This window comes from Manihot esculenta, chromosome 2, assembly GCF_001659605.2.
Source record: "Manihot esculenta cultivar AM560-2 chromosome 2, M.esculenta_v8, whole genome shotgun sequence".
NCBI classification, from domain to species: domain Eukaryota; kingdom Viridiplantae; phylum Streptophyta; class Magnoliopsida; order Malpighiales; family Euphorbiaceae; genus Manihot; species Manihot esculenta.
Window position 1 is genome coordinate 30,475,255 of NC_035162.2, and position 72,089 is coordinate 30,547,343.

Below are 72,089 nucleotides of genomic sequence, written 5' to 3' on the forward strand. Positions count from 1 at the left end.
CAGACTCCTCCAAAATCTGGAGGTGAACTGGGGTCCTCTATCGGACACTATTGAAACAGGAACCCCATGCAGCCTGACGATCTCATCAACATACACCTGCACCAACTTGTCCACAGAATAACCACTCCTGACAGGGATGAAGTGAGCAGATTTGGTGAGTCTATCCACAATCACCCATATGGAGTCCAATCTGTTGGACGTCGCTGGTAACCCCACTACGAAGTCCATAGCTATATTCTCCCATTTCCACTCTGGAATAGGTAGCGGGTTAAGCATTCCAGCCGGCTTCTGATGTTCCAGCTTCACCCTCTGACATACTTCGCAGGCTGACACAAACTGTGCCACTTCTCTCTTCATAGCTGGCCACCAATAAACTTTCTTCAGGTCTTGATACATCTTGGTGGCTCCGGGGTGAACGCTGTATCTTGCATTATGAGCCTCTCTCATAATGTCTCCCTTTAGCCCTATGTCATCTGGTACACACAATCGACTCCCATAGTGGAGGATCCCCTTATCGTCGAATCTGAACTCACTGTCTTTGCCTGACTGAACAGTCCTGGCAATCTTCACTAACTCTGGGTCCTCATGCTGTTTCTGAGCCACCTGCTCCAGAAACACGGGTGTCACTCTCATCTGGGCAACTAAAGCACCTGTACCAGACAACTCCAACTGTAGACCTTCATCAATGAGTCTGTAAAACTCCTTCACCACTGGTCTCCTCTCCGCCGTGATGTGGGATAAACTGCCTAGTGATTTCCGGCTTAGGGCGTCTGCCACAACATTCGCCTTACCCGGATGATACTGAATCTTGCAATCATAATCACTCAGCAGTTCTACCCATCTTCTCTGTCTCAAGTTTAAATCTCTTTGACTCAGGATGTACTGTAGGCTTTTATGATCCGTGAAGATCTCACATTTAACCCCATAGATGTAACGACCCGGAAACCGGTACCCCTCAGTAACGGTCCGAACCATCACTGGCACTAGGATCCAGATCGGCTTAAGGCCGCCGGGACCCGTAGCAAGCCAACTATACTCTCTGTGTACCTGATAAATCCCATACATGATACAAAATGACTCAATAATCCTGTAAAACTCTGTAGGCTTAACTATTGCTACTCAGATATGTCAATCTGAAATGGCCCTCAGGGCCTATACCAGGGACTACTATCTACTGTGGTCCAAGGGATTAAACCCTTTTAATCTGTAACACATCCCACTGGTATCTCATCGAAGCCATACATTAAGCCTAACTCACACATTTCTCATCAAGAAACGTAAAACAGGATTCATGTACAAGGAATTCATCATACATCACACTATAGCAGTGACACTAGGGAAAGCACAAGTCTATCCAGTATATGACAGTAATCTATACATGACATTACACTTAATCTGTTAAATACATCATGTCCACTATACTATTACTACATCCATGCAGACATAACTTTCCTCTGTACTCTTGCTGACTCTGTCTTCCCATAGCTATCTGAAAACCTGCAAAACTGGGGTTAAGGGAGTGGGATGAACTCTAGAGCCCAGTGAGGAGGAACAATAAAAACAGTTCATTAATTACATGCTTTTATGAAATGCATCACATCACAAACATATCATCTCAAGAATGAACTTGTCACCAATAGCCCTCAACTCCATGTTATAATAATACCAACTGTGCCAAGGAGACTCTATCATCACCTGGTCTACACTTATCTCTCTGATATCATAATAGGACCAACTGTGCCAAGGAGACGGGGTCTCACCTGGTCTACACTTAACTCTGATCTGACAGCCCAGCTGTCTCACTCATAGTACCAGGAGCGACCTGGACTATCCAGGGGCGACCTGGTATGGCTATCTCATGCCATAACTCTGTATCTGCTCTCTGTCAAGGGCTAAGGATCATCCAACATTCATCCACAGGAGCAACAACATATGCAATGTATCATCTTCATGCATTCTAATGCAATACAACCTAATACATAACATGGCAGTTTATGATGCATGGATCATGCTAGAATCGTGTCATTTCTCAAGATAAAATATTAAGTTTAGTTCCACTCACCTGTAGCCACTGCTTGGCTAACTCTGGGCTACCTCTAACTCTGACGCAGCTACCACTGCTAAACCCCTCGGTTCCTCGAGTCCAATCCTACAATGGAGGACGCAAATGAGGCACCACACATACTCTATGCAACTGATAAAACAACTCCCCAAAACCCCTCTAGAATATCTCAAAACATGTATGCAAAACCAGCAAAGGAAAGCTGGACAGGGCACCTTCGGCAGCACCTTCGGCGGCCGAATGTCTCCTCCAGAGACGAAAGTCTGGCAGGTTCGGCGGCCGAATCCTCCTTCGGCTGTCGAACCTGAGTTCATCCAGAACTCAGCCCCGACGGCAACCTCCCTCCTTTACCCACTTCTAACTCTCAAAACATGCATAACTCCTCCCTCAACTCACATACACTTCAGTATATGTTCAAAGGGGTCTAAAACTACCTAAAAACCCCAACACAAACAGCACACATAACACATATACAAGCTTTCATGCATAAACCATCAAAAACATCAAAACCAAACCTATATATGCAACTCTACCCTTAACCTCTTTAACAGCTGTCATAAAGCAGTAAAAGAAGTTCAAAACCTTCCCTTACCTTCTGAAACCAGAAGAGGAACAACCTGAAAGCTGATCTATGGACCAACTTCTCTTCAAAAGCTTCAAACCACCAAACCTCTCCTTTTGACCCAAAACCTTCAAAATCACTTGAAAAGCACCAAACCTGTGCATGGGGTGATAAAACCCTGCAGATGAGTCATGAGAGACGTGGCCTAATCCTCTGTCTGTGATCTGGAGGTAACACCTGGCCATTTCACCGACGGAGGAGTGCACAATGGCTAGCCAACTCACCTTCGGCTGCCGAATCGTATGCAAAACCATGCAACATTCGGGGGCCGAACATTGGGCACTTTCGGCGGCCGAACTTTACATTCGGCGGCCGAACATGGCAAAATGCCTCCTTGGCCATTTCTCTTCACAACTCAATCCTTTTTCACTCTAAAATCTTTAAAACACTTAAAAACATTTTAGAAAACTTTCTCTTACCCTTCCAGAGACCTCTGACATCCTCGAATTCTACCGGACGATAGGAATTCCGATGTCTGACTCTAGCCGGGTATTACAATAGAGGTAGTGCCTCCACATATTGAGTGCAAAGATTACTGCTGCCATCTCCAGGTCATGTGTGGGGTAATTCAACTCATGCTTCTTCAACTGCCTAGAAGCATAAGCAATCACCCTTTCATTCTGCATTAGCACACAACCCAAACCCACTCGGGATGCATCACAGAACACTGTGAAGTCCTCACTGCTAGCTGGCAAAGCTAACACCGATGCTGACGTTAACATCTTCTTAAGTTCTTCAAAACTCTCTTCGCACTGGTCGGTCCACACAAACTTCTGATTCTTCCTGGTTAACCTGGTCAGAGGAGCTGCAATTTTCGAGAAATCCTGAACGAACCTCCTGTAGTAACCTGCCAAACCCAAGAAACTTCTGATCTCTGACACTGAAGTGGGTTTAGGCCAGTTAGCCATAGCTTCTACCTTCTTGGGGTCCACCTCTATTCCATTTTCTGACACAACATGCCCCAAGAATGAAATGCTCCTCAGCCAGAACTCACACTTGGAGAACTTGGCATACAAGCCATGCTCCCTCAAGGTCTGTAGAACCAACCTCAGATGATGGGCATGCTCCTCTGCATTCCTGGAATACACCAAGATATCATCTATGAAGACAATAATGAAGTGATCCAGGTATTGGCTAAACACTCTGTTCATGAGATCCATGAATGCTGCAGGGGCGTTGGTTAACCCGAACGGCATTACAAGGAACTCAAAATGCCCATATCTGGTCCTGAAAGTTGTCTTTGGCACATCTTCCTCTCTGATCCTCAGCTGATGATACCCGGACCTCAGATCTATCTTGGAGAAACAACCCACTCCTGCTAGCTGGTCGAATAGATCATCGATCCTTGGCAAAGGGTACCTATTCTTAGTAGTGACTTTGTTCAACTGCCTGTAGTCGATACAAAGTCTGAGGGATCCATCCTTCTTCCTCACAAACAAAACTGGAGCACCCCAGGGTGAGGTACTCGGTCGGATGAAGCCCTTGTCTACCAACTCCTGCAACTGCTCTTTCAACTCTTTCAATTCTACTGGTGCCATCCTGTAGGGAGGGATAGAGATCGGTCGGGTTCCAGACATCAGTTCTATCTCGAACTCTATCTCCCTAGCAGGTGGTAAACCTGGCAGCTCATCTGGGAACACATCTAAAAACTCTCTGACCACCGGCACCGAGGCGGGCTCTCTAACCTGACTGCTAAGCTCTCTCACATGAGCCAAATACCCCTGACATCCCCTCCTAAGCAACCTACGAGCCTGAAGATCTGATATCAGACCTCTAGGTGTACCCCTCCTGTCTCCCCTGAAGACGACCTCTGACCCATCCTGACCTCTGAACCTGACTACCTTGTCCCTGCAGTCCAAGGTAGCACCATGGGTAGATAACCAGTCCATCCCTAGAATGACGTCAAAATCTGTCAAATCTAGAACCACAAGGTCGGCGGAAAGGCATCTTCCCTCAACAAAGACTGGACTGCACTGGCATACTGACTCTGCCACTGATGGATCACACTTGGGTCCACTGACCTAGAGAGGACACTCTAACCCAGAGATCATCAACCCCAACCTCTCAACGGCTCTCGGTGCAATAAAAGAATGAGATGCACCAGGGTCCATCAAGGCATACACATCTGAACAACCAATGACTAAGTTACCTGCCACCACGGTGTTAGATGCATCTGCCTCCTGCTGTGTCATTGTGAAGATCCGTGCTGGAGCTGATGGACCTTCACCTCTGAAACCCGCTGAAGAAGAGGTTGCCCCTCTCCCTCTGCCTCTGCCACTAGCCTGAGTCGTGGCTGGAGCTGTTGGCTGCGCTACACTACCTGAAGCTGTCTGCTGGGACTGTGCCATCGGGACTGCTCTTGGACATTCTCGAGACATATGCCCCTCCTGACCACATCTGTAACAGGCTGTCGTCCCAAACCGACATACTCCCTTGTGTGGCTTACCACACCTTGCACAAACTGCATTATCCGCACCAGAGCTGGAGCCACCTCCAAATCCCATACTGAACTTGACTTTGTTCCAAAACTTGTTCTTCTTAGACTTCCTAGAGCCTCTGTCCCACTTTTTACTACCTGAAGCTGCTGCACTCAGAGAAGAAGAGCCTGGGGTCTTAGAACCAGAAGGCTGTGCCACTGACTGCTTGATTTTCCCTTCGATGATAGCACTAGCCTCCATCCTCCTAGCCATATCCACTATGGCATGGAAGCTCTCCCTATCTGCGGACTGAATCAAGGAGGAATACCTGGAGTAAAGTTTCATGATATACCTCCTTGACTTCTTCTGATCTGTGTCAAGAGTTTGCCCTGCAAACGGCAACAGCTCCAAGAACTTGTCGGTGTACTCCTCTACACTCATTTCCTCTGTCTGCCTTAACTGTTCAAACTCAATCATCTTTAATTCTCTTGAACTGTCAGGAAAAGCCCATCCTGCAAATTCATTTGCAAACTCCTCCCATGATAAGCTGTCCAACCTCGGGCTCACATAGTTCTTAAACCACTCATGGGCCTTTTTGCATTTGAGTGTGAACCCAGCCATCTGAATGGCTCTGCTGTCATCAGCTCCTATCTCATCTGTAATCGTTTTGACCCTCTCAAGGTACACAAATGGGTCATCACCGATTTCAAACTGGGGAGCACCCAGATTCATATAGTCGGTCATCTTGACCTTGCTCCCTCCAGATGAGCTAGGCTTGGGGTCTTGGGTCATAGGGACAGTGGGGGCTGCTGGTGGTGGAGGAGGTGCAACATTTTCTGAGGTAGGGTTTGCTGGATTTGGATAGTAAGGTGGGGGTGGATACATTGGGTACTGTGGGTATGGTGGGTAGTAAGGTGGGTATGGCATATGTGTGGGATAAGGGGTAAAGCTGGGGTAATTCGATGTACCTCCCATCGAATACCCGGAATTTTGTGAGAAGTGTGGGTAGTGGGGTGGCTGAACAATTCCCGAGGCCTGAGTGCCTCCTTGGGACTCTCCCATTCCCTCTTCTGACATGCTAACTCCCAGACTGCCATCCCTCCTCTGCTCTACATCCATATCATCCCCCATGTCCTCTGACATTCCTCCCTGAACTGTTCCCCTTACTGATCTGCTTCTACCCAGATCCAGAGACCTTCTAGAGTCTCTTACTGCTCTTTCTCAGCTAGCCCTACTAGACATTGCCCTAGGCAATGCAGGAGGACGGGCGCTCATGCCCTCATCCTCAGGTGGCACTCCAGTCAATCGTGCAGATCGACGAGTTCCTCTCATCCTATTTTCTGAAAAACAACACAAATCACATAAACATTAGCATCATATGGTTCATGTGGGAACACATGAACCCGCATCACATACATATCATATCATAGTATATCATTAATGCTCATACATATAATCATGGCATTTCACATCATCATACAAGACAGGACTCCACATCCTATCCTAGTGGACATGATCTTTCCTATTGTGCTTGACCTTCTATGACATCTATGAGCCCGACACTCTAGGTCCGACCATATGAACCTAGGGCTCTGATACCACTCTGTAACGACTCGAAAACCGGACCGCTACCGGTGCTAGGATCCAGATCGGCTTAAGGCCGCCGGGACCCATAGCAAGCCTGACATATAACCTGTGAACCTGTCAAATCCCATACATGATCATACATACTCAAAAACCTGTAAACTTTTTTCTTTCCATAAACCAAGCTCAACCTGTATATATACTCATAACATAACATAAACCACACACTGGAGCTCTCATCAAATGCTCCAATGGGGTAACATAACATGCATACATTAAGCTTGGTTGAACATAAACCTCATAAAAACATCCTATAGATCATGTATCAAAGGGGTAATAACTATACTCATAGGGTCAAGCACAATTTCTAATCCTCAAAATCATTATACATAACATGACTGTTCAAAACTTTACATTACAACTTTTTACAATTTATCATGTCCACATTCTAACTATTACATACAAACAGACTTTACTCCTGCGGACCTCCTGGTCTACTCTGTACCTGCAAACCTGGGGGATAAAGGGGAAGGGGTGAGCTACAAGAGCCCAGTGAGCAGAATAATAAAACATTTATATTAAAGGTTCATGCTTTCATGGAATGCATCACATCACAACTAATCATATGAAGGATGAATTTGTCACCATTTATGATATGGATAAGGAAATAATACGATACTTCAAAGATTTAAAAAGGGAAACTCCAAATCATGACAAATCAAGTTACAATCGCTTAATTCAAGGCTTACGAGATGAGAACTATATTTGGGAAGCATGGGAGAATAAGGAAACAAATCAGACTCTCTTCAACACATGTGGACGCACAACACAATTTCAGATCGCGTAATGCATGTGTGGCCAAATTGCATTTAGGCCAGTTTTATTATTTTGGTATTTTAGTATTTTGTGGGATTTGTTTTAAATTAATTTGGCCTATATTAGAAGCCAAATTCGTGCAGCCCATTTAGGAAGGAGATTTCTCCAAGATAATTTAGGAAAATGATCTTTAATGTAATCCAGATTTGACTATTTGACTAGATACCCTTCCTATATTGTAATTACACCATCCTACAATAGAATTAGGGTTTGAAGGCTATAAAAACACCCTTAAGGTGGCAGCCACGAGAAGGCAGTGAATAAAAATGATTTTTTGAACAATATTTGGTTCTTCTCCATTATTTGGTAACTTATCAAGGTTTAACCTTGTGGCATTCTGATATGGATTTCCTCCATGCTTAGTTAACTTATCAAGAATTTCTTGTGGCGTTCTCGAAGCTGGAATCGCTTGATTATCTATGTTTCTAATCACATGGTTGGTTAGGGGTGTGGTAGAGCAACCTTCGCTTGATTATCCATGTTTCTAATCACATTCGTTGGTTAGGGGTGTGGTAGAGCAACCTTCTAGAAGATATCTTTGTCTTGTTCTCTATCAAGTTGTGTGACGGGGTTTTTGATCACAAGTTGGTCCTGGGTTCCGCATCAGTTGGTATCAGAGCACGGTGATAGATAAATTCCTATTTATCTATATTTATTTATTTCGTAAGTTTTTTTTTATTTTTTCTCTATTTTTTTTATTTCGGTTTATCTTATAATTTCTCTCAACAAAAAAAGGAAAAAAAAAAGAGAATTTATTTTTTATTTCAGTGTGAGATTTTTTCTTTAAAAAAAAGTGAGAGATAAGAAAAAAAAAAAAAAAGAAGAGTAAAGAAAAAAAAAATTATTTCAATTGTTTGATTTCAAAAAGAAAAAAAAAAAGAAAAAAAGAGGAGAGATGTCAAAATTTAGTGTTTTATTCGTGAAATATCATACTGCATTCAAGGAGAATCCCATGTCGATCGATTCTTTTCTTATCATTATGGTTGAAGATTCGAGGACGAATCTTTTTGAAGAAGCAGAGAATGATACGGATAAGGAAATAATACGATACTTCAAAGATTTAAAAAGGGAAACTCCAAATCATGACAAATCAAGTTACAATCGCTTAATTCAAGGCTTACGAGATGAGAACTATATTTGGGAAGCATGGGAGAATAAGGAAACAAATCAGACTCTCTTCAACACATGTGGACGCACAACACAATTTCAGATCGCGTAATGCATGTGTGGCCAAATTGCATTTAGGCCAGTTTTATTATTTTGGTATTTTAGTATTTTGTGGGATTTGTTTTAAATTAATTTGGCCTATATTAGAAGCCAAATTCGTGCAGCCCATTTAGGAAGGAGATTTCTCCAAGATAATTTAGGAAAATGATCTTTAATGTAATCCAGATTTGACTATTTGACTAGATACCCTTCCTATATTGTAATTACACCATCCTACAATAGAATTAGGGTTTGAAGGCTATAAAAACACCCTTAAGGTGGCAGCCACGAGAAGGCAGTGAATAAAAATGATTTTATGAACAATATTTGGTTCGTCTCCATTATTTGGTAACTTATCAAGGTTTATCCTTGTGGCGTTCTGATATGGATTTCCTCCATGCTTAGTTAACTTATCAAGAGTTTCTTGTGGCGTTCTCGAAGCTGGAATCGCTTGATTATCTATGTTTCTAATCACATGGTTGGTTAGGGGTGTGGTAGAGCAACCTTCGCTTGATTATCCATGTTTCTAATCACATTCGTTGGTTAGGGGTGTGGTAGAGCAACCTTCTGGAAGATATCTTTGTCTTGTTCTTTATCAAGTTGTGTGACGGGGTTTTTGATCACATGTTGATCCTAGGTTCCGCATCAATTTAGCCCTCTACATATTCCAATCATGCCAGGGGCGTAGTGCATGCCACACCTGGTCTTTCTCTTATACGTAACATAACATACATAACCAATTATGCCGGGGGCGTAGTGCAAGCCACACCCAGTCTTTCTCTTACATAGTGCCAGGGGCGTAGTGCAGGCCACACCTGGACTTCCATATCATATCATCATGTCATAACATATGAGAGCTAATGGATCATTCAACATTCATCCACATCAACAACATATTATGCAATGCAACATATTCGTGAATTCTAATGCAAACAACCTAATATATATCTCATGGCATTCATGATGCGTGAATCATGCTAAACTTTCATTTAATTTCTCAATTTAAAACATTAAGTTTAGTTCCACTCACCTATGGCTGAAGCTCTACTGACTCTGAAGCAGTTATCTCACTGCTGAGGTCCTCGATTCCTCGGGTCCGAACCTACACAGGTGGACTCAAATGAGGGACCAAACATACTAGAACATGACTCTAAACATACTCCCCACAAACCCCTTAAAAACACCTCGAAACAACCATGGAAAACATGCAAAGGAAGGCTGAACAGGGCACTTTCGGCGGCAGGTTCGGCGGCCGAAAGTCCCTCCAGAGCCGAAAGCCAGACAGGTTCGGCGGCACCTTCGGCGGCCGAAAGTGCCCTCCAGGGACGAAAGTCTCTTTTTGGGGGCAGGCTTCGGCAGCCGAAAGGCTGGCCTCCCAGGCAGGTTCGGCGGCCGAAAGTCCTTCGGCTGCCGAACCTGGTTTCTGCCAAAGGGCAGAAACTTGGCTCCTCATGCACATTTGCCTCCCAAAACCATCCAAACATGCATTTTTCCTAATCTACAACATACATACTCAAGCATACAAGTTCCTAGGGGCTTCAAACTATCTTAAACCCCATCTACAACACATCAAACATCCACATTGTCCAAAAAATATAACATAAACCTATAAACCTAACCATAAGCTAAACATGCATTCTACCCCATAGATCTACTTAAAACATGCCGTAAGCTCAAGATCAGCCCTTACCTCTTGAAGATCGAGAGGAGAACGACCCTAGCTCGAAAAATGGGAGAGAGAGAGTTCCTTGAACCTTCAAGCTCAAAAACTTGCTTTATACTTGGAAATCTTCAAAACAAGGTGAAAACTAGTGAAAATCGTGAGAGATTTGAAGGAAGGAGCTCAAGATCAGTGAGGGATGGCGGAGAGCTCACCTTGGCCGAAAATGGGGAGAAAAGCTCGCCCGTTTTCGGCTAAGGGACCCCTTTATAGGTGGCTGGCCAGGCCACGTTCGGGAGCCGAAAGTGCCTCCGCATGCATGCCATGTTCGGCGGCCGAACATAAGGTTCGGCGGCCGAACCTGGTTTCCCTCACTTATGCTTTTGGGGGCCTAAGGCACACCCGAAACGCATGCATGTTCGGCAGCTGAACTTGAGGTTCGACGGCCGAACCTGAGTTTTCCTCCAAGGTTGTTTTCATGCAAAAACTCATTTTCTTTCATGCTTAAAACATAAAACACAGTAAAACATTTTATGAAAATATGGTTTTACCCTTCTAGAGGTCTCCAACACCCGAGATTCCACTGGACAGTAAGAATTCCGATACCGGAGTCTAGCCGGGTATTACATACTCTGTATGTTAAGTCTTATTAATCTAGGTCTGGTTCATAGTCCAAAAGATACCAGATTCGAAACATATACACTAAATTTTTAAATCTAGCAATGAAAAATCTTTTGAAATATGTGGGGGATTGTTATAAAATTAGTTTAGATTTTAAAAGGTTTTATGGTCGTTGAAGATTTTATGGTCGTTAAAGATTTTATGGTTGTTAAAGATTTTATGGTTATTGAAGATTTTATTTGTGAGATTTTTTTTGCTGTTACAGATTTGATATTTAAATCTAATATTAAATCTGACCGTTATGATTTTATTATCTCAAGATTTTTATAACCGGTTACAATGACCAATTTTTTTTTACTATAAATAGCCTCCATTTTTACAAAGATTTGATATTTAAATCTAATATTAAATCTGACCGTTATGATTTTATTATCTCAAGATTTTTATAACCGCTTACAACGACCATTTTTTTTACTATAAATAGCCTCCATTTTTACAAAGAAAGGCAATCCCATTTTTCTACTTTATTCTCTTTTCTCTATGTTTTCTGCTGGGTTATAAATTAGAGATAAATTCTTATTGTCCTTATCCTGAAAATTAAATCCCATAAAAATCTGTTTAATCCTGGAGGATTACAAAATAAATCCTTAAGAACAGTGTTTAACATGATTCAGGTTTTATTATTTTATCCTATTTTCCCAACATTTTGTTGTTGCTTCTTTCAGTTAATTTATTTGCACAGGGTTTTATAGGTGATTGTTTGCTTTTCCCTCCCATTCATACAACTAAATTTAGAAAAACTTCCAAAGTGTACTCGTCTTTGCCTTAAAAATGTAAAATCTATATCTCTTCCTTTGTTTTTTTCAGTTATGAGTTTTTCTATGTTTCTTTCAATATTCATGTGAATAGTTCATTTGACCAAATTTATAGGATCTATCCATCAAAATGAAACAAATAGTTTAAATTAAGGGGGTGATTCTAATCATAAAGTTTCTTAGTTATAAAAAATATTTATACTTATTTAAAATTATTTAAGCATCCAAAATCTACTAGCCCAATTAATATTGATTCATGTCGAATGGACTCAATGAAGAGATGTAAAACACTCTTTCCTAAATTTTAAAAGTAGTCCATATTCAAAATTCAAACTTGAAAGTATTAATTAAGACAAAAGAAACCGTGCCACCTCGAGAGATAAGCATAAAACATTTTATATTTATATAAATTAAACGTGACATCATAAACGGTTAGATCAGTAATCTTGACACTTATAATATTCCGGTAACAATAAGCATGAACCGTACAAAATAGCTATGACTTTCTTGCTATCATGTCTAAAGCCGCTAAATATACTGTCCAAGAATCTCACTTTAAGATCTTTGCTAAAATATATTTTTCTTTTGTATACCTATATTTTCTTGCTTCCCATGAATTTTGCAATTATGGAACAACAAATAAGTTTAACCTATTATTAGTCATATCCATTTCTAAACTAATTTTTAATAATTTGTAAGTTCAATTGAAATAAAATATATTTCGCAAATATATTTAAAAACAACTTGATAGATTTTGACATAATGGGTGCCTCGACTCTTTCGGAAGAAATTTTAGCAGAAACCTTCCTAATCAAGTGTAAGTTATCTATCTTGGACAAATATGATAGAAGAGCCGATCCCAGAAGCCACCTAGCAATCTTTAGGACAACCATACAGTTTCAGGATGTTACGATTTTGTGTTATGCCAAGTGTTTCCATTAACACTTATAGATTTAGTTCAAAAATGGTACCAACATCTAAATCCAGGTTTAATTAAAAATTACACAAATTGCTCCATTATTTAATTCAAATTTATTACGTGTATACCTCATAAAAAAAATTTCTCTGACTTGCGGAAGATCCGCCAAGGATAGGGCAAGTTTTTAAGGATTTTTATCTCACAGTTCAACGCTAAACCCATACATGCAGAAGAATGAAATCACGAGATAGCATATAAAGCATTGAAGAAAGGAATGCGAAATATTAAATTCATGGATTTCTTAATTAAAAATCTGGCTGTGACGTATCAATAGTTGATAGACAAAGCTCAAAAGTATATCAGGTTGGATGATAAAGTCAGAGCATTAAAAGATGACAAGAGGGCGAACCAAAAGCAAAGTCAAAAGCTTGAGAGGCGAGGACATAAAGGAGATCATAGGAGTTATCTCATCTCTTTATATCAAAGGAAGTATAAGAATTATACTCTATTGAATGACTCACAGACTTGTATTTTAATGTGGATTAGAAAAAATGACAAAGAAATCAGGTGTTCACGGGTGAGTAATACAAGGCTATATATCCGAGTGTTATCTTTATTGTTCAAAGTTTTCAAGCTATTTATTACCACTAAGGTGGATGGGTGTTAACCCTTATCAGTTCTTTAAAAGAAATTATTTAAGTCTTAAAAGAGTGTTGTGAATGAGCGCAGGATATGTAGACACTCAGTTAAAGTAATGACATGAGAAAACATTTTTATTGAAGTTATAAAAGATTATGTGGGAGGAGGAATATTTATAGGTTCCTCCACTCGTGTCTCTATTACATCACTATTTCCTACATCTATTACATTGTCTGTAGAGACCCGGTCATTAGAGATGCCCTCAGCTCATTCCTCCCCCTCGTTAATCTCATCTTTCACCTCCTTAGGGAAGATGCCATCTATCTAAGAAAAGTCTTCGGAAGGAAATCATTTCGCCAGATCCTTCTTTATCGAGTCATGGTCTTGCACAAACATCTCCCGACCTTAGGCCAACATCTCCCATAGCTCTGCCTCAAGCTCAGCAATCCTAGTGGAGTTGGCCTGGGCCTCTACAACTTGAGCCTTTAGCTCCAAGACTTGGTATGTAGCAAGGGCACCTGGTCCTCGGTAGTCTTTGCCCAATTCTCAAGGACCAGCTTGGAAGCATTGGCCCCATTCAGCTCAGTCTAGAGTTTAGCCACCGACTCTAGGGTCTTCTTTATGGTGCTCTCCACTTCGTCAACCTAAGTCTTCAGCCTTGAGCATTCCTCCACCAAGAGCTTCCTATTCGTCTCTTATGTGCCAAACTCCAGCCACAAGGCTTTGTGGTGCTCCTTGGCCACATAGGCACAGAGGGCACTCTCCAAGGCATAATGCATAACATTATCAAAAAGCTCGTCTATCTCGAGCTCATTCAGGCAACGACGATCTACGGGCCTCATGACACTTTTGATTAACAGGATGCCTAGAGTAGGATCATCAAGGAGTGAAGGTGCTCGGTTTAGCACCATTTCCAGGCGCTAGATGCTCGGAGGCCATGAGGATTCAACCCTCACTCTCACAGGAGCTGGTTCAGAAGGACTGGGGACAGCAGCAAGAATCTCATAAGCGGGGGTAAAAGCAGAGGCGCCCAGGGTAGAAGCAGAGGCGCCCAGGGTAGATGCATCAGGCTATAAATGGCCTGACTCTTTCGCCATAGGTTGGGCCAGGAGAGGAGGAAGCATTATCAATTCTTCCATGGGGTGAGCATGCTTAGGAAGGGGACCAGTTGCCCCGCAACAGCCTTGCCTTAGTGGGCAGCATGCATCACTTTAGCAAATTTGATTTTAGATGCAACCATATCTGCAAAAAGAGAAAAGTAAGTAAGACAGTTCAAAACCTAAAAAAAGACAAAAAGAAAAAGTACCATGATCTCCATCCGGGGAGGTGCTCTCCTCGAAGACTGGAAGGCTAGGCAGGTGGGGGTCCCAAGTCTGGCTTGCTTGCAAATAACTCTGCTAAAACAAAATGGCATTCCTCACTGTCTGGGTAATGTCCATTTTCTTTGGAGACTTAGTTTTCATCAAGAGAAAGGCTAAAGCCTCATCCTCATCCCTCTTGGTACGGACCCCATCCTTCTTCAATTCCACTCAAAAGTGCCATCTTGTTTGATGTTCCCAAAACCCTTTACGTCCAGTGATGAAGGATAAAAAATTTATTTTTCCACCGCTTCAAGGAGGAAGGTATCCAGTCGAACATGATCAGGTGTTTTCGCTCGTTAAAATACCAAAGTTCCTTATTTTTGCGGGTACCCAGTTGATATAGTTGGAAAAAGCTACACTCGGTTTGATATAGTTATTGAGGTAGAGAAACTGAAAAGCCACCAGGATTCTCCAATTATTAGAATGCGGCTAGACAACTGAAAACTTGTGGAACCGAAGGACATCAACTAAAAATGGATCCATAGGAAATTGGAGACCCACCTTCAATTGCCCCTCGAAACACATAATGGTATCCTCAGAAAGAATCAAATCATTAACACGAATGCGTGGAAAAGGAGAAAAGACATGAGAGGTCTCTCGAAGAATTTGATAGATATCGTAGAGACAGTCCACATCACGCTCCGATAGGATGGACAGGATATCACTAATCATGCTACCTTTGCTTTCTTAGGCCTCTTTCAATGGGTCGATAGGGACCGAGGCACGGATGGGTCCATCGGAGAAGGAGCTCAAGGCGGAAGTATTTCTATTCATTCCAAAGAGGAAGAAGGAAACAAAAATTACCGTAGGAAGTATAAACAGATAAGAGGTTGCGGCCGAGTTTTTCTTAAAGCAAAATATCACAGTTGAAAGCAAAAGTGAGATTTGGGAAGAAGATGGGTTCTTTCAAAATGGTTTTGGTGGTAGGCTTTCTATTTTTTGCCCACCTTACCAGACTCGGGATGACCTCTGGTTACAACTGTTCTTTTAGAGACTGAGTCCCTTACATTACAAGCGTGTGACATGCCTCAACTGATGAACCTTTAGGACATCTTCTGTGGTTCATTAATTTCATTGCTGGGTCCTGCTGTGACTATATGGATAATCCCTACAAATTCTTGGTCAGGATTCTCAAGAGTTATTGCCTCACATTCGGGCTTTCTCTCTTTTCTATTTTTTCTGGCGAACTTCCAAAATGTGACATCCCTTATCAGTCTTTCAATTTCATTTTTTGATTACTAACATTCCTCCGTTGTATTCCATGGTCTTTGTGAAAACGATAGTACTTGATCCTATCTCATTTTTTTTTTTGCTTTCTCGAGATTGAGTTTGGGTGCCCACTTAACCTTCTATTCATTTTTCCTTATCCATATTAAAATGTGTCTATGAATCATTTAATGGAGTATAATGCTTATACTTACTTTGGTCGTCCCTCCTTCAGAGATGGGATAACTCCTATGGTCTCCTTTATGTCCTTGCCTTTCCGGCTTTTAGTTTTGCTTTTGGTTCGCCCTTTTGTTCTCTCATAGTGCTTGGACTTTGTCATCTAGTCTAATATACTTCTAGGCCTTGTCTATCAACTATTGATACGCTGAGGTTGGATTTTAAATTAAGGAACCTATGAACTTGACGTTGTGTCTTCCTTTCTTCAATGATGCGCACGTTATCTCATGACACCCAACTCTTCCACCTGTATTGCGTCAGTATTGAACCATGAGATAAATCTCCTTAGAGACTCACCCTCTCCTTAGTGGATCTTCCGCAAGTCAGAGGATAGTTTTTTGAGAGGTATACAAGTAATAAATTGATATTTAAATAGTGTAGCGAACTATATAAAGTTCTGAATCAAACCTAGACTCAGATGTTGGTACCATTTCTTAGCCAAACCTGTGAGTGTTCATGGAAACACTCGGTACAATACAAAGTCGTTGACATTTTGAAGTTGTATGGTCGTCCTAAAGATCACCAAGTGACTCCTGGAATCTGCTGTTCCATCATATTTATCCAAGCTAGGCAAATTAAAATTGGTGGGGCATGTTTATGCTAAGATTTCCTCCGAAATAGGCGAGGCACCATCTAGGCCAAAATCTTCCTCTTGCTCTCTCTGGTGCCTTTGAACAGCTCGTATCAACTTTCAGTCGACACCTTTTAGAGCATCGTCTGATTCACTCTCTTCTAACTCGGCTCTCCCTTTGGACAACCTCTTGATCGCCTCTGTCTGAGGCCTAGGGATGTCAATGGAGGCTTCTTCCCTTCCTTTGGGCGTCACGACTAACACCTCCCCCAGAGCTTTATATTGCTCGAGAGTAGCCTGCGACTTTTGGATGTACTGGATCATCTGTTTGTTGTTTAGATTACTAACATCTGCTTCATTCACCATTGGGAGGGTGTTTTATTCACTGTTAGGAGTGGAAGAAATTATAATGCTCTCATTAATAGCAATATGCAGCAGCTCATCAACTACCATCCATTTTGAGAGAGAGAAAAGAGAGAGATTTCCTTCTACAAGAAAAAAGTAGGAGACCATATTACAATCCAAATGAATAGAGAGGATCCAATAGACTCCCGGCTCTGGAATCAAATAATGTGGGCAGAAAATAAAGTTGTGTTATGATTGGGTAAATTTACAAGAAAGAGAATGTGAGGTGGTGGGTACCCACAATAGCCACTCTAAGGCTCAAGTTAGTATTCTAGAGAATAGGGTGTATGTAATGAATTGCTTCGAACTTGAGTAGTGTAAGAATTGTGTACCTTTGCCTTTGTGATCGTTCCCTTTTTATACTATAAAAAGATGGGGATAAATATAGCATTTCCTTGTAATCCAGCGATGATGTTGCTGGCTGACCTAATAAAAGATCCCACCGAGTTGACCGGTTGAGTATCTCTTGATTAGAGGCGTAACGTGGGTCTGTTGGATTGTGCCTGCTAACTGTTATTTTATGCCGAGACTCGTCCTATCAAGGAGTGGGCGAATCTTAATGATAAACCGGATGTTAAGGTGTCCAGGTCTTTCTTTCCTCGAGTGGGACCGCAGTACCTAGATCCTTATCATGTGGCTCTATTTTGTGATGACAACTCATGGATTACTTTAGACGATTCTAAATAAAAGTTAAAATAGTATACACAATTTTTTTTATGTTACAAATTAAAATTAGTCACATTTTTTTAAAAAGTTAAAATAATACATAGAAATTATTTGAACCTTTTTAATTCGTATAAAATTAAAATTAGGCATAGTTGAAAAAGAAGAGTTAAAACAATTGCAAAAATTATTTTAATTTTATTTTTATTTTTTAATTTATGTAATCAGTCACATTTAAAAAAAAAGTTAGAATAACATACAAAACTTATTTTAATTTTTTGTTTAATTTTTTTAAATTTCTAAAAAATTAAATTTATAATTTTATTTTGCATTTAATTTTTTATGAGTTTGCCAAATTTAAAAGTGTATAGTTTCTAAAAATAATTAGACATTTGTTTTTTTATTATTTGATATGTAATATATAAATTTAATTATTTTATTTTTATTTCATTTTTACGATACTTACTTACTAATTTATATTTTTTAGTTGTATTTCATTATTTTAACAAATTCACAGTTGAGACATGGACGAATGACTTTTATTATATTTCATAATTAGTATAACATTAATTAGGTAAATTGTTGGTTATAGCTAATAGTTGATATCTGGTAGATGTTGTTAGCTGATTCTTAATTGCAACTGAAATATTCTTAAATGATTAGTAAAATATGCATAGTTGTTGTGGTTAATATGTAAAAGGACGGATAAGCATAATTACATCACAATCTAAGATTTAATTAATAATTTGTCATTTTATTTTTAGATCTCAACACTTTTTGTCCCTAAAATTTAATTTCGTCTAGTCAATGATTTGCATCTAGTAAAAAAGAAAGAGATTACATGTAATTCCAAAAATACCCTTATGAGTAATAAAATAAGAAAATTACTACTTAGTCCCTATAATATGGAGAAACTCACTAGTTAATCACTCGGTTTTGAAAAATACATTCATACGTCCATGACATTTTAAAAAATCTACTAGTCAGTCTCTCTGTTAATTTTATGATTAAAAATTTTACTATTTGGTCCTCATAGTTTTAAAAAACTTATTAGTTGGTTATTCAAATTATTAAAAAGTTTACTAATTAGACCCTCCGTAACAAGAGTATTTTAGATTTTTTAAAATACTTAATGACTAAAATTAATGGAAGGACTAACTAGTAGACTTTTTAAAAACTCAAAAACATTTTAATGAATTTTTTAAACTCAAGGAACCAACTAGTGAGTTTCTCCATCTGATAAGATCTAAGTAGTAATTTTTCCTAATAAAAATTCCTTCTACTCTTCATATTCTCATATTTCTTTCATCTACTTTCCATACCCCCTTCATTTTTCATGTCTAACACATATCCAAAACTACAAAATTTGTATGTTAAAAACATATTTTGTAGTAATTGAAAAGGAGACGGAGGATCGGCAGTGACACGAGCAACTGACAGCGCAAGCAGCAAGTGACGTGACGTAAGTAGTGAGTAGCAAGCGATGTGAGTGGAAGGAGATGAGAGCAGTGAGCGACGACGTGAGTGGCTATAGATGCAAGCAGAGAGTGATGTGAGTTGTTGGAGATGCGACGAATGAGCGATGCGGTGGATGAAGACACGAGCAATGAGCGACGCGAGTTGTTAGATATACGATTAGCGAGCATTGCGAGTAGTCAAAGATGCAAGGAGTGTGTGGCGCAAATGGGATGCACATCAAGTGGCAAGAAATGAGAACAATTAGTGACTCGAGCAGCGGGCAACTAGAGTAGTGAACGACGAGCAGTGATCGACAGCGAGCAACATTACAAAAGTAATTTCTATTGAATTTTAATTTTTTATTTTTAATAATTGAAATTTTATATATTTTTATTTTTATTTTTATTATATTTTTCAAGTTTCATTATTAAATTTATTGAAATTTTTATTTGTTTGTGAAGATTGTGTTTGAGATTTTCTTCCGTAAATTTTAACGGAATTAAACTTCAGGAACTAAAGCGTTGGACGAGAATAATAGAGGGATAAATCTGTTAAATGTGTTATATCTCAGGAACGAAAAAATATTTTTTTCCTCGATTTCTATTATATTTATTGAGTTTGAATCTTGAATTTATTGAAGTTTTTATTTATTTGTAGAGATTGAGTTTGCGATTTTCAATTGTTGCTTTGATTTGTAAATGAGATTTTGTTGATTCGATTATTTGAGGGACGGACCTATAAATTTGCAGGAAATAAATTTTAGGGACTAAAGTGTTGGATGCTAAAAAGGGTAATTCGGTCATTTTTCCTATCACTAACGGTATTTTTGACGGAAGGACCTCTAATTTTTATAGAATCACCTCTAACTTTTATGGAATCAAACTTTAGGGACTGAAGTATTGGGTGTTAAAAATAGAGGGACGAATATGTTAATTATGTTATACCTCACGGATGAAAAAGTAATTTTCTCGTATAATTAATATAATTATTTTTATAATATTTATATTTATTTTATAAGTATAAATAATTTACAGATGTAAATTAAAATTTATTTTATTTTATAAATTTTGTATTTAACAAAAATTGAAGGGATAATATGGTCCAAACAAAAAATAAAGTCATAACTGATGAGAAAAAAATTCTAACGTGAGAGCTGATTGAAAAGGCAGCTGATAGGTATCTATCAGCTATCAGCTGCCTTTTCAAATAGTTTACCAAAAACACAAAATAGTTGGTTGAAAACTAATCAACTATCAGTTATGAAAAAAAAGGTAAACCAAACATCCTCTTAAAAAATATTACTTTGGAGGTGGAAGCAACCATTTAGAATCCTGAATGTAGCCAAGAGAGAGAAAGTTTTTGGCTTGGGCATCCTTTAGCTGCTTGGTGAATTTAACACGTCCTTTATGATTCAATCCAGGTCCTGAATTCTTATATTCTGCAAAGAAAACCGTGCTGCATTTCAAACAATTCATCTTAATTAGTTCATTACCATTTGTATCTCTCTCAGAGCTTGATGTAAGAGATAATTTAGTTTACCTGTCCCTATCAGGTTGCCTATTGTCTGACCATCCAAGAGGATTAACAACAGCACCCATTTCAGTATAAGAGAAGATCACCTGTGGAATCTTCCTCCATGCTCGTCCCAGAAATGATCCTGATCCACTTCCAGTTATTTTGCATTGTACGAATGAGTAACCAAAATTTTCTGATTTTTCCTCCTTTCCTTGTGCTGTGATGAATGTCAAATCCTTATTATCTACTACATTTAGATGCGATTCCTGCATTTAAAATAAGGTATAATAGTTATATTTTATCTAATATATCACTTTTCAGAAACAAAAAAAAAAAAAAACAAAACAATGTTGATGTACATATATATATATATATATATATATATATATATATATATATATATATATATATATATATATATATATATATATATATTCTTACCAAATAAAGTGATCTTCCTCTTCCGAAAATAAAATCAACAGTGCCTTCAATGTAACAATTTCTATAAAAGTGGTGTCCTCTATCATCACATAATGTGCCTTGAAATCCAAGAAATTTGCAGTTATAGAAAGCTGCCTTGTCACCATTAATTCTTAATGCAACTGCCTGACCTCCCGGCTTGTTCGATTGGGGTTTTGGTGCAGTATTCTATACCAAAGGAAGAGGTGAATAAATGAATCATAAGACCACAAATCATTAAGCAAAATGAAACGATAATTAAGACATATGTGTGTATATGTGCTTATATGTAAATACCTTAAAAAGGATATTAACGGTAAATACCTGAAAAATAATATTAACCCCCATGAAATAATCAGAATCTACAGTTACAGTACCACTATAATGAGTTCCATATTTACGAGCGGTGCCACCAAATGCCAAGGTGGGCATGGCTTTAGGATCTCCAAGAAATGTAATAAAAGGCTTAGTTTTTTCAATTTCAATCTTCTCGGTGTAGACTCCAGGATCAATTTTTATAATTGCACGTTCTTTGTTTTGTGATGGAATACTTTTAATCGCATCAGTAACGGTCTTGAACTTTCCTTTTCCATCTTTTGAGACCGTAATTATTTTTTATTTGGCCTCAGCAGCTTCAAGAGTAGGATCTAAGGTGCCTTTACGACTTTTCCAAGGCTTAACTGTAATACCCGGCTAGACTCCGGTATCGGAATTCCTACCGTCCGGTGGAATCTCGGATGTCGGAAGCCTCTAGTAGGGTAGAAGCATGTTTTCATAAAATGTTTTAAGGTATTTCATGGTTTTAAGTAAAATGGAAATGAGTTTTTGCATAAAAACAACCTTGAAGGAAAACTTAGGTTCGGCCGCCGAACCTCAAGTTCGGCTGCCGAACATGCATGCCTTCAGGAGCGCCTTTAGGCCCCTGAAAGCATAAGTGAGGAAAGTCCAGGTTCGGCCGCCGAACATGGCATGCATGCGGAGGCACGTTCGGGGGCCGAACGTGGCCTGGCCAGCCACTATGAAAAACGGTCCCTTAGCCGAAAACGGGCGAGCTTTTTTCCCCATTTCCGGCCAAGGTGAGTTCTCCGCCACCCCTCACCGATCTTGAGTCTTTTTCTTCAGATCTTTCAAGTTTCTCACTAGTTTTCATCTTGTTTTAAAGATTTCCGAGTTTTGAGCGAGTTTTGGAGCTTTGAGGTTCAAGAACTCAAATCTCTCCCAACTCCAAGTTTGGTCGCCTCTACTCTCGATCTTCAAGAGGTAAGAGTCGATCTCTAGTTTATATTATGTTTTAAGTAAGTTTTATGAAGTTCATGGGGGTAGAATGCATGTCTAGCTCATAGTTAGGTTTATGGGTTTTATATGTGTTTTTGAGCAATGTGAGTTTCTTGTGTGTTGTAGTTGGGGTTTTTTTTTGATGGTTTGATGCCCTAGGAACTTGTATGTTTGCTTGTGTATGTTTGGGAATGTTGTAGAATAGGTTTATGCATGTTTGGATGAGATTGGAGGCACAAATGCATAGGGGAGCTGAGTTTCTGCCATTCTGGGAGAAACCAGGTTCGGCAGCCGAAGGAACTTTCGGCCGCCGAACATGCTTGTGGAGGCAGCCTTCGGCTGCCGAAGCTTTCCCCCGAAAGGAGACTTTCGTCTCTGTCTGGGACTTTCGGCCGCCGAAAGTGCCGCCGAACATGCATGAGTTTCGCCTCTGTCTGGGAGTTTCGGCCGCCGAAGGTGCCGCCGAACCTGCTTGACTTTCGGCTCTGGAGGGACTTTCGGCCGCCGAACCTGCCGCCGAAAGTGCCCTGTTCAGCCATTTCTTGCATGTCTTTCTATGATTGTTCCATGATGTTTTAGGGGCTTTTTGGGGAGTAGTTTAGAGTTATGTTCATGTATGTTTAGTCCCTCATTTGAGTCCACCTGTGTAGGTTCGGACCCGAGGAACCGAGGACCCCAGCAGTGAGTCTGTTGCCCCAGTGTCTGGTCAGAGCTACCCAGAGGTGAGTGGAATATCTCATTATGTTTTAAAGCAAATGACGAACTTTTTAGCATTATTCACGCATCATGAATGCCATGTGATGAATTAGGTTGCTTGCATTAGAATTCATGAATATGTTGCATTGCATATGTTAAATGTTGATGTGGATGAATGTTGGATGATCCATAGCCCTCGATCTATGATATGACGATGTGATATGTATGGTACGGAAAGTAAGACCAGTGGGACCCATTCTACGTTCGCTGGCACTATGTAAGAGAAAGACCAGGACCCATTCTACGTTCTGGCACAGTTGGACCACGTAGAGGGCTATTGGTGACAAGTTCATCCTTGATGTGATTAGCTGTGATGTGATGCATTCCATGATCCATATGATTTAAATGTTTTTATTATTCTACTCACTGGGCTCTAGTAGCTCATCCCTCTCCCATTTTTCCCCAGGATTGCAGGTACAGGGTAGACCAGGAGACCCATAAGAGTATTGAAGTCCTGTGCATGTAATAGATAGTGTGGACATGATAAATGTATTAATGTTATGTAAAAGTACAGTTTCAGTCATGTATTAATATTGAGGATTAGGTATTGTGCTTGACATTGTGTATGAGGTATCCCTTTTATTACATGATCAGAAATGTTTTATAATGTTCATGAAAGCCAACTCATCTCATGTTGTATCGCCCGTTGGGGCATTGATGAGATCCTACAGAGGGATCACGATTATGATCATGACTATGTACATGTATGTTCAGGTTGAGTTGGATGTTTGAAGGAAAAGTTTTAAATTTTTATGTATGTTGTTGATCATGTATGGGATTATACAGGTTTACAGGTTATATGTCAGGCTTGCTACGGGTCCCGGCGGCCTTAAGCCGATCTGGATCCTAGCGCCGGTAGCGGTCCGATTTTCGGGTCATTACAGAATGGTATCAGAGCCCTAGGTTCATAGGATCGGACCTAGAGTGTCGGGCTCATAGATGTTCTAGAAGGTCAAGCACAATAGGAAGATCATGTCCACTAGGATAGGATGTGGAGTCCTGTCTTGTATGATGATGTGAAATGCCATGATTTTATACATGTGCATTGATGTTATGATATGGATGATGTATATGTGATGAGGGTTCATGTGTGCCCACATGAACCATATGATGCTAATGTTTGTGTGATGTGTACTGTTTTTCAGAAAACAGGATGAGAGGAACCCGTCGATCTGCAAGATTGACTGGAGTACCACCTGAGGATGAGGGCACGAGCGCCCGTCCTCCTACGTTGCCTAGGGCAATGTCTTGCAGAGCAAACAGAGAAAGAGTGTCAAGGGACCCTAGAAGGTCTTTTGATGCTAGCAGAAGGGGGACAGATAGAGGAGGAAATTCTTCAGATGTGAGGGAGGTTACGGAAGAGGATCAGAGGAGGGATGGGAACCTGGATGTTAGCATGGAGGAAGAAGGGACAGGGGAGTCTCAGGGAGGCGTTCAGGCCTCGGGGTATGGTTTTCCACCCCACTATCCACCCTTCCCACAGGGTTCAGGGCACCCGATGGGAGGTACATCGGATTACTCCAGCTTTAACCCCTACCCTACCTACATGCCTTATCCACCTTTCTATCCACCTTACACACAGTACCAAGCTTATCCACCCTCACCCTTCTATCCAAACCCGGCAAACGCCACCTCGGGGAATGCTGCACCCCCACCTCCACCACCTACAGAACCAGCAGCCCCAGTTACTCAAACTCCCAGACCTAGCTCAGCCGGTGGGAGCAAAGTAAAGATGACAGATTACCTTAAGCTGGATGCTCCCAAATACAAGTCAGGGGATGACCCATTTGAGTATCTGAGAGTAGTGAAGACAATAACTGATGAGCTAGGAGCGGATGATAGCAGGGCCATTCAGATGGCAGGGTTCACCTTAAAGTGCAAGAAGGCACGGGAATGGTTCAAGTGTTATGTGGACCCGAGACTAGACGGCATGACATGGGAGGAATTTGCGAATGAGTTCGCTGGATGGGCTTTTCCAGACAGTTCCAGAGAACTGAAGATGATTGAGTTTGAGCAACTGAGGCAGACAGAGCACATGAGTGTAGAGGAGTTCACGGATAAATTCTTGGAGCTATTGCCTTTTTCAGGGCAAGCTCTATATACAGATACGAAGAAAGCCAAGAGATATGTTATGAAGCTGCATTCTAGGTACTCCTCGCTGATTCAGTCAGTTGAGAGGGAAAGTTTCCACACTGTGGTGGATATGGCTCGAAGGATGGAGGCGAGTACTATAGTTGAGGGGTCAGTGAAGCAGTCAGTGACCCAGTCTTCAGGGGTTAAGACCCCAGGCAGAGGAGGGCCAGGTCTCTCTTCTCAGAGCTCAAGTAAGAAGAGGTGGGACAACACCACCAAGAAGCCAAAGAAGAATAAGTTTTGGAATAAGTTGAAATTCGGTCTGGGATTTGGCGGTGGCTCGAGCTCAGGCTCAGATGGTACAGAATGCCAGAGATGTGGAAGGCCGCACAGGGGAGTGTGTCGAGCTGGGACCAATACATGTTTCAGATGTGGACAGGAGGGACACATGGCTCGGGAGTGTCCTAGAGCACCTTTTATGGGCCAGCCCCAGCAGACAGCTTCTGGTAGTGTGGCACAGCCAGCAGCTCCAGCCACAACTCAGGGCAGTGGCAAAGGTAGAGGGAGAGGGGCAGCCTCTTCTTCTGGTTCCCGAGGTGAAGGTCCTTCAGCTCCAGCCAGGATCTTCACCATGACTCAGCAGGAGGCAAACACATCCAACACTGTGGTGTCAGGTAATCTCGTCATTGGGTGTTCTGATGTGTATGCATTAATGGACCCGGGTGCATCTCATTCATTTATTGCTCCGAGAGCCGTTGAGAGGTTGGGTCTGATAGTCTCTGGGTTAGAGTGTCCCCTATGGGTCAGTGGACCCAAGTGTGACCCGTCAGTGGCAGTGTCAGTCTGCCAGTACAGTCCAATTTTTATTGAGGGAAGATGCCTCTCCGCCGACCTTGTGGTTCTAGATTTGACAGACTTTGATGTCATTCTAGGGATGGATTGGCTATCTACCCATGGTGCTACCTTGGACTGCAGGGACAAGGTAGTCAGGTTCAGAGATCAGAACGGGTCAGAGGTCGTCTTCAGAGGAGACAAAAGGGGCACACCTAGAGGTCTGATATCAGCTCTTCAGGCTCGTAGGTTGCTTAGGAAGGGATGTCAGGGGTACTTAGCTCATGTGAGAGAGCTAGACAGTCAGGTCAGGGAGCCAGCCTCGGTGCCAGTTGTCAGAGAGTTTCAGGATGTCTTTCCAGACGAGCTTCCAGGTTTACCACCTGCTAGGGAGATAGAGTTCGAGATAGAGTTGGTGCCTGGAGCTAGACCGATCTCTATCCCTCCCTATAGGATGGCCCCAGCCGAGTTGAAGGAATTGAAGGAGCAGTTGTAAGAGCTGGTAGAAAAGGGCTTCATCCGACAGAGTACCTCACCTTGGGGTGCTCCGGTCTTATTTGTGAGAAAGAAGGATGGGTCCCTCAGACTTTGTATCGACTACAGGCAGTTGAACAAAGTCACTACCAAAAATAGGTACCCTCTGCCAAGGATCGATGATCTATTCGACCAGCTAGCAGGAGCGGGTTGTTTCTCCAAAATAGATCTAAGATCGGGGTACCATCAGCTAAGAATAAGGGATGGAGATGTGCCAAAGACAGCTTTCAGGACCAGATATGGGCATTTTGAGTTCCTTGTGATGCCGTTCGGGTTAACCAACGCCCCTGCAGCATTCATGGATCTCATGAACAGAGTGTTTAGCCAGTACCTGGATCACTTCGTTATTGTCTTCATAGATGATATCTTAGTGTATTCCAGGAATGCAGAGGAGCATGCCCATCATCTGCGGTTGGTCTTGCAGACCTTGAGAGAACATGGCTTGTATGCCAAGTTCTCTAAATGTGAGTTCTGGCTGAGGAGCATTTCGTTCTTGGGGCACGTAGTGTCAGAGAATGGGATTGAGGTGGACCCCAAGAAGACAGAAACTGTGGCTAACTGGCCTAGACCCACTTCGGTGACAGAGATTAGAAGTTTCTTGGGTTTGGCAGGTTACTACAGGAGGTTCGTTCAGGACTTCTCAAAGATAGCAGCTCCTCTGACCAGACTAACCAGGAAGAATCAGAGGTTTGTGTGGACCGACCAGTGCGAAGAGAGTTTTGAAGAGCTTAAGAAGTGGTTGACTTCAACACCAGTGTTAGCTCTGCCATCCAGTGATGAGGACTTTACAGTCTTTTGTGATGCGTCCCGTGTGGGATTGGGTTGTGTACTAATGCAGAATGAGAGGGTGATCGCTTATGCTTCTAGGCAGCTGAAGAAGCATGAGTTGAATTACCCCACACATGACCTGGAGATGGCAGCAGTAATCTTTGCACTCAAGATGTGGAGGCACTACCTCTATGGGGTTAAATGTGAGATCTTTACAGATCATAAAAGCCTGCAGTACATCCTGAGTCAAAGAGATTTGAATTTGAGACAGAGGAGATGGGTAGAGCTGTCGAGTGACTATGATTGCAAGATTCAGTATCATCCGGGTAAGGCGAATGTCGTGGCAGACGCCCTAAGCCGGAAGTCACTAGGCAGTTTATCCCACATATCGGCAGAGAGGAGGCCAGTGGTGAAGGAGTTCTACAAGCTCATAGAGGAAGGTCTACAGATGGAGTTGTCTGGTACAGGTGCCTTGGTGGCCCAGATGAGAGTGGCACCCGTGTTTCTGGAGCAGGTGGCTCAGAAACAGCATGAGGACCCAGAGTTTGTGAAGATTGCCAGGACTGTTCAGTCAGGCAATGATAGTGTGTTCAGATTCGACAGCAAGGGGATCCTCCGCTATGGGAGCAGACTAAGTGTACCAGATGACATTGGGCTAAAAGGAGACATTATGAGAGAGGCTCATAATGCAAGATACAGCATTCACCCCGGGGCCACCAAGATGTATCAAGATCTAAAGAAGGTTTATTGGTGGCCAGCTATGAAGAAAGAAGTGGCACAGTTTGTGTCAGCCTGCGAAGTGTGTCAGAGGGTGAAGCTGGAACATCAGAAGCCGGCTGGAATGCTTAATCCGCTACCTATTCCAGAATGGAAATGGGAAAATATAGCTATGGACTTCGTAGTGGGATTACCGGCGGCGTCCAACAGAGTGGACTCCATATGGGTGATTGTGGACAGACTCACCAAATCTGCTCACTTCATTCCTGTCAGGAGTGGCTACTCTGTGGACAAGTTGGCGTAGGTGTATGTCGACGAGATCGTTAGGTTGCATGGGGTTCCTGTTTCGATAGTGTCAGATAGAGGGCCCCAGTTCACCTCCAGATTTTGGCGGAGTCTGCAGAATGCCATGGGTACTAGGTTGGATTTCAGTACTGCCTTCCACCCACAGACGGACGGACAGTCAGAAAGGACCATCCAGACTATCGAGGATATGCTCAGAATGTGTATGCTGGACTTTGGCAGTTCTTGGAGGCAGCATCTACCTTTGGTGGAGTTTGCCTACAATAACAGCCATCATGCTAGCATCGGGATGGCTCCATATGAAGCTTTATATGGGAGGAAGTGCAGGTCACCTGTTTGCTGGGAGGAAGTTGGAGAAAAGGCCTTGGCTGGGCCTGAGCTAGTAGAGATTACCAGCAGGGTAGTACCCATAATCAGAGAAAGAATCAAGACTGCTGCAAGCAGACAGAAGAGTTATGCAGACATCAGCAGGCGGCAGGTAGAGTTTCAGGAGGGGGATCTGGTATTGCTCAAGGTGTCTCCTATGAAAGGAGTGGTTCGCTTCGGAAAGAAAGGTAAACTAGCCCCACGATACATCGGACCCTTTGAAATCTTGCAAAAGATTGGGAATGTATCGTACAAGCTGGATTTACCTGCTTCAATGGAAAGAATCCATCCGGTTTTCCATGTTTCAATGTTGAGGAAGTTTGTGTCAGATCCGAGCAAGGTTCTTAGTGAGCCTGATGTGGAGGTCCAAGAGGATCTCACCTATGTTGAACAGCCAGTACGGATCATAGACACCCAGATCAGAAAGCTAAGAAACAAGGAAATCCCGATGGTGAAAGTCCTGTGGAACCACCACAATTTGGAAGAATGCACTTGGGAGACACGGGAGTCTATGCTCCAGCAGTACCCTCATCTCTTTTAAGGTTAGATCTCTATGTGTTTATGTGCTTTGTATGTATGTTATGTTTTATGCCATGTTATGTGCTAGTTGAGGTACATTCGGGGACGAATGTTCTTAAGGGGGGAGAATGTAATACCCGGCTAGACTCCGGTATCGGAATTCCTACCGTCCGGTGGAATCTCGGATGTCGGAAGCCTCTAGTAGGGTAGAAGCATGTTTTCGTAAAATGTTTTAAGGTATTTCATGGTTTTAAGTAAAATAGAAATGAGTTTTTGCATAAAAACAACCTTGAAGGAAAACTCAAGTTCGGCCGCCGAACCTCAAGTTCGGCCGCCGAACATGCATGCCTTCGGGAGTGCCTTTAGGCCCCCGAAAGCATAAGTGAGGAAAGTCTAGGTTCGGCCGCCAAACCTCAAGTTTGGCCGCCGAACATGGCATGCATGCGGAGGCACGTTCAGCCCCCGAACGTGGCCTGGCCAGCCACTATAAAAGGGTCCCTTAGCCGAAAACGGGCGAGCTTTTTTCCCCATTTCCGGCCAAGGTGAGTTCTCCGCCACCCCTCACCGATCTTGAGTCTTTTTCTTCAGATCTTTCAAGTTTCTCACTAGTTTTCATCTTGTTTTAAAGATTTCCGAGTTTTGAGCGAGTTTTGGAGCTTTGAGGTTCAATAACTCAAATCTCTCCCAACTCCAAGTTTGGTCGCCTCTACTCTCGATCTTCAAGAGGTAAGAGTCGATCTCTAGTTTATATTATGTTTTAAGTAAGTTTTATGAAGTTCATGGGGGTAGAATGCATGTTTAGCTCATAGTTAGGTTTATGGGTTTTATATGTGTTTTTGAGCAATGTGAGTTTCTTGTGTGTTGTAGTTGGGGTTTTTTTTTATGGTTTGATGCCCTAGGAACTTGTATGTTTGCTTGTGTATGTTTGGGAATGTTGTAGAATAGGTTTATGCATGTTTGGATGAGATTGGAGGCACAAATGCATAGGGGAGCTAAGTTTCTACCATTCTGGGAGAAACCAGGTTCGGCAGCCGAAGGAACTTTCGGCCGCCGAACATGCTTGTGGAGGCAGCCTTCGGCTGCCGAAGCTTGCCCCCAAAAGGAGACTTTCGTCTCTGTCTGGGACTTTCAGCCGCTGAAAGTGCCGCCGAACATGCATGAGTTTCGCCTCTGTCTGGGAGTTTCGGCCGCCGAAGGTGCCGCCGAACCTGCCTGACTTTCGGCTCTGGAGGGACTTTCAGCCGCCGAACCTGCCGCCGAAAGTGCCCTGTTCAGCCATTTCTTACATGTCTTTCTATGATTGTTCCATGATGTTTTAGGGGGTTTTTGGGGAGTAGTTTAGAGTTATGTTCATGTATGTTTGGTCCCTCATTTGAGTCCACCTGTGTAGGTTCGGACCCGAGGAACCGAGGACCCCAGCAGTGAGTCTGTTGCCCCAGTGTCTGGTCAGAGCTACCCAGAGGTGAGTGGAATATCTCATTATGTTTTAAAGCAAATGACGAACTTTTTAGCATGATTCACGCATCATGAATGCCATGTGATGAATTAGGTTGCTTGCATTAGAATTCACGAATATGTTGCATTGCATATGTTAAATGTTGATGTGGATGAATGTTGGATGATCCATAGCCCTCAATCTATGATATGACGATGTGATATGTACGGTACGGAAAGTAAGACCAGTGGGACCCATTCTACGTTCGCTGACACTATGTAAGAGAAAGACCAGGACCCATTCTACGTTCTGGCACAGTTGGACCATGTAGAGGGCTATTGGTGACAAGTTCATCCTTAATGTGATTAGCTGTGATGTGATGCATTCCATGATCCATATGATTTAAATGTTTTTATTATTCTGCTCACTGGGCTCTAGTAGCTCATCCCTCTCCCATTTTTCCCCAGGATTGCAGGTACAGGGTAGACTAGGAGATCCATAAGAGTATTGAAGTCCTGTGCATGTAATAGATAGTGTGGACATGATAAATGTATTAATGTTATGTAAAAGTACAGTTTCAGTCATGTATTGATATTGAGGATTAGGTATTGTGCTTGACATTGTGTATGAGGTATCCCTTTTATTACATGATCAGAAATGTTTTATAATGTTCATGAAAGCCAACTCATCTCATGTTGTATCGCCCGTTGGGGCATTGATGAGATCCCACAGAGGGATCACGATTATGATCATGACTATGTACATGTATGTTCAGGTTGAGTTGGATGTTTGAAGGAAAAGTTTTAAATTTTTATGTATGTTGTTGATCATGTATGGGATTATACAGGTTTACAGGTTATATGTCAGGCTTGCTACGGGTCCCGGCGGCCTTAAGCCGATCTGGATCCTAGCGCCGGTAGCGGTCCGATTTTCGGGTCGTTACATTAACATTAGTTTGGAACCAATTACTTACTTTAGAATCATCGGCTGGTATTGGTATTGTATCATAAGAGCTAACGGTGGTTGCAACAACAAGAATGGCAATGAGGACACAATGAGTTGCATCAATGCAGTGCCCTCTTGCCATTTTGTAGTTACTTCCTCCCGTTAATTTTTTTTGTTCAGGGCTATTTGATTGATTGCTTGCTTTTTTTCTTTGTTAGAGGATTCTAATTTATAGAATTATAAGATACTTTATATAGAAAATACTTAAAAAATAGGCTGAGAATAAGAGAGAATTTCTTGCATGTCTGTAACTAAAGATAGAAAAAATATTAAGATGTCATTATATTTATTTTATTTTTCGTTTTGTTTTGTGATCGTAAAAAAAAAACCATTCAATGAAATATATAGAATCCACGTGAAATATAAAAATAATTAAAAAATACTATATATTCCTCATTAATGTAAATTTGAATTCAATTAAATTAATATTTAGTTTTTTTTTTTGCATTTGATCCTAATTTAGTGTGTTATAAGGTTTTAATGATGTATATATTAAATATTGCTAAATTTTATTAGTATTATCAATTTCTACTTACATTTTGTTTTTAAAATTTTCACCAATTTTTTTTTATTTTACATCAAGAAATACTAAAAACGTAATCTACTAAAAATATTTTCAGTGAAATAAATATGAAAATACGTTCTAAAATAGTACCATAAAAACAAGATATAATAATTATTCTTGCCATTAAATGTTCATTTTAATTAGTTCATCACCATTTTTATCTATCTTATATTAGAATTTGAAACACAATGTAATGTACATGTCTCTCTCAAGATGTCTACTATTTGTCCATCCAAGAGGATTGATAACGGTGCTCATTTATGTGTAAGTGAAGACCACCTCAGACATCTTTATCCATGCTCGTCCTAAAAATGGTTCAACCCCACTTCTAGTTATTTTGCATTGCACAAATGAGTAACCCATAATATTCTGATCTGTCATTTCTTGCTTGTGTTGTGGTGAACATCCTGCCCTTATTATATACTACATCTAGTTGTGTTTTTTGCATTTAAAATAAGGTGTAATATTTTATTTTTTTATCAAATATAAATAAAAAATTTTTTAAAAATTGATATTATATATATATATGATCAAATATAACGACACTTTTTGCTTCAGAAAATGAAACAGTGTGTTCAATATTGTAGCATTTCTTAAAGAAATGATGGTCTCTATCATCACGCAATTTGTCTTCACTAATTTTTAAGACAATTTTGCAGTTATAGACAGTTGCCTTGTCATCACTAATTCTTAAGATAATTATCTGAGTTCTCGACTTTTCAAAATTAAACCGTATTACAGTATTCTAGACAAAAAAAGTGAATTAATTAGTCATAAAAACAAAAGTGAATTAATTAAATCATTGGCTGGTATGGATGTTGTATCACAACAGCTAATGGTAGTAGCAACAACAAGAATGGCAATGTGAATGCAATGAGTTGCACCAGTGCAGTGCCTCCTTGTCATTTTGTGTTGTAAAATTAGTTTAGATTTCAAAAGATTTTATAATTGTTGAAAATTTTATGGTCGTTGAAAATTTTATTTGTGAGATTTTTTGGCTGTTATAGATTTGATACTTAAATCTAATATTAAATCTGACAGTTATGGTTTTATTATCTCAAGATTTTTATAACCGCTTACAACGGCCATTTTTTCCACTATAAATAGCCTCCATTTCTACAAAGAAAGGCAATCCCATTTTTCTACTTTATTCTCTCTTCTCTATGTTTTCTGCTGGGTTATAAATTAGAGATAAATTCTGTTGTCCTGATCATGGAAATTAAAAATCTGGAGGATTACAAAATAAATTCTTAAGGACAGTGTTCAACACGACTCAAGTTTCATTATTTTATCCTATTTTTTCAATAATCTTAAAGATTTAGAAACTTTATACAAATGAAACCAAATGTTATCACTGCCTCTCCTTCTGCACTGTCTGCTTCCAATGATATTGTCACTGCTTCTACTTCTGCTGTGCTTTCTGCCGCCACATTTTTTACTGCTGCAAATGGTGGGTCTCTTCTGCCTGTTGTTCCATATGCTAAACTTTTTCCTGACACTTCGAAGATTGAAAGTACAAACAGGAGGGAATGTAAAGCTGCAAAAGGTAAAGAGTTGGGTACAAGAGCAAACCTTGTACAAGGAAAAGTGCACAAATCAAATAGCAGGTACGAAAATAAGAAACTTGATTATAAATCTAAGTTTAATAATCCCACCTTTAAAAAGAAAGGGCATTGTTTTGTACGTGGTAAGGGTCATCATGCACCTCAGTGTAAGAAAAGAGTGATAAATGACAATCCTTCTAAACCAAAAGTGAATTTAGTTGAAGGAGATGACATTATTGCTGCGGTCATTTCTCAAACTTTTCTTGTAGCTAATGTGCAAGAATGGGTAGTAGACTCTGGTGCTATTAGGCATATCTGTACAAATAGAAATGCATTTAACTCCTACATTACAGTGGGGGAAGGAGAAGAACATATGTATTTAGGTGATTCTAGGACTGCGAATGTCATTGGTAAAGGGAAAGTTCTTATCAAACTCACATCTGGCAAGACCTTAGCACTTAATGAAGTACTTCATGTATCTAATATAAGAGCTAATTTAATTTCTGTAGCTTTATTGGGAAAGGCTGAGATTAAGATGTCTTTTGAATCGGATAAAATTGTACCGACTAAAAATGACATTTTTATTAGAAAAGATTATTGTAATCAAGGACTCTTTATTTCAATATTTCTGCAATAACAAAAAAAAATGCATCTTCTTCTGCTTACTTGCTTAATTCTTTTGATTTATGGTATGCTAGATTAGGACATGTTAGTACTTCTTATATTAAAAAAAATGCAATATCTTGGTATAATATCTGGCACCAATAATACATGTTTAAATACATGTGAGATTTGTGTAGAATTTAAGTCAACAAAAAATCATGTTCAACTATAGATAGAGAATTTGAATTGCTTTGTTTAATACATACAGACTTAGGGGATTTAAAATAAACTATGACTAGAGGTGGTAAAAAATATTATGTAACTTTTGTTGATGACTATTCTAGATATACTAAAGTATTATTGCTTAGAAACAAAGATGAAGCATTTGATATATTTCAATTATATAAAGCTGAAGTAGAAAATCAATTAAATAGGAAAATAAAAAGGATTAGACTAGATAGATGTGGAGAATATATCTTATTTAATGACTTTTGTGAAAAAGAATGAATAATTCACCAGAATCCAGTGGAGTAGCGGAAAGAAAAAATAGAATATTAAAAGAAATAATTAATGCTTTATTAATAAGTTCCTCTTTATCGAATAACCTTTGGGGGGATGTTTTATTATCTGCTTGTTATTTACAAAATAGGATACCCTATAAGAAAACTAATAAAACACACTATGAACTTTGGAAAGGTTATATATCTAACTTCAAATATTTAAAAGTGTGAGGATGTCTTACTAATGTAATTCTTCCTGATCCTAAGAAATGAAAAATAGGTTCAAAAACTTCTGATTGCATATTTATAGGTTATGCTAAACATAGTACTGCATATAGATTTCTTGTTTTGAAAAGTTATGTACTTGATTGTAACACTGTAATTGAGACAAAATATGCTGAGTTTTTTGAACATATTTTTCCTTTAAAAGTTGAAAAAATTTCTCATTCACCTAATGAAGATATTTATAAAAATGATTTTGGAAATAATAATGAAGGTTTAAGAAGAAGTAAAAGACAAAGAAAAGAGAATTCTTTTGGAAATGACTTTTATACTTATCTTGTAGAAAATGAACCTTTAAGTTTTTCTGAAGCTATTAAATCTTCTGATGCTACTTTTTAGAAAGAAGCAATTAAAGTTGAAATTGATTCTATTACTCAAAATGGTACCTGGACTTTAGTAGACTTGCCTCTAGGAGCTAAACCTATTGTTTGTAAATGGATTTTCAAAAGGAAATATAACCCAGATGGGTCAATTGAAAAGTATACAGTAAGGTTAGTAGCAAAAAGGTTTTCTCAAAAATAAAATATAGATTATTTTGACATATTTGCTCCTATAGCTAGAATTTCTTCTATTAGAGTATTAATTGCTTTAGGTTCTATACATAAATTTGTTATTTATCAAATGGATGTTAAAATAGATTTTTTAAATGGAGACTTGAAAGAAGAAATTTATATGGTACAACCTGATGGTTGTATTGTTTCTAGTCAAGAAAATAAAGTTTGCAAACTTCTTAAATCATTATATGGTTTAAAACAAGCCCCCAAATAGTGGCATTAGAAATTTGACCAAGTTTTGTTGAATGATGATTTTTCCTCTATTGAAGTTGATAAGTGTGTATATACAAAATGTATAAATGATGAATTTGTGATTATTTATTTATATGTGGATGATATGCTTATTTCTAGTATGAGTTACGATATAGTTTGTAAATCAAAAGCTTTCATTGCCTCTAAATTTGATATGAAAAATATGAGAGAGACAAATGTGATTTTGGGAGTTAGAATCATAAGGAAGAATGATAGTCTAATGTTATCACAAGAGCATTATGTTGAGAAGCTTCTAAGGATGTTTGGACATTTCAATGTCAAACTAGTGAGTATCCCTTATGATCCTAACTATCAATTAAAGAAAAATTGAGGTGACTCTGTTGCTCAATCTGAATATGCATAGATCATTGGGAGTCTATTGCATTTAATGAATTTTCTACGACCTGATATAGCTTATGCTGTATGCAGATTAAGTAGGTATACACGTAATCCCAATGACGATCATTGCGCTGCATTAGTTAGACTAATGAAATATTTGAGAGGTACCATGAACTATGATATCTTATATAGTGGATTTTCCGCTGTATTAGAAGGATACAGTGATGCTAACTGGATTTCAGATTCATATGAGATAAAATCCACTAGTTGTTATGTATTCGCTCTAGAAGGTGGTGCAATCACATGGAAATCAACCAAACAAAATATCATTACTAAATCCACTATGGAGTCAGAGTTTATTATTCTGGAATTAGCTGGAACTGAAGATGAGTGGCTAAGAAACTTCTTAGCAAATATTCCGTTACGAATAAAACCAACACCATCTGTATCAATGTGTTGTGATTGCCAAGCGACAATAGCCATTGCAAAGAATAAAACTTTCAATGGTAAGAATAGACATATTCTTCTGAGACATAATGTTACTAAGCAGCTTCTCAAAGATGAAACTATTTCTATTGATTATGTGAAGTCAGAAGTGAATTTGGCTGATCCTCTGACTAAACCTTTAGGGAGAAAACTAATAGATGAAACATCGAGGGGAATGAGACTTGAGCCAATTTGAAATTAACAGTGATGGAAACCCAACCTTTGTGATTAGAGATCCCATGAAAAAGGTTCATATGGATAATAACTAGTCACTTGTTATTTCTGCTAGCACTATTTATGATGAGTTGCAAAACTCACAATTTTTTACTCATTTAATTCCTTGATTTTACTGTAATTTTGATATAAATATTTAATTTTAATTTGAATTTAATTTTGGGAAGGGTTGTGAGTAGAAGTTGAGAAAAGAAAGAAAAAAAGGCTAAATTAAATGATTTTTTATATTGAGAGGCTACAACCTTGACCAAACCTATAGCCCAAGGCGATGGAGAGATAAGATAGATTTTGTCACCTAAGCAAGGATAAGATCAGTTTCAAATGGGTCAAGTTAAATCAAACTCAATCAGATGAGGATAAAGATGAGATTAGGATAGAGATAAGATATGAATAATATATTTTATTTTAAATTATTAAGTTTTATCTTTTTGTGCCTATATAAAGACTCCTACTATTAAACCTAGGGCATCATATTCTACCTCTCACTCTCATTTCCTCTCTTGCTGCCCCGACCTTTTTCTCCATCTTCTTTTCTTCTTCTTCTTTTCCTTTTGCTTAATTTTTATAATTTTATTATGGCCATGAGTGGCTAAACCATTTATTTTCAGTTGAAGGTTAAATTAATTTGAGGTTTATTCAAGTTGTGAGGTTATGCACTACAATTCTTTTCATCTTATTTCTATTTTTTGTCAATTTCTGGTTTCGAGGAGCAACACCTCCATTGTTGTTTTCTTCAGAATTCAAGAGGCCTATTGAATCTCTTGGAAAAACAACTTATAGCGAATTAATCTAATTAAATCCGTAATTATTTAATTGGGTTAATAATAAGTAGGGATTAACATATTAATTTATGTTAAGAAATTGACAGATTTGATTTAAATAAAACACGTATTTTTATTGATCAAGTTTGGGTTCTTCTCTCTTAATGCAGTTGACTAATTAAATCTACACGCGTGTTGGGGTTGTTAGTTAACTAGGAATTAATTTAAGCGCGAAGCGGATTAATTTATTCATAAGGAAAAATTGGTGGGATTCGCGTGTTTGATCACTATAACCAAATAATAAATAATAAAATGAATTATTTTTTTAATAAATGATCAACTGCAGAACACCTCAATTTGATTACCTTCAGCTGAAAGTTTTAATTAATTATTTGTTTCTCAATTTTCAATTACATTATTTATTTTTTTCCTTTAAGTTTATTTTTATTGGCTTGCCCAAGACAATACTACTTTCATTAAAAAATTCTCTTCTTCTCACTTTTTATATTAAATTACTCTTCTATTTCAAATTGGTCATCTAAATTAAACAGGATTAAGGTCTCTATGGGATCGATACTCACTTACCCTGTCTACAAGTTCTTATCAATCAAGAAAAGGGAAGTAAATTTTAAATTGACGGATTCGATACCCGTCGATTTATCATTGTCCCTTCCTATGGTGTGAGAAGTGCTAGACTACATTAATGAGAGGATGAGATGAAAGCTCTTAAAGATATTCATATCCCTTATGGGTGGTGTATAAATTGCAATATATACTTGATGATATCACCTATATAATTGTGAAGTGGGGCCACTTCTATGAGATTGTGGCATAATCTCTAGAGCACGTATTAACTACCAGGCGCGCACATGGCCTATTAGCGCAAAACAGTGCTGACAACAAGATTTGTGGAGGGTTATGATGAGTTGTAAAACTCACAATTTTTTTCCCATTTAATTCTATGATTTTACTATAATTTTGATATAAGTATTTAATTTTAATTTGAATTTGATTTTGGACAGGTTATTGAGCAGAAGTTGAGAAAAGGAAGAAAAAATGCTGAATTAAAGGATTTTTTATACTGGGAGGCTACAACTTTGACCAAACCTGTAGCACAAGGAGATGGGGAGATAAGATAGATTTTGCCACCTAATCAAGGATAAGATCAGCTTCAAATGGGTCAAGTTGAATCAAACTCAATAAGATTAGGATAGAGATAAGATAGAAGGAGTAGATTTTATTTTAAATTATTAAGTTTTATCTTTTTGTGCCTATATAAAGGCCCCTAGCATTAAACCTAGGGAAGCATATTCTACCTCTCACTCTCATTTCCTCTCTTGCTGCCTCCCACTCTCTTCTCCATTTTTTTATTCTTCTTTTGCTTAGTTGTTATAATTTTATTATGGCCATGAGTGGCTAAACAATTATTTTTCAGTTGAAGGTTAAATTAAATTGAAGTTTGTTCAAGTTGTGAGGTTATACACTTTAATTCTATTCATCCTATTTCTATTTTCTATTAATTTCTGAATTCAAGCAACACCACCTCCATTGTTGTTTTCTTGAGAATTCAAGGGCCCATTGAATCTCTTGATAAGACAACATATTGCTAATTAATCTAATTAAATTCGTAATTGTTTAATTGGGTTAATAACAAGTAGCAATTAATATATTAATTTATATTAAGAAATTAGTACATTTGATTTAAATAAAATGCGTGTTTTTATTGATCGAGTTTGGGTTTTTCTCTCTTAATGCAGTTGTAACGATCCCAAAATGGACCGTCACCGGCGCTAGAATTCAGATCGGCTTAAGGCCGCCAGAACCCGTAGCAAGCCTGCTATACTCTCTGTGTACCTGTAAATCTCATACATGATCATACATTTTCTGTGAAAATAAAAACTCTTTTCTGAACCAAAGCTTAACCTGTGCATACACTATCTCTGTAATCTGTACTCTGTACCCCTGACTAGAGCTTGCTCTAGATGGGTTAACTCATACCTGTTAAGCCTAGTCTTTCACATACTCTGTAACACATATACATATACAGATCATGTACATAACAAAAGATTTACAACACAAAAATAACTAAGTCAAGCACAACTTTAACTGTAGACACAACTAGTACATCTCTTTAATATTACATGTCCACTCTAAGCTATTACAAATCTCTTCTCTTTTCCTGTACTCTGCTGGACTTCCCCTGTAGACTGTACACTGAACCTGCAAGACTGGGGTTAAGGGAGTGGGATGAGCTCTATAGCCCAGTGAGTAGAACAGTAAAACAAATCATTAAAACATGATCGTATGGAATGCATCATATCACAGACAATCCACTTCAAAGGTAAACCTGTCACCACATAGTCCCGGTAGCTCTGTGCCAGGGCGTAGAATCGAGCACCTGGTCTTCTTGTCATATATGTATACGTGTATATAACACCTGTGTACTTACCATTGCCAGGGCGTAGTCAAAGGCTCCTGGACTTTTCTATATCTGTCAGGGCGTAGTCAAAGGCTCCTGGACTTCTCTATACCTGCCAGGGCGTAGTCAAAGGCTCCTAGACTTCTCTCAAAGACTATTGGATCATTCAGCATTTACCCACATCAAAAAATAACTATGCAATGCAACATATTCATGGATTCTAATGCAATCAACCTACTGCATACTTATGATGCATGACATAATGCTAAAACATTCCATTGCTCAATTCAAAGAATTCAGTTTAGTTCCACTCACCTCTGGCTATCTGGACTGACTCTGCAGGCGCTGTAAACTCTGGAGCAGTACTCACTGTTACTCTCTCTGGTTCCTCTGGTCTGTGTAGGCACAGATAAACTTAAATGAGGGACCAAACTAGCTTATGCACAACGCTATTAAACTCCCCAAGAATCCCCGTAAACTCACTCAAACATCCCTGCAAAGCATGCAAAAGAAGGCTGGACAGGACACTTTCGGCGGCAGGTTCGGCGGCCGAAAGTCCTCTCCAGATCCGAAACTCAAGCACCTTCGGCGGCCGAATCTCTACTTTCGGCAGCCGAACCCTTTTGGGGGCCAGTTTCGGGGGCTGAAATGCACTCTAGAGACGAAAGTCTCTAACCTTCGGCGGCACCTTCGGCAGCCGAAACTCTACTCCAGAGCCTAAAGTCCAAAGGCTCGGGGGCAAGCTTAGGCAACCAAAGCCACCTCCTCAGCACATTCGGCGGCCGAACCATTCTTCGGCGGCCGAAGCTGGGTTTATCAGCAAGGCAGAACCTTGCTCTGCCTCACGCCAAACTACACCAATCTTCCTCCAACTCAAACACCTCAATTCCTCAACATGCATACACCCAAGTATATGCTCAAAGGGGTCAAAACCTACTTAAAAACCCCAACAACAACAAAGCATAACACAGAAACAAGTTTTTCTCACAAACTCATTAAAACCTCTCTTTTTACCCTAATCATGCAACTCTCTCCCAAAACCTCATAACACCTTCAGAAATCATGAACACAAGTTCAGGATCTTCACTTACCTTTTGAAACCAAGAAGATGAACAATCCTAACGTCGAGTTTTGAAGCAACTCTCCTTCAAACTCTCCAAACGTCAAAATCTCAAGTGTTTAGCTCAAAACCTTCAAAATACCATAAAAATCAATCAAATCTTTGCATGAGGTAATGAAAATATGAAGAAAACTAAAGAAGGACAGGGTCTCACCTCAGAAAGTGAAAGAAACGGCAAAGCTTACCCTTTCAACCGACTGAGGGCCTTTTATAGGTGGCTGGCCAGACCACCTTCGGCAGCCTAATGTGAAACCAAAAGCCATGCATGTTCGGCGGCCGAATGTCACCTTCGGCAGCCGAACCTGGCTTTTCTGCCTTGGTTCTTTTCTTTCAAACACTTGGTTCCTTTTAACTGAAAAACATGAAAACATACCATGACTTGAGAAAAACATAACTCTTACCTTTCTAGAGAATTCCGACATCCTAGATTCCACCGGACGACAGGAATTCCGGTGCTGGACTCGCTCCGGGTATTACAGCAGTTGACTAATTAAATCTACACGCGTGTTGGGGTTGTTAATTATCTAGGAATTAATTTAAGCGCGAAGCGGATTAATTTATTCATAAGAAAGAATTGGTGGGATTCGCGTGTTTGACCACTATAACCAAACAATATATAATAATATGAAATATTTTTTTCTAACCAATGATCAACTGCAAAATACCTCAATTTGATTACCTTCAGCTGAAAGTTTTTTAATTATTTGTTTCTTCAATTTCAATTCCATTATTTATTATTTTTCTTTTAACTTTATTTTTTTGGCTTGCACAAGCCAAAATCACTTTTATCAAAAAATTCTCTTCTTCTCACTTTTCGTATTAAACTACTCTTCTATTTCAAATTGGTCATTTAAATTAAACAGGGTTAAGGTCTTTTTAGGATCGATACTCACTTACCCTATCTACAAGTTCTTATCAATCAAGAAAAGGGAAATAAATTTTAAATTGATGGATTCGTCACCCATCATGTTATGAGATTGATGGGATATTAGCATACAAAAAAAGAGTGTTTGGTTTATAGAAATAAAATTTTAACCAATTACTTTGTATGTTAAGTCTTATTAATCTAGGTCTGGTTCATAGTCCAAAAGATACCAGATTCGAAACATATACACTAAATTTTTAAATCTAGCAATGAAAAATCTTTTGAAATATGTGGGGGATTGTTGTAAAATTAGTTTAGATTTTAAAAGGTTTTATGGTCGTTGAAGATTTTATGGTCATTAAAGATTTTATGGTTGTTAACGATTTTATGGTCATTGAAGATTTTATTTGTGAGATTTTTTTGCTGTTACAGATTTGATATTTAAATCTAATATTAAATCTGACCGTTATGATTTTATTATCTCAAGATTTTTATAAACGGTTACAATGACCTTTTTTTTTCTTACTATAAATAGCCTCCATTTTTACAAAGATTTGATATTTAAATCTAATATTAAATCTGACCGTTATGATTTTATTATCTCAAGATTTTTATAACCGCTTACAACGACTATTTTTTTTACTATAAATAGCCTCCATTTTTACAAAGAAAGGCAATCCCATTTTTCTACTTTATTCTATTTTCTCTATGTTTTCTGCTGGGTTATAAATTAGAAATAAATTCTTATTGTCCTTATCCTGAAAATTAAATCTCATAAAAACATGTTTAATCCTGGAGGATTACAAAATAAATCCTTAAGGATAGTGTTTAACATGATTCAGGTTTTATTATTTTATCCTATTTTCCCAACATTTTGTTGTTGCTTCTTTCGGTTAATTTATTTGCGCAGGGTTTTATAGGTGATTGTTTGCTTTTCCCTCCCATTCATACAACTAAATTTAGAAAAACTTCCAAAGTGTACTCGTCTTTGCCTTAAAAATGTAAAATCTATATCTCTTCCTTTGTTTTTTCAGTTATGAGTCTTTCTATGTTTCTTTCAGTATTCATGTGAATAGTTCATTTGACCAAATTTATAGGATCTGTCCATCAAAATGAAACAAATAGTTTAAATTAAGGGGGTGATTCTAATCATAAAGTTTCTTAGTTATAAAAAATATTTATACTTATTTAAAATTATTTAAGCATCCAAAATCTACTAGCCTGATTAATATTGATTCATGTCGAATGGACTCAATGAAGAGATGTAAAACACTCTTTCCTAAATTTTAAAAGTAGTCCATATTCAAAATTCGAACTTGAAAGTATTAATTAAGACAAAAGAAACCGTGCCACCTCGAGCGATAAGCATAAAACATTTTATATTTATATAAATTAAACGTGACATCATAAACGGTTAGATCAGTAATCGTGACACTTATAATATTCCGACAACAATAAGCATGAACCGTACAAAATAGCTATGACTTTCTTGCTATCATGTCTAAAGCCGCTAAATATATTGTCCAAGAATCTCATTCTAAGATCTTTGCTAAAATATATTTCTCTTTTGTATACCTATATTTTCTTGCTTCCCATGAATTTTGCAATTATGGAACAACAAATAAGTTTAACCTATTATTAATCATATCCATTTCTAAACTAATTTTTAATAATTTGTAAGTTCAATTGAAATAAAAATATATTTCACAAAATTTCAAATTAATTAATTCCTTTTCTTTCAATTTTTTTTGTTTGAAGTGAGTTTTTAATTGATTTATTTTAAATTAGAAAATTAGAAAAAAATAATAAATTGAATTTTTGTGAAATTAATAACTTCAAAGAGAGGATTAGGAAAGCTTTTGTTTGTTTTCAAAATAGAGAAAAGCATAAGCCATTCTCAAGATCACCACTTTCTATTTTATGTTTAAATAATTTAAGTGTTTTTTTTTTTTTTTTTTTGTGATAGGCATTGGGGAAGATATTTAGATATGTCTTATCAATATTTTCAGTAATTGGTGGCCAATAATTTAAATATTTGATTGATTGAGATTATCATGTCATCTTATAAACAAACCTTTTATTTGATATGATTCACTTTATAAAAAAAAAATAATTGAATTATAATAAAATTACGTATGATTTTATTTTCTTATTTTAAAAAATAAAAATGTTTTAAGTAGGAAATAAATTTATTCCATTTAAAAACAACTTGATAGATTTTGACGTAATGGGTGCCTCGACTCTTTCGGAAGAAATTTTAGCAGAAACCTTCCAAACCAAGTGTAAGCTATCTATCTTGGACAAATATGAGAGAAGAGCCGATCCCAGAAGCCACCTAGTAATCTTTAGGACAACCATGCAGTTTCAGGATGTTACGATTTTGTGTTATGCCAAGTGTTTCCAATAACACTTATAGATTTAGCTCAAAAATGGTACCAACATCTAAATCCAGGTTTAATTAAAATTACACAAATTGCTACATTATTTAATTCAAATTTATTACGTGTATACCTCATAAAAAAAATTTCTCTGACTTGCGGAAGATCCGCCAAGGATAGGGCAAGTTTTTAAGGATTTTTATCTCACAGTTCAACGCTGAACCCATACATGCAGAAGAATGAAATCACGCGATAGCATATAAAGCATTGAAGAAAGAAATGCGAAATATTAAATTCATGGATTTCTTAATTAAAAATCTGGCTGTGACGTATCAACAGTTGATAGACAAAGCTCAAAAGTATATCAAGTTGGATGACAAAGTCAGAGCATTAAAAGAGGACAAGAGGACGAACCAAAAGCAAAGTCAAAAGCCTGAGAGGCTAGGACATAAAGGAGATCATAGGAGTTATCTCATCTCTTTATATCAAAGGAAGTATAAGAATTATACTCTATTGAATGACTCACAGACTTGTATTTTAATGTGGATTAGAAAAAATGACAAAGAAATCAGGTGTTCACAGGCGAGTAATGCAAGGCTATATATCCGAGTGTTATCTTTATTGTTCAAAGTTTTCAAGCTATTTATTACCACTAAGGTGGATGGGTATTAACCCTTATCAGTTCTTTAAAAGAAATTATTTAAGTCTTAAAAGAGGGTTGTGAATGAGCGCAGGATATGTAGACACTCAGTTAAAGTAATGACATGAGAAAACATTTTTATTGAAGTTATAAAAGATTATGTGGGAGGAGGAATATTTATAGGTTCCTCCACTCGTGTTTCTATTACATCACTATTTTCTACATCTATTACATTGTCTGTAGAGACCCGGTTATTGGGGATGCCCTTAGCTCATTCCTCCCCCTCGTTAATCTCATCTTTCACCTCCTTAGGGAAGATGCCATCTATCTAAGAAAAGTCTTCGGAAGGAAATCATTTCGCCAGATCCTTCTTTATCGAGTCATGGTCTTACACAAACATCTCCCGACCTTGGGCCAACATCTCCCACAGCTCTGCCTCAAGCTCAGTAATCCTAGTGGAGTTGGCCTGGGCCTCTACAACTTGAGCCTTTAGCTCCAAGACTTGATATGTAGCAAGGGCACATGGTCCTCAGCAGTCTTTGCCCAATTCTCAAGGACCAGCTTGGAAGCATTGGCCCTATTCAGCTCAGTCTAGAGTTTAGCCACCGACTCTAGGGTCTTCTTTATGGTGCCCTCCACTTCGTCAACCTAAGTCTTCAGCCTTGAGCATTCCTCCCCCAAGAGCTTCCTGTTTGTCTCTTGTGTGCCAAACTCCAGCCACAAGGCTTTGTGGTGCTCCTTGGCCACATAGGCACAGAGGGCACTCTCCAAGGCATAATGCATAACATTATCAAAAAGCTCGTCTGTCTCGAGCTCATTCAGGCAACGGCGATCTACGGGCCTCAGGATACTTTTGATTAACATGATGCCTAGAGTAGGATCATCAAGGAGTGAAGGTGCTCGACCATTTCCAGGCGCTAGATGCTCGGAGGACATGAGGATTCAATCCTCACGCTCACGGAGCTGGTTCAGAAGGACTGGGGACAGCAGCAAGAATCTCATAAGCGGGGGTAAAAGCAGAGGCGCCCAGGGTAGAAGCAGAGGCGCCCAAGGTAGATGTATCAGGCTATAAATGGCCTGACTCTTTCGCCATAGGTTGGGCTAGGAGAGGAGGAAGCATTATCAATTCTTCCATGGGGTGAGCATGCTTAGGAAGGGGACCAGTTGCCCCGCCACAGCCTTGCCTTAGTGGGCAGCATGCATCACTTTAGCAAATTTGATTTTAGATGCAACCATATCTGCAAAAAGAGAAAAGTAGGTAAGACAGTTCAAAACCTAAAAAAAGACAGAAAGAAAAAGTACCCTGATCTCCATCCGGGGAGGTGCTTTCCCCGAAGATTGGAAGACTAGGCAGGTGGGGGCCCCAAGTCTGGCTTGCTTGCAAATAACTCTACTAAAACAAAATGGCATTCCTCACTGTCTGGGTAATGTCCATTTTCTTTGGAGACTTAGGTTTCATCAAGAGAAAGGCTAAAGCCTCATCCTCATCCCTCTTGGTACGGACCCCATCCTTCTTCAATTCCACTCAAAAGTGCCATCTTGTTTGATGTTCCCAAAACCCTTTACGTCCAGTGATGAAGGATAAAAAATTTATTTTTCCACCGCTTCAAGGAGGAAGGTATCCAGTCGAACATGATCAGGTGTTTTCGCTCGTTAAAATACCAAAGTTCCTTATTTTTGCGGGTACCCAGTTGATATAGTTGGAAAAAGCTACACTCGGTTTGATATAGTTATTGAGGTAGAGAAACTGAAAAGCCACCAGGATTCTCCAATTATTAGAATGCGGCTAGACAACTGAAAACTTGTGGAACCGAAGGACATCAACTAAAAATGGATCCATAGGAAATCGGAGACCCACCTTCAATTGCCCCTCGAAACACATAATGGTATCCTCAGAAAGAATCAAATCATTAACACAAATGCGTGGAAAAGGAGAAAAGACATGAGAGGTCTCTCGAAGAATTTGGTAGGTATTGTAGAGACAGTCCACATCACGCTCCGATAGGATGGACATGATATCACAAATCATGCTACCTTTGCTTTCTTAGGCCTCTTTCAATGGGTCGATATTGACCGAGGCATGGATGGGTCCATCGGAGAAGGAGATTAAGGCGGAAGTATTTCTATTCATTCCAAAGAGGAAGAACGAAACAAAAATTACCGTAGGAAGTATAAACAGATAAGAGGTTGCGGCCGAGTTTTTCTTAAAGCAAAATATCACAGTTGAAAGCAAAAGTGAGATTTGGGAAGAAGATGGGTTCTTTCAAAATGATTTTGGTGGTAGGCTTTCTATTTTTTGCCCACCTTACCAGACTCGGGATGACCTCTGGTTACAATTGTTCTTCTAGAGACTGAGTCCCTTACATTACAAGCGTGTGACATGCCTCAACTGATGAACCTTTAGGACATCTTCTGTGGTTCATTAATTTCATTGCTGGGTCCTGCTGTGACTATATGGATAATCCCTACAAATTCTTGGTTAGGATTCTCAAGAGTTATTGCCTCACATTCGGGCTTTCTCTCTTTTCTATTTTGTCTGGCGAACTTCCAAAATGTGACATCCCTTATCAGTCTTTCGATTTCATTTTTTGATTACTGACATTCCTCTGTCGTATTCCATGGTCTTTGTGAAAACGACAGTACTTGATCCTATCTCATTTTTTTTTTGCTTTCTCGAGATTGAGTTTGGGTGCCCACTTAACCTTCTATTCATTTTTCCTTATCCATATTAAAATGTGTGTCTGTGAGTCATTTAATGGAGTATAATGCTTATACTTACTTTGGTCGTCCCTCCTTCAGAGACGGAATAACTCTTGTGGTCTCCTTCATGTCCTTACCTTTCCATCTTTTAGTTCGCCCTTTTGTTCTCTCATAGTGCTTGGACTTTGTCATCCAGTCTAATATACTTCTAGGCCTTGTCTATCAACTATTGATACGCTGAGGCTGGATTTTAAATTAAGGAACCCATGAACTTGACGTTGTGTCTTCCTTTCTTCAATGCTGTGCACGTTATCTCATGACACTCAACTCTTCCACCTGTATTGCCTTAGTATTGAACCATGAGATAAATATCCTTAGAGACTCACCCTCTCCTTAGTGGATCTTCCGCAAGTCAGAGGATAGTTTTTTGAGAGGTATACAAGTAATAAATTGATATTTAAATAGTTTAGCGAACTATATAAAGTTCTGAATCAAACCTAGACTCAGATGTTGGTACCATTTCTTAGCCAAATCTGTGAGTGTTCATGGAAACACTCGGCACAACGCAAAGTCGTTGACATTCTGAAGTTGTATGGTCGTCCTAAAGATCACCATGTGACTCCTGGAATCTGCTGTTCCATCATATTTATCCAAGCTAGGCAAATTGAAATTGGTGGGGCATGTTTATGCTAAGATTTCCTCCGAAAGAGGCGAGGCACCATCTAGGCCAAAATCTTCCTCTTGCTCTCTCTGGTGCCTTTGAACAGCTCGTATCAACTTTCAGTCGACACCTTTTAGAGCATCGTCTGATTCACTCTCTTCTAACTCGGCTCTCCCTTTGGACAACCTCTTGATCGCCTCTGTCTGAGGCCTAGGTGTGTCAATGGAGGCTTCTTCCCTTCCTTTGGGGGTCACGACTGACACCTTCCCCAGAGCTTTATATTGCTCGAGAGTAGCCTGCAACTTTTGGATGTACTGGATCATCTGTTTGTTGTTTAGATTACTAACATCTGCTTCATTCACTATTGGGAGGGTGTTTTATTTCACTGTTAGGAGTGGAAGAAATTATAATGCTCTCATTAATAGCAATATGCAGCAGCTCATCAACTACCATCCATTTTGAGAGAGAGAAAAGAGAGAGATTTCCTTCTACAAGAAAAAAGTAGGAGACCATATTACAATCCAAATGAATAGAGAGGATCCAATAGACTTCCTGCTCTGGAATCAAATAATGTGGGCAGAAAATAAAGTTGTGTTATGATTGGGTAAATCTACAAGAAAGAGAATGTGAGGTGGTGGGTACCCACAATAACCACTCTAAGGCTCAAGTTAGTATTCTAGAGAATAGGGTGTATGTAATGAATTGCTTCGAACTTGAGTAGTGTAAGAATTGTGTACCTTTGCCTTTGTGATCGTTCCCTTTTTATACTATAAAAAGATGGGGATAAATATAGCATTTCCTTGTAATCCAGCGATGATGTTGCTGGCTGACCTAATAAAAGATCCCACCGAGTTGACCGGTTGAGTATCTCTTGATTAGAGGCGTAACGTGGGTCTGTTGGATTGTGCCTGCTAACTGTTATTTTATGCCGAGACTCGTCCTGTCAAGGAGAGGGCGAATCTTAATGATAAACCAGATGTTAAGGTGTCCAGGTCTTTCTTTCATCGAGTGGGACCGTAGTACCTAGATCCTTATCATGTGGCCCTGTTTTGTGATGACAGCTCATGGATTACTTTAGACGATTCTAAATAAAAGTTAAAATAGTATACACAATTTTTTTTATGTTACAAATTAAAATTAGTCACATTTTTTAAAAAAGTTAAAATAATACATAGAAATTATTTGAACCTTTTTAATTCGTATAAAATTAAAATTAGGCATAGTTGAAAAAGAAGAGTTAAAACAATTGCAAAAATTATTTTAATTTTATTTTTATTTTTTAATTTATGTAATCAGTCACATTTAAAAAAAAAAAAAGTTAGAATAACATACAAAACTTATTTTAATTTTTTGTTTAATTTTTTTAAATTTCTAAAAAATTAAATTTGTAATTTTATTTTGCATTTAATTTTTTATGAGTTTGCCAAATTTAAAAGTGTATAGTTTCTAAAAATAATTAGACATTTGTTTTTTTATTATTTGATATGTAATATATAAATTTAATTATTTTATTTTTATTTCATTTTTACAATACTTACTTACTAATTTATATTTTTTAGTTGTATTTCATTATTTTAACAAATATTCTTAAATGATTAGTAAAATATGCATAGTTGTTGTGGTTAATATGTAAAAGGACGGATAAGCATAATTACATCACAATCTAAGATTTAATTAATAATTTGTCATTTTATTTTTAGAACTCAACACTTTTTGTCCCTAAAATTTAATTTCGTTACAATCTAAGGTTCTTCCATTGGAGAGTCAATGATTTGCATCTAGTAAAAAAGAAAGAGATTACATGTAATTCCAAAAATACACTTATGAGTAATAAAATAAGAAAATAAGAAAATACACTAGTTAATCACTCGGTTTTGAAAACTACATTCATACGTCCATGACATTTTAAAAAATCTACTAGTCAGTCCCTCTGTTAATTTTATCATTAAAAATTTTACTATTTGGTCCTCATAGTTTTAAAAAACTTATTAGTTGGTTATTCAAATTATTAAAAAGTTTACTAATTAGACCCTCCGTATCAGGAGTATTTTAGATTTTTTTAAAATACTTAATGACTAAAATTAATGGAAGGACTAACTAGTAGACTTTTTAAAAACTCAAAAACATTTTAATGAATTTTTTAAAATCAAGGAACCAACTAGTGAGTTTCTCCATCTGATAAGATCTAAGTAGTAATTTTTCCTAATAAAAATTCCTTCTACTCTTCATATTCTCATATTTCTTTCACCTACTTTCCATACCCCCTTCATTATTCATGTCTAACACATACCCAAAACTACAAAATTTGTATGTTAAAAACATATTTTGTAGTAATTGAAAAGGAGACGGAGGATCGGCAGTGACACGAGCAACTGACAGCGCAAGCAGCAAGTGACGTGACGTAAGTAGTGAGTAGCAAGCGATGTGAGTGGAAGGAGATGAGAGCAGTGAGCGATGACGTGAGTGGCTATAGATGCAAGCAGAGAGTGATGTGAGTTGTTGGAGATGCGACGAATGAGCGATGCGATGGATGAAGACACGAGCAATGAGCGACGCGAGTTGTTAGATATACGATTAGCGAGCATTGCGAGTAGTCAAAGATGCAAGGAGTGCATGGCGCAAATGGGATGCACATCAAGTGGCAAGAAACGAGAACAGTTAGTGACTCGAGCAGCGGGCAACTAGAGTAGTGAACGACGAACAGCGATCGACAGCGAGCAACATTACAAAAGTAATTTCTATTGAATTTTAATTTTTTATTTTTAATAATTGAAATTTTATATATTTTTATTTTTATTATATTTTTCAAGTTTCATTATTAAATTTATTGAAATTTTTATTTGTTTGTGAAGATTGTGTTTGAGATTTTCTTCCGTAAATTTTAACGGAATTAAACTTCAGGAACTAAAGCGTTGGACGAGAATAATAGAGGGATAAATCTGTTAAATGTGTCATATCTCAGGAACGAAAAAATATTTTTTTCCTCGATTTCTATTATATTTATTGAGTTTGAATCTTGAATTTATTGAAGTTTTTATTTATTTGTAGAGATTGAGTTTGCGATTTTCAATTGTTGCTTTGATTTGTAAATGAGATTTTGTTGATTCGATTATTTGAGGGACGGACCTATAAATTTGCAGGAAATAAATTTTAGGGACTAAAGTATTGGATGCTAAAAAGGGTAATTCGGTCATTTTTCCTATCACTAACGGTATTTTTGACGGAAGGACCTCTAATTTTTATAGAATCACCTCTAACTTCTATGGAATCAAATTTTAGGGACTGAAGTATTGGGTGTTAAAAATAGAGGGACGAATCTGTTAATTATGTTATACCTCACGGATGAAAAAGTTATTTTCTCGTATAATTAATATAATTATTTTTATAATATTTATATTTATTTTATAAGTATAAATAATTTACAGATGTAAATTAAAATTTATTTTATTTTATAAATTTTGTAGTTAACAAAAATTAAAGGGATAATATGGTCCAAACAAAAAATAAAGTCATAACTGATGAGAAAAAAAATTCTAACGTGAGAGCTGATTGAAAAGGCAGCTGATAGGTATCTATCAGCTATCAGCTGCCTTTTCAAATAGTTTACCAAAAACACAAAATAGTTTGTTGAAAACTAATCAGCTATCAGTTATGAAAAAAAAGGTAAACCAAACATCCTCTTAAAAAATATTACTTTGGAGGTGGAAGCAACCATTTAGAACCCTGAATGTAGCCAAGAGAGAGAAAGTTTTTGGCTTGTGCATCCTTTAGCTGCTTGGTGAATTTAACACGTCCTTTAGGATTCGATCCAGGTCCTGAATTCTTATATTCTGCAAAGAAAACCGTGCTGCATCTCAAACAATTCATCTTAATTAGTTCATTACCATTTTTATCTCTCTCAGAGCTTGAAGTAAGAGATAATTTAGTTTACCTGTCCCTGTCAGGTTGCCTATTGTCTGACCATCCAAGAGGATTAACAACAGCACCCATTTCAGTATAAGAGAAGATCACCTGTGGCATCTTCCTCCATGCTCGTCCCAGAAATGATCCCGATCCACTTCCAGTTATTTTGCATTGTACGAATGAGTAACCAAAATTTTCTGATTTTTCCTCCTTTCCTTGTGCTGTGATGAATGTCAAATCCTTATTATCTACTACATTTAGTTGTGATTCCTGCATTTAAAATAAGGTATAATAGTTATATTTTATCTAATATATCACTTTTCAGAAAAAAAAAAACAAAACAATGTTGATATACATATATATATATATATATATATTCTTACCAAATAAAGTGATCTTCCTCTTCCGAAAATAAAATCAACAGTGCCTTCAATGTAACAATTTCTATAAAAGTGGTGTCCTCTATCATCACATAATGTGTCTTGAAATCCAAGAAATTTGCAGTTATAGAAAGCTGCCTTGTCACCATTAATTCTTAATGCAACTGCCTGACCTCCCGGCTTGTTCGATTGGGGTTTTGGTGCAGTATTCTATACCAAAGGAAGAGGTGAATAAATGAATCATAAGACCACAAATCATTAAGCAAAATGAAATGATAATTAAGACATATGTGTGTATATGTGCTTATATGTAAATACCTTACCTGAAAAATAATATTAACCCCCATGAAATAATCAGAATCTACAGTTACAGTACCACTATAATGAGTTCCATATTTACGAGCGGTGCCACCAAATGCCAAGGTCGGCATGGCTTTAGGATCTCCCAGAAATGAAATAAAAGGCTTAGTTTTTTCAATTTCAATCTTCTCGGTGTAGACTCCAGGACCAATTTTTATAATTGCACGTTCTTTGTTTTGTGATGGAATACTTTTAATCGCATCAGTAACGGTCTTGAACTTTCCTTTTCCATCTTTTGAGACCGTAATTATTTTTGATTTGGCCTCAGCAGCTTCAAGAGCAGGATCTAAGGTGCCTTTACGACTTTTCCAAGGCTTAACATTAGTTTGGAACCAATTACTTACTTTAGAATCATCGGCTGGTATTGGTGTTGTATCATCAGAGCTAACGGTGGTTGCAACAACAAGGATGGCAATGAGGACACAATGAGTTGCATCAACGCAGTGCCCTCTTGCCATTTTGTAGTTACTTCCTCCAATTAATTTTTTTTGTTCAGGGCTATTTGATTGATTGTTTGCTTTTTTTCTTTGTTAGAGGATTCTAATTTATAGAATTATAAGATACTTTATATAGAAAATACTTAAAAAAGAGGCTGAGAATAAGAGAGAATTTATTGCATGTCTGTAACTAAAGATAGAAAAAATATTAAGATGTCATTATATTTATTTTATTTTTCATTTTGTTTTGTGATCGTAAAAAAAATCCATTCAATCAAATATATAGAATCCACGTGAAATATAAAAATAATTACAAAATACTATATATTCCTCATTAATGTAAATTTGAATTCAATTAAATTAATATTTAGTTTTTTTTTTTCATTTTATCCTAATTTAGTGTGTTATAAGGTTTTAATGATGTATATATTAAATATTGCTAAATTTTATTAGTATTATAAATTTCTACTTACATTTTGTTTTTAAAATTTTCACCAATTTTTATTTTATTTTACATCAAGAAATACTAAAAACGTAATCTACTAAAAATATTTTCAGTGAAATAAATATGAAAATACGTTCTAAAATAGTACCATAAAAACAAGATATAATAATTATTCTTGCCATTAAACGTTCATTTTAATTAGTTCATCACCGTTTTTATCTATCTTATATTAGAATTTGAAACACAATGTAATGTACATGTCTCTCTCAAGATGTCTACTATTTGTCCATCCAAGAGGATTGATAATAGTGCTAATTTTTGTGTAAGTGAAGACCACCTCAGACATCTTTATCCATGCTCGTCCTAAAAATGGTTCAACCCCACTTCTAGTTATTTTGCATTGCACAAATGAGTAACCATAATATTCTGATCTGTCATTCCTTGCTTGTGTTGTGGTGAACATCCTGCCCTTATTATATACTACATCTAGTTGTGTTTTTTGCATTTAAAATAATGTGTAATATTTAATTTTTTATCAAATATAAATAAAAAATTTTTAAAAAATTGATATTATATATATATATGATCAGATATAACGACACTTTTTGCTTCAGAAAATGAAACAGTGTGTTCAATATTGTAGCATTTCTTAAAGAAATGATGGTCTCTATCATCACGCAATTTGTCTTCACTAATTTTTAAGACAATTTTGCAGTTATAGACAGTTGCCTTGTCATCACTAATTCTTAAGATAATTATCTAAGTTCTCGACTTTTCGAAATTAAACCGTGTTACAGTATTCTAGACAAAAAAAGTGAATTAATTAGTCATAAAAACAAAAGTGAATTAATTAAATCATTGGCTGGTATGGATGTTGTATCACAACAGCTAATGGTGGTAGCAACAACAAGAATGGCAATGTGAATGCAATGAGTTGCACCAGTGCAGTGCCTCCTTGTCATTTTGTGTTGTAAAATTAGTTTAGATTTCAAAAGATTTTATAATTGTTGAAAATTTTATGGTCGTTGAAAATTTTATTTGTGAGATTTTTTGGCTGTTATAGATTTGATACTTAAATCTAATATTAAATATGACTGTTATGGTTTTATTATCTCAAGATTTTTATAACCGCTTACAACGGCCATTTTTTCCACTATAAATAGCCTCCATTTCTACAAAGAAAGGCAATCCCATTTTTCTATTTTATTCTCTCTTCTCTATGTTTTCTACTGGGTTATAAATTAGAGATAAATTCTATTGTCCTGATCCTGGAAATTAAAAATCTGGAGGATTACAAAATAAATTCTTAAGGACAATGTTCAACATGACTCAAGTTTCATTATTTTATCCTATTTTTCCAACAATCTTAAAGATTTAGAAACTTTATACAAATGAAACCAAATGTTATCACTGCCTCTACTTCTGCATTGTCTGCTTCCAATGATATTGTCACTGCTTCTACTTCTGCTGTGCTTTCTGCCGCCACATTTTTTACTGCTGCAAATGGTGGGTCTCTTCTGCCTGCTGTTCCATATGCTAAACCTTTTCCTGACACTTCGAAGATTGAAAATACAAACAGGAGGGAATGTAAAGCTGCAAAAGGTAAAGAGTTGGCTACAAGAGCAAACCTTGTACAAGGAAAAGTGCACAAATCAAATAGCAGGTACGAAAATAAGAAACTTGATTACAAATCTAAGTTTAATAATCCCACCTTTAAAAATAAAGGGCATTGTTTTGTACGTGGTAAGGGTCATCATGCACCTCAGTGTAAGAAAAGAGTAATAAATGACAATCCTCCTAAACCAAAAGTGAATTTAGTTGAAGGAGATGACATTATTGCTGCGGTCATTTCTCAAACTTTTCTTGTAGCTAATGTGCAAGAATGGGTAGTAGACTCTGGTGCTATTAGGCATATCTGTACAAATAGAAATGCATTTACCTCCTACATTACAGTGGGGGAAGGAGAAGAACATATGTATTTAGGTGATTCTAGGACTACGAATGTCATTGGTAAAGGGAAAGTTCTTATCAAACTCACATCTGGCAAGACCTTAGCACTTAATGAAGTACTTCATGTATCTAATATAAGAGTTAATTTAATTTCTGTAGCTTTATTGGGAAAGGCTGAGATTAAGATGTCTTTTGAATCGGATAAAATTATACCGACTAAAAATGACATTTTTATTAGAAAAGATTATTGTAATCAAGGACTCTTTATTCTCAATATTTCTGCAATAACAAATGAAAATGCATCTTCTTTTGCTTACTTGCTTAAAATTCTTTTGATTTATGGTATGCTAGATTAGGACATGTTAGTACTTCTTATATTAAAAAAAATGCAATATCTTGGTATAATATCTGGCACCAGTAATACATGTTTAAATAAATGTGAGATTTGTGTAGAATCTAAGTCAACAAAAAAATCATGTTCAACTATAGATAGAGAATTTGAATTGCTTAGTTTAATACATACAGATTTAGGGGATTTAAAATAAACTATGACTAGAGGTGGTAAAAAATATTATGTAACTTTTATTGATGACTATTCTAGATATACTAAAGTATATTTGCTTAGAAACAAAGATGAAGCATTTGATATATTTCAATTATATAAAGCTAAAGTAGAAAATCAATTAAATAGGAAAATAAAAAGGATTAGACCAGATAGATATGGATAATATATCTTATTTAATGACTTTTGTGAAAAAGAATGAACAATTCACCTGAATCCAATGGAGTAGCGGAAAGAAAAAATAGAATATTAAAAGAAATAATGAATGCTTTATTAATAAGTTCCTCTTTATCGAATAACCTTTGGGGGGATGTTTTATTATCTGCTTGTTATTTACAAAATAGGATACCCTATAAGAAAACTAATAAAACACACTATGAACTTTGGAAAGGTTATATATCTAACTTCAAATATTTAAAAGTGTGAGGATGTCTTGCTAATGTAATTCTTCCTGATCCTAAGAAATGAAAAATAGGTTCAAAAACTTCTGATTGCATATTTATAGGTTATGCTAAACATAGTACTGCATATAGATTTCTTGTTTTGAAAAGTTATGTACTTGATTGTAACACTGTAATTGAGACAAAATATGCTGAGTTTTTTTAACATATTTTTCCTTTAAAAGTTGAAAAAATTTCTCATTCACCTAATGAAGATATTTATGAAAATGATTTTGGAAATAATAATGAAGGTTTAAGAAGAAGTAAAAGACAAAGAAAAGAGAATTCTTTTGGAAATGACTTTTATACTTATCTTGTAGAAAATGAACCTTTAAGTTTTTCTGAAGCTATTAAATCTTCTGATGCTACTTTTTAGAAAGAAGCAATTAAAGCTGAAATTGATTCTATTACTCAAAATGGTACCTGGACTTTAGTAGACCTGCCTCCAGGAGCTAAACCTATTGTTTGTAAATGGATTTTCAAAAGGAAATATAACCCAGATGGGTCAATTGAAAAGTATAAAGTAAGGTTAGTAGCAAAAAGGTTTTCTCAAAAATAAAATATAGATTATTTTGACATATTTGCTCCTATAGCTAGAATTTCTTCTATTAGAGTATTAATTGCTTTAGGTTCTATACATAAATTTGTTATTTATCAAATGGATGTTAAAACATATTTTTTAAATGGAGACTTGAAAGAAGAAATTTATATGGTACAACCTGATGGTTGTATTGTTTCTAGTCAAGAAAATAAAGTTTGCAAACTTCTTAAATCATTATATGGTTTAAAACAAGCCCCCAAATAATGGCACGAGAAATTTGACCAAGTTTTGTTGAATGATGATTTTTCCTCTATTGAAGTTGATAAGTGTGTATATACAAAATGTATAAATGATGAATTTATGATTATTTATTTATATGTGGATGATATGCTTATTTCTAGTATGAGTTACGATATAGTTTGTAAATCAAAAGCTTTCCTTGCCTCTAAATTTGATATGAAAAATATGAGAGAGACAAATGTGATTTTGGGAGTTAGAATCATAAGGAAGAATGATAGTCTAATGTTATCACAAGAGCATTATATTGAGAAGCTTCGAAGGATGTTTGGACATTTCAATGTCAAACTAGTGAGTACCCCTTACGATCCTAACTATCAATTAAAGAAAAATTGAGGTGACTCTGTTGCTCAATCTGAATATGCATAGATCATTGGGAGTCTATTGCATTTAATGAATTTTCCACGACCTGATATAGCTTATGCTGTATGCAGATTAAGTAGATATACACGTAATCCCAATGACGATCATTGTGCTGCATTAGTTAGACTAATGAAATATTTGAGAGGTACTATGAACTCTGATATCTTATATAGTGGATTTTCCGCTGTATTAGAAGGATACAGTAATGCTAACTGGATTTCAGATTCATATGAGATAAAATCCACTAGTTGTTATGTATTCACTCTAGGAGGTGGTGCAATCACATGGAAATTGTAACGACCCGGAAACCGGTACCCCTCAGTAACGGTCCGAACCATCACTGGCACTAGGATCCAGATCGGCTTAAGGCCGCCGGGACCCGTAGTTAGCCAACTATACTCTCTGTGTACCTGATAAATCCCATACATGATACAAAACGACTCAACAATCCTGTAAAACTCTGTAGGCTTAACAACTGCTACTCAGATATGTCAATCTGAAATGACCCTCAGGGCCTATACCAGGGACTACCACCTGCTGTGGTTCAAGGGATTGAAACCCTTTTCATCTATAACCATCTAGAACTTACTAACTACGGGTATTGAGGCTAATTCCCCGATCTGACTACTAAACTCACTCACACGAGCTAGAACCCTCTGATCACCTTTCCTGTGTACCTATGAGCCTGCTGGGCTGACCCCAAACCTCTAGGCACCTATACTCTGTCCCTTCCAAGGACTATTTCTGATCCATCCTAGCCTCTGAACTCTCCTACCTTGTCTCTACAGACACAGGTAGTACACTGAGTAAGTAGCCAATCCGCCCTAGAATGACATCAAATAGTCAACTCTAGAACCATAAGGTCAGCTGGATAGCGTCTACTCACTACAACTCTAAACTGATCTGATTAACTGACTCTGCTTCAGATGGATCATACCCGGGTCCATTAACCCAGAGAAAACACTCTAAGCCTAGAAGTCATCAAACCCACGCTAGTAACAGCTCACTAAGCCACAAGGAAGTAAAAACATGCGGGTTCAAAACGAACAGCATACACATCTGAACATCCACAAGTGAACATACTTGATGTCACTGTGTTCAATGTGATAGCTTCCGACTGAGTCAGGGTGAAGATCCGAGCTAAAGCTAACGGAACTTCCCTCGGGAATTTCCTAATGGAAAAGCTAACCCTTTCCTCTGCCTCAATTACTACCTAATCCCAGACTAAACTGAAATCTCCTCCTGAACGTACTCTGAATCTTACTCTTTTCTTTCTCTGTTCTATTCTAGTTTACTTATTCTTCTCTTTTCCTTAGTCTGCTCACTTTCACTTACCCTTTTATTCTTTTCGTACTCTTCTATTTCTTACTCTATTCTCTGCCTTATTTCTTTTCCTTGAGGGCTGCACTCGGAGATGAGAGATCACTCTCCCTATACCTGGATAAAAGCTAAGGCCATAGCATCTCATAGCAACACCCTCGAGCATCTTTCCTAGCTCACTAACCACTAACTACTATTCATCTGGCTTTTACCATCTCACTTATGCTACTGGTACCATCCTACAGAGAAGACTAGAAATGATGGGTATACTTCCCTTACCTCCTGAAATCAGAAGAGGAACAACCTGAACACCGAACTCAGCAACTCCTCTTCACACTTTACCAAAACCTCACTTTTCTCTCTTTTTTTCCAAAACGTTCAAACCCTTTGCAAATGACCAACCCTCTGCATAAGCTGATAAAAAGCTTGCAGATGAGTCAAGGGAGACGTGGCCTCATCTCTGGTCATGATCTGGAGGTGAACACCTGGCCAAATCACGGACTGAGGAGCATGCACAACTTAGCCGACCACCCCAGTTTCGGCTGCCGAAACTGCATGCAAAACCATGCAACTTTCGGGGGCCGAACTTAACCTTCGGGGGCCGAACATTGGGCACTTTCGGCGGCCGAACTTAACATTCGGGGGCCGAACCTGGCAAATGTCCCCATGGTCTTTTCTCTTCAAAACTCAATCCTTTTTATTTAAAAATCATTAAAATACTTAAAAATCTTTTAGAAAATCTTCACTCTACCCTTCTAGAAACCTCCGACATCCTCGAATTCCACCGGACGGTAAGAATTCCGATGCCTGAGCTAGCCGGGTATTACAGAAATCAACCAAACAAAATATCATTACTAAATCCACTATGGAGTCAGAGTTTATTATTCTGGAATTAGCTGGAACTGAAGATGAGTGGCTAAGAAACTTCTTAGCAAATATTCCGTTACGAATAAAACCAACACCATCTGTATCAATGTGTTGTGATTGCCAAGCGACAATAGCCATTGCAAATAATAAAACTTTTAACGGTAAGAATAGACATATTCTTCTGAGACATAATATTATTAAGCAGCTTCTCAAAGATGAAACTATTTCTATTGATTATGTGAAGTCAGAAGTGAATTTGGCCGATCCTCTGACTAAACCTTTAGGGAGAAAACTAATAGATGAAACATCGAGGGGAATGAGACTTGAGCCAATTTGAAATTAACAGTGATGGAAACCCAACCTTTGTGATTGGAGATCCTATGAAAAAGGTTCATATGGATAATAACTAGTCACTTGTTATTTCTGCTAGCACTATTTATGATGAGTTGCAAAACTCACAATTTTTTACTCATTTAATTCCTTGATTTTACTGTAATTTTGATCTAAATATTCAATTTTAATTTGAATTTAATTTTGGGAAGGGTTGTGAGTAGAAGTTGAGAAAAGAAAGAAAAAAAGGCTAAATTAAATGATTTTTTATATTGAGAGGCTACAACCTTGACCAAACCTCTAGCCCAAGGCAATGGGGAGATAAGATAGATTTTGCCACCTAAGCAAGGATAAGATTAGTTTCAAATAGGTCAAGTTAAATCAAACTCAATCAGATGAGGATAAAGATGAGATTAGGATAGAGATAAGATAGGAATAATATATTTTATTTTAAATCATTAAGTTTTATCTTTTTGTGCCTATATAAAGACTCCTACTATTAAACCTAGGGGATCATATTCTACCTCTCACTCTTATTTCCTCTCTTGCTGCCCCGACCTTTTTCTCCATCTTCTTTTCTTCTTCTTCTTCTCCTTTTGCTTAATTTTTATAACTTTATTATGGCCATGAGTGGCTAAACCATTTATTTTCAGTTGAAGGTTAAATTAATTTGAGGTTTATTCAAGTTGTGAGGTTATGCACTACAATTCTTTTCATCTTATTTCTATTTTTTGTCAATTTCTGGTTTCGAGGAACAACACCTCCATTGTTGTTTTCTTCAGAATTCAAGAGGCCTATTGAATCTCTTGGAAAAATAACTTATAGCGAATTAATCTAATTAAATCCGTAATTATTTAATTGGGTTAATAATAAGTAGCGATTAACATATTAATTTATGTTAAGAAATTGACAGATTTGATTTAAATAAAACACGTATTTTTATTGATCAAGTTTGGGTTCTTCTCTCTTAATGCAGTTGACTAATTAAATCTACACGCGTGTTGGGGTTGTTAGTTAACTAGGAATTAATTTAAGCGCGAAGTGGATTAATTTATTTATGAGGAAAAATTGGTAGGATTCGCGTATTTGATCACTATAACCAAATAATAAATAATAAAATGAATTATTTTTTTTAATAAATGATCAACTGCAAAACACCTCAATTTGATTACCTTCAGCTGAAAGTTTTAATTAATTATTTGTTTCTCAATTTTCAATTACATTATTTATTTTTTTCCTTTAAGTTTATTTTTATTGGCTTGCCCAAGACAATACTACTTTCATTAAAAAATTCTCTTCTTCTCACTTTTTGTATTAAACTACTCTTCTATTTCAAATTGGTCACCTAAATTAAATAGAATTAAGGTCTCTATGGGATCGATACTCACTTACCCTGTCTATAAGTTCTTATCAATCAAGAAAAGGGAAGTAAATTTTAAATTGACGGATTCGATACCCGTCGATTTATCATTGTCCCTTCCTATGGTGTGAGAAGTGCTAGACTACATTAATGAGAGGATGAGATGAAAGCTCTTAATGATATTCATATCCCTTATGGGTGGTGTATAAATTGCAGTATATACTTGATGATATTACCTATATAATTGTGGAGTGGGGCTACTTCTATGAGATTGTGGCATAATCTCTAGAGCACGTATTAACTACCAGGCGCGCACATGGCCTATTAGCGCAAAACAGTGCTGACAACAAGATTTGTGGAGTGTTATGATGAGTTGTAAAACTCACAATTTTTTCCCCATTTAATTCTATGATTTTACTATAATTTTGATATAAGTATTTAATTTTAATTTGAATTTGATTTTGGACAGGTTATTAAGCAGAAGTTGAGAAAAGGAAGAAAAAAAGGCTGAATTAAAGGATTTTTTATACTGGGAGGCTACAACTTTGACCAAACCTGTAGCACAAGGAGATGGGGAGATAAGATAGATTTTGCCACCTAATCAAGGATAAGATCAGCTTCAAATGGGTCAAGTTGAATCAAACTCAATAAGATTAGGATAGAGATAAGACTAGGATAGAGATAAGATAGAAGGAGTAGATTTTATTTTAAATTATTAAGTTTTATCTTTTTGTGCCTATATAAAGGCCCCTAGCATTAAACCTAGGGAAGCATATTCTACCTCTCACTCTCATTTCCTCTCTTGCTGCCTCCCACTCTCTTCTCCATTTTTTTTGTAACAGCCCGGAAACCGAACTGCCACCGGCACTAGGATCCAGATCGACTTAAGGTCGCCGGGACCCGTAGTAAGCCTGCTATCCTGTCTGTATACCTGTGAAATCCCATACATGATCATACAGTTTCTGTAAAAACATAAAACTTTTCTTTCTTCCAAGGCTTAACCTGTGCATGCACTCTCTCTGTGCTCTACCAATCCCTACTAGAGCTCCTCATGGCTCAAGGCGGATCAAACTCATAATGTTAAGCCTGGTTTTACGCATAAACACACATACAACAAGAAACATACATAAACTGATCATGTGACTCCACAAAGGGATTACAAGTCTTATAAATCAAGCACCATTCTATACACTGTATATATACATTATCTCTGTACAAATACATGTCCACACTGGCTATTACAACACTCTGTACTCTTCCTGTACCCTGCTGAGTTCTCTCTGATCTCTGAACCTGCACAACTGAAGTTAGGGGAGAGGGATGAGCTACGCTAGCCCAGTGAGTAGAATAGGCAAATACAGGTGATAAAACATGCTCTCATGGAATGCAACACATAATCACATAACCTCGGCCGGACGGATCAAAACTCCCTCTATCTCATCTGGGGTACCTAAGTACCATTTGCCTGGTCCCCGTAGGGCTGTTCCAGGTCTTTATGCCTGGTCCTCGTAAGGCTGTTCCAGGTCTTTCCTCTGAGGGCTAATGCATCCTCACGAAGTCCGTGCCGTCTCACATAAGCAATGTACAAGGAGCAATGCCAAGTACAAGGATAAATGCAATGCATCATCTTCCCCAAAACCCCTCTAAACAATCCTCAAACCATCACATAAAACATGCAAAAGAAAGCTGGACAGGGCACTTTCGGCGGCAGGTTCGGCGGCCGAAACCCCACTCCAGAGACGAAACTCATGCATGTTCGGCGGCACCTTCGGCGGCCGAAGGTCTCGTCCAGAGACGAAACTCACACACTTTCGGCGGCCGAACTCCCTCTTTCGGCGGCCGAAAGTCCCTTTCTAAACCGAAAGCCTAGCTTTCGGGGGCAACCTTTGGCAGCCGAACTGCCTCCACAAAGGGTTCGGCGGCCGAACCTTCCTTCGGCGGCCGAACCTGGTTTTGCCCGAAGGACAGAACCCTGCTCTGTTTCATGCAAACTTTGCCCAAAAACCTACCAACATGCACATCAACTACTCCCAACTAGCATATACACATATATATGCACAAAGGGGTCTAAAACTATCCTAAAACCCCAAACAAACATAACACACAATACTTAATCATGCTGGAACACCACAAATCACCAAAAACCTCACCTAAACCTAACCATGCATCCTACCCATACAAACTTCATAAAACCTTTCACAACCATCAAAGAAGCTCAGGATCTTCACTTACCTCTTAACAAACTTGAGGATGAATGATCCCAACGTGGAGATATGAAGAAAAGCTCTTCCAAAGCTCCAAGCTTCAAACCTTGGTTCTTTTGCTCAAAACCTTTATAAATCACCAAAACTCTTAAAACTCTTGAAAGATTTGATGAAAATCATGGAAAACATGAAAGTCAACGTAGGAGAGGCTGAAACTCACCTCTGGCTGCAAGTGGAGGAGAAATAACCTCCTTCCACCGACCCTTGGCCCTTTTATAGGTGGCTGGCCAGACCACCTTCGGCAGCCGAACGTGAAGCCGCAACCATGCAATGTTCGGCGGCCGAAAGTGACCTTCGGCGGCCGAACCTTTGCATTTCTCCCTTGTTGCTTTTCTTTCAAAACTCAAGTCTTTTAACACTTCAAAACATGAAAACAAGTGAAAAGACTTTGGAAAACATATGCATTACCCTTCTCGAGGGTTCCGACACCCGAGATTCCACCGGACTACAGGAATTCCGATGCCGGACTCGAGCCGGGTATTACATTTTTATTCTTCTTTTGCTTAGTTGTTATAATTTTATTATGGCCATGAGTGGCTAAACAATTATTTTTCAGTTGAAGGTTAAATTAAATTGAAGTTTGTTCTAGTTGTGAGGTTATACACTTTAATTCTATTCATCCTATTTCTATTTTCTATTAATTTCTGAATTCGAGGAACACCACCTCCATTGTTGTTTTCTTGAGAATTCAAGGGCCCATTGAATCTCTTGATAAGACAACATATTGCTAATTAATCTAATTAAATCCGTAATTATTTAATTGGGTTAATAACAAGTAGCAATTAATATATTAATTGATATTAAGAAATTAGTAGATTTGATTTAAATAAAATGCGTGTTTTTATTGATCGAGTTTGAGTTCTTCTCTCTTAATGCAGTTGACTAATTAAATCTACACGCGTGTTGGGGTTGTTAGTTAACTAGGAATTAATTTAAGCGCGAAGCGGATTAATTTATTCATAAGAAAGAATTGGTGGGATTCGCGTGTTTGACCACTATAACCAAACAATATATAATAATATGAAATATTTTTTTTCTAACCAATGATCAACTGCAAAATACCTCAATTTGATTACCTTCAGCTGAAAGTTTTTTAATTATTTGTTTCTTCAATTTCAATTCCATTATTTATTATTTTTCTTTTAACTTTATTTTTTTGGCTTGCCCAAGCCAAAATCACTTTTTTCAAAAAATTCTCTTCTTCTCACTTTTCGTATTAAACTACTCTTCTATTTCAAATTGGTCATTTAAATTAAACAGAGTTAAGGTCTTTTTAGGATCGATACTCACTTACCCTATCTACAAGTTCTTATTAATCATGAAAAGGGAAATAAATTTTAAATTGATGGATTCGTCACCCATCATGTTATGAGATTGATGGGATATTAGCATACAAAAAAAATAGTGTTTGGTTCATAGAAATAAAAGTTTCACCAATTATTCTGTATGTTAAGTCTTATTAATCTAGGTCTAGTTCATAGTCCAAAAGATACCAGATTCGAAACATATACACTAAATTTTTAAATCTAGCAATGAAAAATCTTTTGAAATATGTGGGGGATTATTGTAAAATTAGTTTAGATTTTAAAAGGTTTTATGGTCGTTGAACATTTTATGGTCGTTAAAGATTTTATGGTTGTTAAAGATTTTATGGTCATTGAAGATTTTATTTGTGAAATTTTTTTGCTGTTATAGATTTGATATTTAAATATAATATTAAATGTGACCGTTATGATTTTATTATCTCAAGATTTTTATAACCGGTTACAATGACCATTTTCTTTTTTACTATAAATAGCCTCTATTTTTACAAAGATTTGATATTTAAATCTAATATTAAATCTGACCGTTATGATTTTATTATCTCAAGATTTTTATAACCGCTTACAACGACTATTTTTTTTTACTATAAATAGCCTCCATTTTTACAAAGAAAGACAATCCCATTTTTCTACTTTATTCTATTTTCTCTATGTTTTCTGCTGGGTTATAAATTAGAAATAAATTCTTATTGTCCTTATTCTGAAAATTAAATCTCATAAAAACCTGTTTAATCCTGGAGGATTACAAAATAAATCCTTAAGGACAGTGTTTAACATGATTCAGGTTTTATTATTTTATCCTATTTTGCCAACATTTTGTTGTTGCTTCTTTCAGTTAATTTATTTGCGCAGGGTTTTATAGGTGATTGTTTGCTTTTCCCTCCCATTCATACAACTAAATTTAGAAAAACTTCCAAAGTGTACTCGTCTTTGCCTTAAAAATGTAAAATCTATATCTCTTCCTTTGTTTTTTTCAGTTATGAGTCTTTCTATGTTTCTTTCAGTATTCATGTGAATAGTTCATTTGACCAAATTTACAGGATCTATCCATCAAAATGAAACAAATAGTTTAAATTAAGGGGGTGATTCTAATCATAAAGTTTCTTAGTTATAAAAAATATTTATACTTATTTAAAATTATTTAAGCATCCAAAATCTACTAGCCCGATTAATATTGATTCATGTCGAATGGACTCAATGTAGAGATGTAAAACACTCTTTCCTAAATTTTAAAAGTAGTCCATATTCAAAATTCAAACTTGAAAGTATTAATTAAGACAAAAGAAACCGTGCCACCTCGAGAGATAAGCATAAAACATTTTATATTTATATAAATTAAAAGTGACATCATAAACGGTTAGATCAGTAATCTTGACACTTATAATATTCCGGCAACAATAAGCATGAACCGTACAAAATAGCTATGACTTTCTTGCTATCATGTCTAAAGCCGCTAAATATACTGTCCAAGAATCTCACTCTAAGATCTTTGCTACAATATATTTCTCTTTTGTATACCTATATTTTCTTGCTTCCCATGAATTTTGCAATTATGGAACAACAAATAAGTTTAACCTATTATTAATCATATCCATTTCTAAACTAATTTTTAATAATTTGTAAGTTCAATTGAAATAAAATATATTTCACAAAATTTCAAATTAATTAATTCCTTTTCTTTCAATTTTTTTTTTTGTTTGAAGTGAGTTTTTAATTGATTTATTTTAAATTAGAAAATTAGAAAAAAAAAATAAATTGAATTTTTGTGAAATTAGTAACTTCAAAGAGAGGATTAGGAAAGCTTTTGTTTGTTTTCAAAATATAGAAAAGCATAAGCCATTCTCAAGATCACCACTTTCTATTTTATGTTTAAATAATTTAAGTGTTTTCTTTTTTCTTTTTTCTTTTTTTTTTTTTTTTTTTGTGATAGGCATTTGGGGAAGATATTTAGATATGTCTTATCAATATTTTCAGTAATTGGTGGCCAATAATTTAAATATTTGTTTGATTGAAATTATCATGTCATCTTATAAACAAACCTTTTATTTGATATGATTCACTTTATAAAAAAAAATTAATTGAATTATAATAAAATTACGTATGATTTTATTTTATTATTTTAAAAAATAAAAATGTTTTAAGTAGGAAATAAATTTGTTCCATTTTAGAACAACTTGATAGATTTTGACGTAATGGGTGCCTCGACTCTTTCGGAAGAAATTTTAGCAGAAACCTTCCTAACCAAGTGTAAGCTATCTATCTTGGACAAATATGATAGAAGAGCCGATCCCAGAAGCCACCTAGTAATCTTTAGGACAACCATACAGTTTCAGGATGTTACGATTTTGTGTTATGCCAAGTGTTTCCATTAACACTTATAGATTTAGCTCAAAAATGGTACCAACATCTAAATCCAGGTTTAATTAAAAATTACACAAATTGCTACATTATTTGATTCAAATTTATTACGTGTATACCCCATAAAAAAAATTTCTCTGACTTGCGGAAGATCCGCCAAGGATAGGGCAAGTTTTTAAGGATTTTTATCTCACAGTTCAACGCTGAACCCATACATGCAGAAGAATGAAATCACAAGATGGCATATAAAGCATTGAAGAAAGGAATGCGAAATATTAAATTCATGGATTTCTTAATTAAAAATCTAGTTGTGACGTATCAACAGTTGATAGACAAAACTCAAAAGTATATCAGGTTGGATGACAAAGTCAGAGCATTAAAAGAGGACAAGAGGGCGAACCAAAAGCAAAGTCAAAAGCCTGAGAGGCGAGGACATAAAGGAGATCATAGGAGTTATCTCATCTCTTTATATCAAAGGAAGTATAAGAATTATACTCTATTGAATGACTCACAAACTTGTATTTTAATGTGGATTAGAAAAAATGACAAAGAAATCAGGTGTTCACGGGCGAGTAATGCAAGGCTATATATCCGAGTGTTATCTTTATTGTTCAAAGTTTTCAAGCTATTTATTACCACTAAGGTGGATGGGTGTTAACCCTTATCAGTTCTTTAAAAGAAATTATTTAAGTCTTAAAAGAGGGTTGTGAATGAGCGCAGGATATGTAGACACTCAGTTAAAGTAATGACATGAGAAAACATTTTTATTGAAGTTATAAAAGATTATGTGGGAGGAGGAATATTTATAGGTTCCTCCACTCGTGTCTCTATTACATCACTATTTCCTACATCTATTACATTGTCTGTAGAGACTCGGTCATTGGGGATGCCCTCAGCTCATTCCTCCCCCTCGATAATCTCATCTTTCACCTCCTTAGGGAAGATGCCATCTATCTAAGAAAAGTCTTCGGAAGGAAATCATTTCGCCAGATCCTTCTTTATCAAGTCATGGTCTTGCACAAACATCTCCCGACCTTGGGCCAACATCTCCCACAGCTCTGCCTCAAGCTCAGCAATCCTAGTGGAGTTGGCCTAGGCCTCTACAACTTGAGCCTTTAGCTTCAAGACTTGGTATGTAGCAAGGGCACCTGGTCCTCGGCAGTCTTTGCCCAATTCTCAAGGACCAGCTTGGAAGCATTGGCCCCATTCCACTCAGTCTAGAGTTTAGCCACCGACTCTAGGGTCTTCTTTATGGTGCCCTCCACTTCGTCAACCTAAGTCTTCATCCTTGAGCATTCCTCCACTAAGAGCTTCCTATTCGTCTCTTGTGTGCCAAACTCCAGCCACAAGGCTTTGTAATGCTCCTTAGCCACATAGGCACAGAGGGCACTCTCCAAGGCATAATGCATAGCATTATCAAAAAGCTCGTCTGTCTCGAGCTCATTCAGGCAACGGCGATCTACGGGCCTCAGGATACTTTTGATTAACAGGATGCCTAGAGTAGGATCATCAAGGAGTGAAGGTGCTTGGTTTAGCACCATTTCCAGGCGCTAGATGCTCGGAGGCCATGAGGATTCAACCCTCACGCTCACAGGAGCTGGTTTAGAAGGACTGGGGACAGCAGCAAGAATCTCATAAGCGGGGGTAAAAGCAGAGGCGCCCAAGGTAGAAGCAGAGGCGCCCAGGGTAGATAAATCAGGCTATAAATGGTCTGACTCTTTCGCCATAGTTTGGGCCAAGAGAGGAGGAAGCATTATCAATTCTTCCATGGGGTGAGCATGCTTAGGAAGGGGACCAGTTGCCCCGCAACAGCCTTGCCTTAGTGGGCAGCATGCATCACTTTAGCAAATTTGATTTTAGATGCAACCATATCTGCAAAAAGAGAAAAGTAAGTAAGACAGTTCAAAACCTAAAAAAAGACAAAAAGAAAAAGTACCCTGATCTCCATCCGGGGAGGTGCTTTCCCCGAAGACTGGAAGGCTAGGCAAGTGCGGGCCCCAAGTCTGGCTTGCTTGCAAATAACTCTGCTAAAACAAAATGGCATTCCTCACTGTCTGGGTAATGTCCATTTTCTTTGGAGACTTAGTTTTCATCAAGAGAAAGGCTAAAGCCTCATCCTCATCCCTCTTGGTACGGACTCCATCCTTCTTCAATTCCACTCAAAAGTGCCATCTTGTTTGATGTTCCCAAAACCCTTTACGTCCAGTGATGAAGGATAAAAAATTTATTTTTCCACCGCTTCAAGGAGGAAGGTATCCAGTCGAACATGATCAGGTGTTTTCGCTCGTTAAATACCAAAGTTCCTTATTTTTGCGGGTACCCAGTTGATATAGTTGGAAAAAGCTACACTCGGTTTGATATAGTTATTGAGGTAGAGAAACTGAAAAGCCACCAGGATTCTCCAATTATTAGAATGCGGCTAGACAACTGAAAACTTGTGGAACCAAAGGACATCAACTAAAAATGGATCCATAGGAAATCGGAGACCCACCTTCAATTGCCCCTCGAAACACATAATGGTATTTTCAGAAAGAATCAAATCATTAACACGAATGCGTGGAAAAGCAGAAAAGACATGAGAGGTCTCTCGAAGAATTTGGTAGGTATCATAGAGACAGTCCACATCACGCTCCGATAGGATGGACAGGATATCACTAATCATGCTACCTTTGCTTTCCTAGGCCTCTTTCAATGGATCAATAGGGACCGAGGCACGGATGGGTCCATCGGAGAAGGAGCTCAAGGCGGAAGTATTTCTATTCATTCCAAAGAGGAAGAAGGAAACAAAAATTACCGTAGGAAGTATAAACAGATAAGAGGTTGCGGCCGAGTTTTTCTTAAAGCAAAATATCACAGTTGAAAGCAAAAGTGAGATTTGGGAAGAAGATGGGTTCTTTCAAAATGGTTTTGGTGGTAGGCTTTCTATTTTTTGCCCACCTTACCAGACTCGGGATGACCTCTGGTTACAACTGTTCTTTTAGAGACTGAGTCCCTTACATTACAAGCGTGTGACATTCCTCATCTGATGAACCTTTAGGACATCTTCTGTGGTTCATTAATTTCATTGTTGGGTCCTACTGTGACTATATGGATAATCCCTACAAATTCTTGGTCAGGATTCTCAAGAGTTATTGCCTCACAATCGGGCTTTCTCTCTTTTCTATTTTTTCTGGCGAACTTCCAAAATGTGACATCCCTTATCAGTCTTTCGATTTCATTTTTTGATTACTGACATTCCTCCGTCGTATTCCATGGTCTTTGTGAAAACGACAGTACTTGATCCTATCTCATTTTTTTTTTTTTGCTTTCTCGAGATTGAGTTTGGGTGCCCACTTAACCTTCTATTCATTTTTCCTTATCCATATTAAAATGTGTGTCTGTGAGTCATTTAATGGAGTATAATGCTTATACTTACTTTGGTCGTCCCTCTTTCAGAGACGGGATAACTCCTGTGGTCTCCTTCATGTCCTTGCCTTTCCAGCTTTTAGTTTTGCTTTTGGTTCGCCCTTTTGTTCTCTCATAGTGCTTGGACTTTGTCATCCAGTCTAATATACTTCTAGGCCTTGTCTATCAACTATTGATACGCTGAAGCTGGATTTTAAATTAAGGAACCCATGAACTTGACGTTGTGTCTTCCTTTCTTCAATGCTGCGCACGTTATCTCATGACACCCAACTCTTCCACCTGTATTGCCTCAGTATTGAACCATGAGATAAATCTCCTTAGAGACTCACCCTCTCGTTAGTGGATCTTCCGCAAGTCAGAGGATAGTTTTTTGAGAGGTATACAAGTAATAAATTGATATTTAA

At 37.6% G+C, this 72,089-nt stretch overlaps 2 protein-coding genes across 2 annotated transcripts; both read right to left on the reverse strand.

Moving 5' to 3' along the window:
• Positions 1–20,620: 20,620 nt before the first annotated feature.
• Positions 20,621–21,728, reverse strand: LOC122723086 (putative pectinesterase 63). Its single transcript, XM_043953842.1, has 4 exons — positions 21,594–21,728; positions 21,279–21,485; positions 20,862–21,103; positions 20,621–20,777 (listed from the first exon to the last, which is right to left on the reverse strand). The coding sequence occupies exons 1-4, from the start codon at positions 21,726–21,728 to the stop codon at positions 20,621–20,623; spliced, it is 741 nt and encodes a 246-aa protein (XP_043809777.1).
• A 30,743-nt stretch (positions 21,729–52,471) lies between these two features.
• LOC110608928 (putative pectinesterase 63) lies at positions 52,472–53,882 on the reverse strand. The gene is made up of 4 exons (XM_043953202.1): positions 53,388–53,882; positions 53,068–53,274; positions 52,713–52,954; positions 52,472–52,628 (listed from the first exon to the last, which is right to left on the reverse strand). The coding sequence occupies exons 1-4, from the start codon at positions 53,880–53,882 to the stop codon at positions 52,472–52,474; spliced, it is 1,101 nt and encodes a 366-aa protein (XP_043809137.1).
• Between the last annotated feature and the right edge of the window lie 18,207 nt (positions 53,883–72,089).

What these genes read in the sequence shown, in the direction of transcription:
- LOC122723086 (XM_043953842.1), bottom strand. Translation starts at nt 21,728, where the DNA reads ATGCCCACCTTGGCATTTGGTGGCACCGCTCGTAAATATGGAACTCAT. An exon ending in GAGGAAGATCACTTTATTTG is followed by an intron (nt 21,104 to 21,278) that starts GTAAGAATATAT and finishes TTTTAAATGCAG; the next exon opens with GAATCGCATCTAAATGTAGT. An exon ending in AGGCAACCTGATAGGGACAG is followed by an intron (nt 20,778 to 20,861) that starts GTAAACTAAATT and finishes TTTGAAATGCAG; the next exon opens with CACGGTTTTCTTTGCAGAAT.
- LOC110608928 (XM_043953202.1), bottom strand. Translation starts at nt 53,882, where the DNA reads ATGGCAAGAGGGCACTGCGTTGATGCAACTCATTGTGTCCTCATTGCC. An exon ending in GAGGAAGATCACTTTATTTG is followed by an intron (nt 52,955 to 53,067) that starts GTAAGAATATAT and finishes TTTTAAATGCAG; the next exon opens with GAATCACAACTAAATGTAGT. An exon ending in AGGCAACCTGACAGGGACAG is followed by an intron (nt 52,629 to 52,712) that starts GTAAACTAAATT and finishes TTTGAGATGCAG; the next exon opens with CACGGTTTTCTTTGCAGAAT.